The sequence below is a fragment of the Lygodium microphyllum genome, chromosome 21 (assembly GCF_053477565.2).
Source record: "Lygodium microphyllum isolate KBCC chromosome 21, Lygodium_microphyllum_v1.1.10, whole genome shotgun sequence".
NCBI classification, from domain to species: domain Eukaryota; kingdom Viridiplantae; phylum Streptophyta; class Polypodiopsida; order Schizaeales; family Lygodiaceae; genus Lygodium; species Lygodium microphyllum.
The window spans coordinates 22,805,555-22,877,643 of record NC_141155.1 but is presented as its reverse complement, the minus strand read 5'-3'; the positions used below and the strand labels follow the sequence as shown (position 1 = coordinate 22,877,643).

Here is a 72,089-nt window from a genome sequence, read left to right as displayed (position 1 = left end):
GAGGAGGACCTTGAGTCAGTGGGTTTCTCGCGTGGCTGGCAATGTCTGAGTGGGTGTTGATCTCCAGCCATAGTTTCATGGGATGTTTTTGAACTGTGGACCTGGGGATGGGTAGAATGCATTGTACATGTTAGGCCATTCTAGTGAGGCTCTTGTAAAGACTTCATGTTTGCATCAACAACAGTTGACTGTGCATCCGCTTTCTCTTGAGGCGGATCAATTTTGGCTTTGTAAACTGTCAACTTCCATTGACACGTTCATGTGGCTTGTAAACTGTTGACACTCATTAAGAAGATTACATATTTCTATTTGCAGCTTTGATGTCTACCCTGAGTTAATTTTGCAATTCATGGTAAATTTTGACTACGCCATTTGGGGCTGTGACACGTCTATGCAAAAGTGGTCTCCATTTGAAAAAGGTGCTAGCATACGTATGTTAATAGGTTAAAACAACACGTTATAAACATGATCCAATCTTTTAACTAAGAGTCTACCAAAATGGCAACAAGTATGAAACGTGTTTGGCAAATAGGAAATATACAACTGTTCAGGGCACCAAAATAGACATCATGCTTGATAAATGGATATCCTAGCTCTCGCATGGCCAGAGGCAAACCTTTCAGAAAAAGTTTTGTTTGTAAAATCACGATCTTCAATAACAGGAATCATCTCATGCCAAACAATTACTTTTGCAGGCAATTTTATGGTACTTAGGAATTGAAAGTTTAAAAGCCTATGCTGAGTAGATGTCTCATGAGTCGAGATTTAGCAAAATATTCAAGCACCTCAACCTACCTAATATTGCAAGCAGTACACACTTACATGGTGCACATTAAGGGTGTGTATGTATGCACGTAACATACATGTGTGGAGTGCACATGGTATACACATGCATGTCCCGCAATCAATTCAACAGCCTTTGACAGTGTCAATCAACAGAATCCTTGTCAAACAGGCTCACAGATTACCACAGGATCTTCCCAATTTGTTCCCTGCCTACAAAGAGACTATAAAGCTAATGGACACAACAGTTTTAATTAGAGGCAATCTAACACCACAAGGATATGGCAGGAAGGACATTGACAGAGTAGCAGCACCCATGATGCATAAAGTCTGGCATGCATCACTGAAACTGGAAGACAACAAACCGCCAAGCCAGTGTCTCTGTGAATTTATGGCTAGCTCAGAATTTAGTCTAAAATAGTACTTGTTTCTAGATCAACTACAGGTGTTATAGGCAATATCAAGCTGGAGCAGCCAAATAGATGCTAGAAACAGTAGCTCAATGATGGAAGCATAGGGACCATTTCCTATAGGTGTATCTTGTTTCAAACCTTACAATTTTTCTCATGTATGCAGTGTTTTGTCTTGCCTGCTATTTGTTTTGCCCCTACCCAACAAAATAGGGAAAGAGCAATAAGCACATATATATTAAACAAATACACGCATGCTGACTTGTCTCAGAAAATCCACCAACACCAGTCCAAATTTGATGCAAGAATCTATAAAATCACTTGTAAGAATCAATTGCTCATATATATGTTGTCATTCGACATGTTCACAAAGACAGTCAAAGTTCAAATCACCTATAAGAACCAATTAGCCATATATAGATGTTGTCATTCCACATGTACACAAATAGTCAAAGTTCAAGCTTGAATCACATACATATTATATCCGAAATCCAAAGTTTTATGGCTAACATGTCATGAAAAATAACTCCACTGTCAAACCAAAAATTTAGACTGAAATGTAAAATAGTAAAACTCTAGAATCCCAATAGACAATCATCTTGTGTTCTTGAATTCTGACATTGTGTTCTTAAAAGCATATTTTGACAATCGGGAAAGAATTTCTGCCTTTAAGCTTTTCATTAAATGTAGAAACACTCCAGTGCATAGAGATTGACCCACATAATATATTAAAAGATCGAAATAGACCTAAAGCCCTTCCTCAGTATCATGTTGACAAAATAGCAAGGCTTTGAAAAAATTGAGGGATGATACAACACTATGCTACATAGAGCTGTCAAGCAATCTGAATGCAGAAAAACAGGCTGCTGACTCACACACACAAGAGCAGCCAGCTTTAAGAAGGGCAATCAACACTTTTGAGATTTACAAAACCAAGGCAGCAGAAACAGAATGAATCTTAAAAGTAAATTTGGAGTTGCTGTATACCAAGTCCAGCAATATATGCATAGCAACCACCTCAGCATTGCCGAATGGTTTATCTCAGCTTCCACTAAAACCATGCATAGGAGTGGACTCGAAGGAGTCTTAAGGACCCTCCCAGAAGTTCATGAGGCAGTTGAGGTCCTTCAAATTGATCAAAATTGCTTACAATAAAATTGAGAGCTCTCTAAAGGTGCAGTACTCTTGAAGTTCAAAAACAGTCAGCAGAAAATGACCTGACCATAAACATAACACTCATACTTTGATAATATTAGACTAAGATTAAATGGAGTTTTGCAAGGGGTTAACCACCAGGTTATATTAAGCAATCACCAAAGATGTGATAGATTGACATGCATTTGTGAATTCCAACATATTTGATGATCATGTGTACACTCTGTTGTGTGTCAACCCACAAACTTCACCACTTGTCTCTAGCTTGGACTGCTAAACTTTTTTGCAGTACATGCACATATCCCAAAAGAACCTAATGTTTTAATCTTAAAATATATTTTTACTCCTGTAGGCCTTGCCTAGGTTTGAAAAGGATGCATACAAATCCAAGAGAAGCCACAAACATAGCAGCGCCACTAAAAGCATCCACAAACAGCCTCTCTGCCATAAGCATTGAGAATATATAAACTTCTGGCAAGAGTCCCAGTAAACACTATACCGCTATCATGCATAAGACATAGACCAAGCAATAGGTACCATCAAAAGTAACTGGCATCCAACTTTGGCGATGCTAAACAGAAGCTAGATTTTTCTTTACCAGTGTGACATAAAGCACATGCAAATACATCACCAAAGACTGACGCAAGTCTGACCTTTCCAATGCCTTTGACAACTGAGAGACATCATTGGCACATGTGACCGAACCCCCTTTAGGTGTACATTTTAAGAATATAAATAGGACATACCATGATGCAATGTGCTTCACTGCTTAGAAGCAACACTATCAAAATACTTGGTAGACACAGTATTAGTGGTAGACATAACACATCATAACCAAAGGGATCATAATGATTTGCCATTTTTGATCAATCATTGCATTGAGTTCAGCACCAAGAGCAGGTCCACCATATTTTTGACATGTCCTTGCAGTAGTCGGCTAGTTTTGGTAATTTCCAGGTATTTATGTCTAGCCCAATTTATTGGCAGATACATTGTCTTGCAAATTTCAGCACTCTCCGACATCCAGTGGCACTCCTCCCTCGTCCGGTGCTTCTCTCTGTCATCAGCTTCATCCAGTGCCCTCGCTCTGTTGATAAACACAGATGTAGAGCTAGTTAACTATGGTGGATGCAAATCAAACACACGATACATTATCAAAAATGAGAGATTGTAACTCAAGTGAATTAGGTTCCAAGATAGATTAGCTTGGACTCATAAACACAATCTTGAGTGAATTAGGTTTCAAGATGGCAGCCATGGAACCTTGGCCTCGAGCTCAGAAATCCCGAAGATTTTGGTCTCTCCTTGGTCCTCGGGAGTCCCTCTTGAACATTGCTCGAGATTTCAGTCATTAATAAGAACTGGAAGAAGATCACAAGCAAGGTTTGAAGGCATGCACTTGTGGGCAGCCATGGCTATGGAGTAGGACCTCCAGAGAGCAAGAACCCTCATGGGGAGGTCCTAAACCATCCTACCCCAAGCTTGATTTCACCCTTTCTTGAGGAAGCATACCCATTTTGGAGCCATGGAGCATTCGGGATCAAATGGAGCTCTCATGGAGGACTGAGGTGGCATCAGTGGCTGCCTTCTTCTCCAAAGACTCAAGGTAACTGACTCTTAGCTCTCATTCTCTCCGTTTAAGCCTCTTGTTGAATCCCATCCAATTTTTTGAGAGAATGTATGAGTCCAAGTAGATAATAGGAGACCCAGACCTTGAATGCATGCTGATTCTCATGTCCCAGTCATTTCTCTTTGATCTTATAATGCTGAAATGGATTTTACTCATGTTGAAGCTTCATTGTGATTATATTTTGCTTACCCATAACCCGTTTGGCTTTTTGTGAATTGGCTAAGCCAAGAAGTGAAAAAAAAATCCATCAAAGAAGTGACCCCCCCTTGCCATCAAAGACCCTGAAGGGGTACACAACCCGGCCCGGGGGGAACTTTGCCCACCTCCCAGTGATCCGGAGCCCAAAGAATTATTGCAGGTGCAGGTACATTTGATGGAATAACCCGAACGCTGATCACTTGAGCCTACAAACCCCTACATGCATTGGTAATGTCATAAACCGCTTGCTAATGTATGGTGGATGCAATGCAAGAAGGGTAGGGAATGCAATATGGAACTGGTCTAAGCAATAAGCTATGGATGCAAAGAATGTATGGCTTTATGGGGCATTGAGAGCCACCATTGAGGCCCTACATGTCTGGGATAAGACCCTCACCATTGGGATAAATAATGCTTCTTGAGGGAGCCTTTGCAGGATATTATAGACAGCCAGTCCTACACAGTCAGCCCACAAGAATTGATTACAGCAAAGCCTCTTTGTGTGATTGAGCGCAAGCTCTATAGCTTGACTCAAAGAGGGCATTTTCCCCTTCGATTTGAGCTAAAAATCTCCCCATTCCGCCCTACGGTTTGAGAGATACACTCAGTTTTGTACCCAGAGGTACTGTGGGACAGGCAGCGGTCCTACACAGTCAGCCCACAAAAAGTGATTACAGCAAAGCCTTGATCATTTACTGTCGGAGATATTTTTACATAGACTCATAGAAGGGATCGAGAGCTTTCATTTGAATTAGAAAGTTTGGCAATCGGAGTTCCCTAGCTCAAGTTATCATCATTTCTGTAACAGGGGGTCTGGTAGACTGCACTTGGGATGGCAGGCCACAAGGGTAAAGCAAAGGCCCAGGAGGAATTTCAGCGTGAAATAAGGGACTCCCATGCCTCAATGAATGATCCTAGCTCAGCCCAGGAGGATTGTGAAGACTTATTTGAAGAAGGTGCCCCCGAGATAGATCGCTTATCTCTGCTCAACCAAACCCTATGCCAACATGAGACCCGTCATGCTGATCGACATAGAGAGATGGAGCAATGCCACAGGGAGATGGAAACCCTCCAGGATCAGCGTCATTCAGAGATGATGGCCAAGATGGACTGACTATAGAGCGCATGGGCGCCCTCATTCCCGCCATTGCCCCCCCCCCCCCCCCCCTCGGATCGACCCAAGGAGTATGTCTCTCCCCGTGACGCTAATCGCCGTCCCCCCTTGGAGACCGGGCGTAGCCCACAAGGTCTTGGTGGTACCCATGGCATTTCCCATAGCACTTGATCAAATGGCAAGGCCTACTAATAGAGTCTACACTTACACTAGGTCACTTTATCTCTGTATTGTGTGTGTTTTTTCAGTAAGAGTGTGGAACATGAAGGAATGACTTTGAGAGCCTGAAGGCTCATGACAATGGAGGTTCCCTGCCTCTCTCTCTCTCAACTTTGAACATGGTATCAGAGCCTTACTTGGTGGACCTCTTGGAGCAGGAGGGGGTGAAGATGATCTGCAGTTGAAGACTTGTGTTATTTTTCCAAATAGGCTGAATGCCATTGTAAACTGAAGGTATGCATTGAGTGATTGTCTACTCTATGGGTCAAGCTGCAGGTTGTGGCTTGTTTAGAGCCTTGTGAAGGAGGTATTAAGCACTAGTGTGTGCTCCATCAACATCAACCTCAGCAAATTGAGCTACTGGAGTAGAGGACAGATTTGCGTGAACTGCGCCTATTTGCTGCTATGAGTTGTTGGGCTGCACTTCATCAAATGCAACACATCTGAAAAAAAGAACAGATCAGTTGCTGGAGCAGAGGACAGATCAGAGTGGGCATATCTGAAAAAAAGGCCAGCACTGCTGTATACACAGCATACATGGTATATGCAACACATTGAAGAGCTTTGGAAGCTCTCTGACAAGCCCAGAAGTACTCTTGGAGCATAGGTATATGCTGGAGGTCATATGTACCTGTTGTGATCCACTGCAAGCTGATTTTGGTAACTGAAATGCTCAGATGTGGAGCATTTTAGACAGGCTAAAAACTGTCATTTGACATGGACAACAAGCATTTGTTCTTTACTGAAGCATAGTGTGACATTTGGTGACATCTATGAGATGTATGTACTGACATATGTATGTCAGAATGTTCATGGGTCGAGAAAAGCATTAAGTGCCACTGAATGCTGAAATTTTTGAAGCTAAAGCAAATGCAATCTCGTCTTTTGGCATATGACTTTGCTCATTAGAGATAGACAGTCTATGGTCACTACATAGTCATGCATTGACCTTGTCATACTAGAGCACATGTATGGTTTGGTTTGAAGACACTTTGAAGTGGTTTGAAGCTGGTTATGCTGGTGTTTGGTTGATTGCAACCTGCAAACAAAATTGTTGACACTTGTACTTGCTGATTATGCACTGTTTTGTGCTTCTATGCTCATGTCTCGAGTGACATGTGTACTTGCAATCATCTGAGAAGAATTGGGACATATATGACATGTGTGCATGTTGCTTTTGGCATCAAAAGTGTCACTGTTAATCACAATTTACAGGTTTAGACTGCATGTTTTTGGACCCTGGTAGTGGATCTGCAGGAATTCAATCTGAAGCAAGTACACATCATATGTATTGGCAGTTATTTCTACGAGCTGGACAACTTGATTGTGGACTATTTTGGGCTGATACTGGGCTGAAATTTACTGGGTTTTTACTGCATTTAATTGTAGAAAATTGTCATCAACTGTAGTGGAGTGAACTTAGTTAGAGTCGGACTTATTGACTTGCAGGGAGTCAGGCATTTGACATACAGGCTGTTGCATCATGGCTAATGCACATAGGATTGATAATATCATGCAAATAGTTGGAGAAAAGCTAGACAACAAAAACTTTGCATTATGGAAATTCAGAAGGAAAAATTTTCTGGTTGGCAGAGGATACTGGGACTTATGCACAGGAGATGAAGCAGCTCCTGAATTGCCTGAAGCAAATGCAACAAATGAACAGAAGAAAGCTCATAGGTTATGGACTGAAAGAGCATGTAAGGTACTGCATTGGTTTTCACTATGTATATCCGATGCTATGGCTATTCAAATCATTGGCTGTGAGTCTCCGAAGGATGCTTGGGATATACTGATGAGAAATTATGGAACCATGACACATGCACGGAAGATCCAGTTGAAACAACAGTTCAATAATATGTCTAGGAATGGCAGGAGCATCCAGGTGTATACCACGGAGGTTAAGACCATAGCTGATCAACTTGCTACTATTGGCTCAAGTGTATCAGAAGATGATGTGATTGCTGTTGCAGTAAACGAGAGGATGTGCCAACTTTGCAGATGGGAGCCGGAGAGCAATTACAGACCTTTTCAGTATGGGATCAGAGCCAATCCCAGCCACGTCCACCCCTCCAGAGAGCAATTACAGACCACAACGAAGAGAGCCACTCTAAATAGAAACCACAACAACAAAGAATGGGTTGCACTACATTCATTTAAGCATGGGTGCCAGGAAGAGACGGAGATCGGAAACCTTTTACCAAGTAAGCTGAAAGCTGGACACTGTACAATTTCCCTCAAATATGCAAATTCTCAGTATCAAATTCCATTGCCGAGCATTGAGAAACTTGCATTGCATAAACTCTTGTAACAACAATCCAAAAGACTGGAATTGAGGTGGCACCCAAAGATTCATCTGCAAAGTTTCTATGTCAAAGAGTCCCTTCCCACCTCTAACTGTCTCCCTCCCGCACACTCAGTACATTTTATCTCGTTTCTCACTCTTGTTTTCCCTCAAAAATATGCATACAGTAGCCTTGGGGTCTGCATAGTTGCCTTTCTGCTTTTCATTAGATATCAGAATAATCAACTATTGTAGACTGTGTCACGCTGACATGATTATCACGCAATGCCAAACAGAATATGCATACAATATGCAGTTGATTATCTCGTTTGTCAGTCTTGTTTTCCCTAAAAAATATGCATACAATAGCCTTGGGGTCTGCATAGTTGCCTTTCTGCTTTTCATTAGATATCAGAATAATCAACTGCTATATACCAGAGGTAGCCATGCAGCTGAGAGAAGACTTGGCCACAGATAGCCCCAGTATCAACTTTGCAAGAGTGAGCACCCACATATAGACAAATTCACATTTTGAACTGCGATCAGACCCACAAGCAAACAATTGGTGAAGAGCAATCAACTATTCAGCAGCTTGGGGGTGTGACAATGAGAAGACCCACGTATCATCATCATTATCATCTCTCAGCAAAGTTCCCCACCAAATGCAAACGATTGCAGAGTTTTCAGAATCAGAAAACAACCACAGGCCAGAAAGGCATACTAGACCTGGCACTTGCAGCCAGCCTACCTAATGCCGTAAAAACATCAACAAAGGATATGACAAAAAGCTGTGGACTCAATGGACATCCCTGCCGCCTTAGAGATCTGTGTCCACAGAATCCATATAGTCTGCCACAAAGAAACAAACTGACATGTTCGTCCTCAGACAAAAGTTGGGACATAGCAAGCAGTGCGTGGCCCAAGGAGCCGTGCTCTCTACTTAGAGGCCATAGCGGGGGGCCAACCTGCATCTTGAGGCCTTAATTGCCTCCACTGAGCTGGCACCTGACATTTGAACAAGAAAGCTCCTTTCCCCCCCTTCGGTTGGATACGCAATGTCTGCGATTGTTCCATCCCACAACATTGCATCGCCATGGAATGCAGTGATTGTAAGACCAGTCAATGTGCTACGAGCAATCTCTGCATTGCAATCTCTAGCACCCAAAGGTAGCATTGCATCACATGTTTTGCAAGCAAATGTGGACCGGCAGTCAATGATTAATGTTTTGCTACAACAATGTGGACACTGAATACGATCTTGCTAAGGAAACCTGATTCGTTTACGGCCTCGTTGATGTTTTTTTGGCAGTCGGCCTGTCTGATTTCTTGGGCGCTTAGGTGAGATTCCAATTTTCAGATCAACATCACTCTTCTTTGCACCATGCCCGAGTCTTGTCTCCGTCACATTTGCTTGGATCTGCCGAATACTTCCCCCGGATGGCATCTCAATGGTTCCAGGGGCAAGCAATCCAGCTATATGGCTCTGCAATGCTTTCATGTTTTCAATACAGCCCCTGACATCAGCAGCAGACAAAGAGGTTGCTATGTCCTCAAGTCTTTCCAAACTCCGATGTAGCTCGCTGATTTCAGCCTGCAGACATGCATCTTTCTGCGATTCCATGATATCCACGTCAGCATCAACATCTTCATGCACCCCAACTGCTGGCAATGCTCCTCGCATGGACATAACATGGTCAATCACAGGAAGAGCATCGCGAAGATGTGAGAATTTGGTATGTAAAATTTGTCTTAACCCAAGTAAGTGCTTGCATTCTGTGGTGTGGTCAGGGCAGTCACAGTAACTTGCTTGCACGGAAACATTGTACCAAATGTCCGAGTTTGACTCGCTTAAAACCTTGAACAGCATGGACTCCTCACTAACCACTAGGACAGTAGATGGGTCAAGTTCGAAGCGCTTGCATATACGGTATCCCCCTTGCAAGTGCTTTGCATGGTCTTTGGATGCCCCTCTGTGTGCATATCTGCCTGACTCTGCAATCCCCTGCTTCATCTTGAACCATTCAAGAGCGGTTCCACCCATCCTTGTGCCCGTCTGACTATCACCAACCAATGCATGCACAAGCTCAGTTATGGATCGATTGATCCTTCCATCTAGCAAGGTGTACTTAATGTACTGCCACAATCGCTCTACCAAGTTTGTCGTGTCAACTTTTCCATGGTAAAACAATCGCCCAAATTTGGGCCACATATATCGCCACTGGGAGCTTCTACCACACCAACCATGAGAAATGTAGCTTGTGACATCTGGAAACTGTGAGTACTCGCGCATGGTTGCATCAAACAATGTGTCAAAGTCTTTCTCACTTGTGCAATGCATTAATTGACTCATTCTCTGGTACAGGCAGTTTCTATCAGCGCTTCCAACCTTTGGCAACAAGTTTTCTACCCAAGCTTTCTTGACATGAAACCAACATAGTAAAATTCTGCATGCTACCAGCTGTCTTTCAGCATCATGGGACTGCCAGCAATGTGGATCTTCAGCAATGACATTAAGAAGGGCAGAGTACTCTGTACGAGACTTGTCGATAACAATAGCCGCTGATCTCACGTGATCCATTCTTGCGAATACAGCTTTGATGGTTACTGTTAGTGCAGCAATCTCTTGTGCAGTCCCTGGATCAGCCGAACACATCATGAGCCATAGAGGAATCCCATGCCCAATATGGTTTGGTGCGACGGCTGCGTACAACGGAAGACCGAACATATTCGTTTTGAAAGTGCTATCTAGAGCCCATGCATTGTTAGGAGACAGACGCTTGCACATTTCCAACATCCACTCGTCTTGCAGTATCAAAATAAATGGTTGCTTTGCCACATTTTCAGCAGTTGGATCATATGGCTGCACATACAATGTTGAGATATCGAGCTCCACTCATGATACGCCAGGGTGACCGTTGTGTATTTATGTCACCGACTCTTGCAGACGCGATTGGTACACCGCCCATGAATAATAGCTACATGATAGCTATCCTTATCTACTCTAGTTCGTGGCTCAGTTAGTATGCCACCTTAGTTAGTTGAGTTTGGTTTGAGACCCATATATAGGGTTCTTCTATTTCTTTGTATGAGAGTTCTTTTGGCTTACACAACTAAGAAGAGGAAAACTGTTTTTAGCCTCCACCCTTGTGTGTATTCCCCCATTGTGCAAGCAAGAAAGCTACAAGTGAGACTCCTTCCTTCTTTCCCACAATCTTGACATGGTATCAGAGCCTTGTTCGTGGTAAGGAGCTCAAGAAAGCAAGCCAAGCTTGCGATGGTCTGGTAAGAGAAGCAGTGTTGCTTTCATTTTCTGTTTTGGGAGCAGATCTCTGCAGGTAGCACAGCCAAAAATTGCAGGAGTGCATTGTCTCAGGTTGAGACGCCCTTCGCGGTGAAGCAAGAGGGCAGGATATGCTGCAGGCAAGGGCTTTAGCCCTTGGCGACCCTGTTTTTTTGATTTGAGGCCATTTCGGGGCCTGTTTTGGAGTCGGAAGTTTTCTGCACGCACTCAGGAAAAGGCCCTGTTTTATGCTATGCGACCACTGTTCTACAAGTCGGTGAAAAGTTATTGTAGAAGTTGCATCGTATGCTTGTGTGCAGAGACATTGGGAGTTTCAGAATCATCCTTGGTTCCTGTTTATGCAAAATCGTCACTAGGAAGTGACTGTGTGGTCAAATACCACTTTCGCCAGTTTTGCAGATTTGCCCTTGTTAGGGTGAAGCTGAGTTTTTGCAGTGACAGAATTTTTCGCAGTGTTCTGTAATGGCGTCTGATTCTCTTTCACAGATTGTAACTGAAAAGCTTGACAAGAACAACTTCCAGGCATGGAAGTTTAGAATGACGAATTTCCTTATGGGAAAAGGATATTGGGAATTTGTTGCAGGAAATGAGGAAGAACCAGTTCTTCCTGATGTTCCCAATCAACAGCAAATGCAGGCATTCAAAGCATGGCATGAGAGAGCCAGGAAAGTTATGTACTGGCTGTCTATCAGCATTTCAGACTCTATGATTGTGCATATTCAGGATGCAAGTACGCCAAAGGAGGCATGGGATATTCTGTCAAAGATGTATAGCACAAATACGCAAGCCATGAAAATGCAGCTCAAGCAAGAGTTGCACAATGTGCAAAGAGAAAATATGAGCATCAATGACTACCACATGAAGGTGAAGAAGATTGCAGATGCACTTGCTTCCATTGGGTCACCAGTGGAAGATGATGATTTAGTTTCTGTGACCTTGAATGGTCTAGGAAAGGATTATGCACAGTTTCGGACATCGATTTCAGTTCGTGAAAGATTTCCTGATTTTGAGGAGTTGATTGCTCTTCTAATTTCTGAGGAACAGAGAAATGGTGGTGCATCTTCTTTAGGAGGAACTTCAAAAGAAACTGTCTTCTACTCAAATGCTGGAAGAGGTAGAGGCAGAGGTAGAGGAGGCCGATTTGGAGGCCGTGGTAGAAATCAGAATATGCAGCAAACTCAAGAAAACCAGTCCTATGGAGGAGGACGTGGTAACTCTAGAGGCAGGGGGAGCCAAAGAGGTCGTGGTGGATGGCAAAGAGGCCAAAATGCAAACAGTAATGTTGAATGCTACTATTGTGGTAAAATGGGTCATATGGCTAAAGACTGCTATAAAAAGCAAAATGACATCATGAATGGAAAACTGCAACAAGGAAATTATGCATCTTCTAGTAGACAGGGTGATGACAGAAATGAGCATTTGTTTATGGTACAGCACATGAACAATTCTGTGACAAGTGCACAAGAAAACAACGATGTGTGGTATGTTGACTCAGGTGCATCAAACCACATGACAGGTCATGCAGAATGGATGGAGGATGCAAGGAAAATGAAAAAACCAGGATTTGTGGAGAATGGTGATGATACTGCACATCCGATTGTGCAGATTGGAAAAATTCCTTTGTCTATGCAGGATGGGAAAAAGAAATACCTGTCCGATGTATTTCATGTCCCGAATATCACCAAGAATCTAGTTTCTGTTGGTCAAATGGTTGAACAGGGCTTGCAGGTCAGATTTAATCCTCATGCATGCTTTGTTGAGGATATGAAAAATAAAGGTCGCTTGATAGCAAAAGGAAAGAAGAAGGGCAGAATGTTTACGTTGGATGCAGATATGTCTGAATTGAGTGCAGCAATGTTTGCACATGGGACCGGTGTAGTTGCAGATATTGATATCTGGCATAAACGCATTGGTCATGTTAATGTACAGCGACTTAAATCAATGCAGGCCCAAAATATTGTTGCAGGATTGCCTAGATTCAAGGTTGCAGAAATGCATAAGGTATGTGAAGCCTGTCAGTTTGGAAAACAGGCAAGGAAACCATTTCCTAGACATGTTCAAGAGAGTAAGAAGCCATTGGAATTAATCCACTCTGATGTGTGGACTACTAAAGCTGCATCTCTTGGAGGCTGTCATTATTTTGTTACTTTTATTGATGACTATAGCAGAAAAGTTTGGGTGTATTTTATGAAAAAGAAAAGTAAAGTTTTTGGGCATTTCAAAACTCTTAAAGCTATGGTTGAAAAAGAAACTGGCCTGCAAATAAAATGCCTAAGGTCAGATGGAGGGGGAGAGTACCTCTCAAATGAGTTTGCAAGGTTCTTGCAGGAGCATGGCATAAAGCAGCAATATTCATGCAGTCATACCCCAAAGCAAAATGGAATTGCAGAAAGAAAAAACAGACATATTGGAGAGGTGTCTCGTGCCATGCTCAATGAAAAAGACCTGCCAGATTTTTATTGGGCTGAAGCAGTTGCTACAGCAGTCTACATAATGAACATGACTCCCACTGCAGCAATACATGGAATGACTCCAGAGGAGAGGTATACTGGTAGGAAACCAGATATTTCTCATTTGAAAATTTTTGGTTGCATTGCCTATGTACATGTGCCAGATGAGTTGAGATCCAAGTTGGATCCAAAAGCTGAGAAGTGCATCTTTATTGGTTACTCTTTGTAGCAAAAAGGGTATAGATGCTATAACCCTTCTACTCGTAAGTTTACAGTGAGCAGAGATGTTATTTTTGATGAGATGAGTAGCTGGTATAAACCAGTAAATGTGATTGATGATGTAGATGCACAAAATGGTAATGCTGCACAGAATTCACAGCAGCAGTCACAAAATATTAGTGGACCTGGAGCATCCTCTAGCAGTGGTTCACATTCTTCGCCATGGACAGGCAGATTGAGATCAGGAGAATCTTCTCAAAGTAATGCAGATAGTGGTATGCAAGTATCACGAGAAGGAAAAGAGAAGGTTGATTAGCCCATGTTTGATGTGAATGCAGGTCACTCTTATGTGGATGGTGAATCCAGTGGCTCAGAACAGAGCATTGATGATGAGTTGGGTATTCCTTCTATTGTTACACCTGGAGTAAGGAAGACCAGGGATGTTTTGAGAGCACCTGGAAGTGAACCCACTTTGCGCAGGTCTACCAGAGTTAGGTATCCTGTGGATAGGTTGAAATATGATGGATTTACAGCCATTCACTATGCATATATGGTCAAGGTGATACAGGAACCAGAACCCACTTCTTTTGAGCAAGCCATGGGAAAAAAATTTGGGAGAAAGCCATGGATGAAGAAATGGATGCCTTGGAAGCAAATGCTACATGGGAATTGGTACCTTTGCCTAAAGGTAAGAATGCAATTGGCTGTAAGTGGGTTTATAAGGTGAAGCACAATGCTGATGGTTCTGTGAACAGATACAAGGCAAGATTAGTAGTCAAGGGGTATGCACAAACATATGGCATTGACTATGAAGAAACATTCAGTCCGGTTGCAAGGATGGCAACCGTAAGAGCAGTCATTGCTATGGCTGCATCAAAGGGATGGTCTTTACATCAGATGGATGTAAAGAATGCCTTCTTGCATGGTGATTTGCAAGAAGAGGTCTATATGGAGCAGCCACCAGGTTATGTGCATGCTGTTCATCCTGAGTTTGTTTGCAGGTTGAAGAAAGCTTTGTATGGCTTGAAGCAAGCACCTAGAGCATGGTTTGACAAGATAGGACAGTATCTTGTCATTATTGGCTTTCAGATTTCCAAGGCAGATTTCTCACTTTATGTGAGAAAAACAGAGAAATGTATTATGCTACTTGTCATTTATGTTGATGATTTGATTATGACAGGTGATAGTGATGAAGATATCCTTCATGTGAAAATGCTATTGAAGCAGAAGTTTGAGATGAAGGATTTGGGAGAGCTGCGTTATTTCTTGGGCATTGAGGTGATTAAATCACCAAGTGGGATACAGCTCTTGCAGAGGAAGTATAGATTGAACATGCTGTCCAAATATGGGATGACAGGCTGTAAGCCTATTTCAGTTCCTTTGGAGCAGAATGTGAAGCTGAGCGCAGATGCAGGTGAGCTTCTGGAAGACCCTACTATGTACAGACGCATAGTAGGAAGCTTGATTTATATGACTATTACCAGGCCAGATTTGAGCTATGCTGTTGGATTGGTAAGTTAATTTATGCAGGCTCCAAGGAAATCGCATTTGGATGCGGCTAGACGTATACTCAGGTATGTGAAGTCCACATTGCAGTATGGACTATTTTATGAGGCTGGGATTCAGATACAGCTGCATGGATACACTGATGCTGATTGGGCTGGTAGTATTTCTGATAGACGATCTACCAGTGGATATGTGTTCTCTTTTGGGAGTGATGCAGTCACTTGGAGCAGCAAGAAACAGCCTACAGTTGCCTTGTCGAGCACAGAGGCTAAGTACAGGGGTGCAGCAATGGCTGCATGTGAGGTAGCTTGGTTGCATAAGCTACTTTATGATGTGCATCAGTCTACAGATGGGCCAGTTGTCATTTATTGTGACAACATGAGTAGTATACACTTGGCAAATAACCCAGTCTATCATGCTAGAACAAAGCACATTGAGGTGCATTATCACTATGTGCGGGAGAGGGTTTTACTAGGTCTTATTGATCTAGTTTATGTCAGCACAGAGGATCAGGTAGCTGATATATTTACGAAGGCATTGGGCGCAGAGAAGCTGCGCAAGTTCAGAGACCTGCTTGGTGTGCAGGAATTGGGATTGAGCTCGAGGGGGAGTGTTGAGATATCGAGCTCCACTCGTGATACGCCAGGGTGACCGTTGTGTATTTATGTCACCGACTTGTCAGTTGCAGACGCGGTTGGTACACCGCCCATGAATAATAGCTACATGATAGCTATCCTTATCTACTCTAGTTCGTGGCTCAGTTAGTATGCCACCTTAGTTAGTTGAGTTTGGTTTGAGACCCATATATAGGGTTCTTCTATTTCTTTGTATGAGAGTTCTTTTGGCTTACACAACTAAGAAGAGGAAAACTGTTTTCAGCCTCCACCCTTGTGTGTATTCCCCCATTGTGCAAGCAAGAAAGCTACAAGTGAGACTCCTTCCTTCTCTCCCACAATCTTGACATACAACACCTTGCCAGCCTCCTTCAACTTATATGCCTCGTGCATCATTGAAACCCAATCATTGTCAGACACTTGACTTCCCATCCACAACTTGTATGCTAGTTGAGCAACCTCTTTTGGTATCATAAAGAATCTATGTCTTGCCCTATCCAAAAGGGGAACTCTGGACATCTGCCATGTTTCTTTCTTTGAGCTCATTTTTGCTATGTGTTTAACTGAACCCACGTCAAACAAATCATCCACACAACAACGCATTACATTCTCGTGCACGGGTAGATTGTATCTGTCACTACGAGTACCCGGCTGATGCCCTTTGTGATCTGCGTATAGAAATATTGTAGCCCTGTCAAGCGCTGTTTTGTAAAACACATTCACGCGAAAAAGACAGCCACATCGCTTGGATTGTTTAGGTCTTCGCACAGTTGTGCCTCTTCTGTTGGGCTTACCACTACGATAGCAATCGTACCGTTCATACCTGACATCCGGGCAGCTTCTCTTCCATGGCCTGCCCTTTCTTAGCCGACTATTGTGCTTGATCTGAATTTCTGCCAACACTTCTTGCACCTCATCTATCCGACACACTGAAATGTCTCAGTCGCATTCTCTTGGGCCAGCAAAGTATGTTTAAACTCTTTAGCAGATACACGGTGCACTTTTTGACAAGCACAAGCAAGCACCAGAGCAGTCACATAGCCTGTTGGAATCCCATGATGCAAGATATCTGTACACCAATGCCTTTTCAGAAAGCTGAGAGTTTCAGCCAAGCTCCTGTGACATCCGTGATCTCTATCGAAGTGAGCATCCCAAACGATATCAGACCATTCTTCGACCCATGCAATGTAAAGCTTGTCTTTTGACTTCAAGCACAAACGGCCGTTCGTAGCAATGCATACATTCTCTTTTATTTTTTGCCATCTTCGTATATCAATGCTCTTGTACGTACATGCATGCCTCAAGCTCTCGATGGTTGCATGATTTGTGCCAGTAATATCCTGAGTCATTGTCTCATACAACGGCCTTGTAAAGGCTAAATATTTGGATGACAGGAAATCTTGCGCGTTAGGCACATTTGTGTGTGGCCATTTGCGGTTATCACTTGAAGCATCATGGTCGTTTGTGAAGGAGTTGTTCCCTCCATTGGATTCCTCGCTGCTTTCAAAAACAGAAACAAAATCAGCATCTGAGGAGTATACATCTAAAGACATGCAATCTTCTCCACTACTGTCAATGATGTCTGCTGGAATTTGATCCTCTCCAAAAGCATATGCCATGGAGTCTGCCATTTGCAAGGAATGTGTTTACTTAGCAGGGGGGTTGCCTTCTTTACAGAACGCTTGATTCTATGCATTGCCGATCAGACCTTATCCATTCTGTGCATCTAGATCAAGCACGAATTCCGTTGCACTAATCCATTGCCATGCAAACATTCAAAAGTACCTTATCCAATCAGTGCATCCAGATCAAGTACGAATTCAGTTGCATTTTGCATTCAAATGTACCTTATCCCTTCAGTGCATACAGAACAAGCACGATTTCAGTTGCATTCTCCATCCAGATCACACACGAATCCAAATCAAGGCATGAATTCTCCGTGCATGTCGCATATTGGGTGATTCGAAGGTGGTGCAGGCATTCAAATGTACCTTGTTCATTCATTCAGTGCATCCAAATCAAGGCACGAATTCTCCATGCATGTTGGGTGCTTCGAAGGTGGTGCGAGCTTTCAAATATACCTTATCCATTCATTCAGTGCATTGAGCTGGATCAAGTACGAATTCAGTTAACTGCATTCTCCATCTCTGCAGATCAAGCACGAATCCAGCTGGATCAAGCTTGGCACGAATTCTCCATGCATATCGCGCGCGTACTGGGTTGCTTCAAAGGTGGTGCAATCCCGGTTTTTTCATTCGAATTTAAACTCTGTTCCCTTTTTTAAAAAAATAAAAAAGCAGGGCCGGGCACCCCAGGATCCGGGCACTTCCAAGACCGGGCACGCCCGGGGCCGGGCACCCCAGGATCCGGACACTTTCGAGGCCGGGCACGCTCGGGGCCGGGCACATTTGGAGCCGGGCACATTTTGGGCCGGGCACATTTGGAGCCGGGCACTTGGGCGAGAAGACAGATATCCGATCGAATTTCGCAGTCAATGTGATCGACGGCCCAGATGATCGGATGTGATGGGGGCAAAAAGGGGGCCATAGATCACCACTCTCCCCTCCTTAAAGACCCCCCCTTACCATAGACACGAGGAGGGCCGAGGCCCCAGCCCACAACCATCAAATGACCAAGCACAAGAACACAGAATAAATGCGATTGCCCTTGAAGCCAAGAATTTGAACAAGGCGACTCACGAATTTGATTTGATCAAGAATGGTACTGTGGGAATTTGATTCTCGTCAAAAATGCAAGGAATGGTATCCGCTCTTCTAAAAAATAATGGAGAAAACCTCAAATTTATACAAGCTTTTGTATCCGACGTACAGGCGTCTTGTCCCTACTGAACAGCCTGAACAAACTGTGTATATGATGCTGTGCTGTTGCACATTTTCTGATCAGACCATCGTCATCTCTCCCCTCTTTTGAGAGACGGGACCCCCTTGGCAGTTCTGGGGAAGAAGAGCGAGAGTTGGGGGAAACAACCAAAAAACAGTGAGTTGAAGATGAGGCAATCCTTGTCTTCTCAGAGCTCATCGTGAGGGTCGTCGTCGTCATCGCTGTCGGAGGAAGGGCCACCGCTCTGCTGGTAGACCTTTGAGACGATGGGGTTGCAGACGGCCTCGACTTCCTTGAGCTTCTCCTCGAAGTCTTCTTTCTCGGCCCCCTGGTTGTCATCCAGCCAGTCCAGGGCGTCCTTGAGGGCCGCCTCGATGGCCTCTTTGTCGTCCTTCTCCATCTTGTCCGCCAGCTTGTCCTTGTCGTTAATGGTGATCTTGTCCTTGAGGGCCCACTAGAAACTCTAAACCACTTACTATATAGAAAGTTCACGCTATAACTAGGAAGAATAGCAACCAAATTAGGAAGAATATAGAATTTTCTAATTATAACTAGATAATTTTGTCATCACGAATCTCTTCTAACTAGTAAATCCCTTTTCCTAGATAGTATCTAGAAAATTGAAGCCTTATCTAGTAACATTATCTAGTAAGTTATTGTATATCTAGTAACAATATCAACATAAATAGGATTTCTTTTTTTTCACTAGTCATAACTAGTAAGTACTATCATCTAACTAGGAAATTATGGATAGTCTTTCAAGTTAACGTAGACTCGCGATTTTGCTAGGTAAAACTAGTAAGTAAATATTAGTTTATTTGAAATTTACATTTGTATATTACTCACTTATGAGCTAAGCTTTTGATTCCACACTTATAGCTATAGTCACTAGTTTGTGTAGCCTATGCTTAGTCTAGCCTATATCTAGCCTAGCTTATACATTAGGCTCAAGATAAGCACATGCTAGGTTAGGCATTGGCTCGATAATATAAAGTAGGAACATTATATGCTATGCATAAGAATACAACTTATATTTGGCATTTTCTAGGCACAAGGTAACCATAGAATAGGATAGGGTTGTGTTAGGCGTTGGCTCCTAGCATATGCTTACCCTATGTCTAAACTCTTCCTAGAATATGCTTAGACTATGTATACACATAGGATTGGCTTATAGTATGCCTAGTATTTTCCTAACTTGCCATATACGTGTACCCTATGCCTACCCCTTGTGTATTTAGTTAGACATACCTATGTCTAGCCACTCTATAGCCTCTATCAGTTTGTCTGTATGAGGAGCCTATGCATATACCTTGCCTATATAACTAATCCTATCTAAATCTAAGCCTAAGCTTAAGCTCTACCTTACTACGAGCCTAGCCCTAACACTAACCTTTAATGTAGTATAAGCCTAGTATATATTGAGTCTAATTCTAATTTAAGGTAAAGAATATAGAGAGTAAGATAGGCTTATACATCATGTGTTACTTCTATAAAAATAAGTTGTATTTAGTCATTTTGTGGATTCTCATTAATTTTGACCTATTCGTAGTACAATTCTAACTTTTTATATGTGTGATGATGATCATATTGTGCTAAACAGACGATAATAGGCAATTAATTTGTTTTACTTTTGGTGAGCAAATAACTAGACAAGTATAGAGATGTAACGATTGTAATATTGATCATTAGTGGAGTGCAATGTGAAATTATTACTATTATGGAGACTGTTATCACATAAAGCTATTTATACGCTTTAGCTTTAAAACGATTGTACTCATCTATTTAGAGTGCATTGTTGTCTCTATTTTCTTTTATTTTATTCATATTCATTAAATTTTTCATTAATTAATTGTAATTATAATATTAAAAATAAAAGATCAGAGCTAAGTTGAGGCTTATGTTAGAACTAATCATTTTGAGTGCGATTGAGTCATCCTCATTTACACTGTTTGCTAGTTATAATATGTTTTTGTAATTAATTTGGCTCAATTTTCCATTGCAATCATCGCTCTGATACCATGGAGTTGATTCTTACATATGGTTTATGATCATAGCAGCAAAGTAATGGTTGAAGTATTGGTGTAGTGAACCACTAAAATATTACACCACATACTTCATAGATTATCTTAAGGGACTGAGAATTAGCAAGATTAGTTGAAGAAGTTAATCTCTCACTTGTGCACAAGTAACTAGCTTATTGACGAGTGGAGTGTTGTTCCCATTGCATTGAGTAGCATTTTTCTCACTTGGCTATAGGTTGAGGTGTACATGGCATCTCCCCTATATCATAAGTACCTACATGAGTCTCATCTTGCAACATATCTACAAGCTATCAATATTGTATGGGTATATATTTGCATCAACCATGGCTATGCATCAGCATTCACCACATTGGTTAGTACCCTTGAACCGCACTGTCTTTCCCCTCTTCATCATGTGGACCACACATTGCCTTTTTCACCCAACCACTTAAGCACCTTAGTCCACTCAACTACTATGTAGATAGGCCACATGATTGTTTAGCCACATTGGAGAACTCGATCACTTGAAGCACATTGTCCTAACTACTTGGAGCACTTTGGCCACATGGTTAATTAGGCAAAAATTCAAGCACACTCTTCCACGTGCACATACTCAATCACATAGTCACGTAGTTGCACAATCATGCACTTTATTTCAACTCACTTTACCATCTCCACTCTCTTACCCTTGATCATGAGGCACCCTCCGACCACATTGAGAACTTCATTTTTTTATGACAATAACCTCACTCAACAATTTAGGCCACATTAGGCACTCATGAATCACTCTAGGTAGCATTAGCACATGATTATATAATACTTAGACATTATACCACCATCACACTCTACTACTTAGTGCTCATAGCATAGTGATGTGGATGGTTTTGGGAATGGGAATGGGAATGGGGATGTGGACTAGAATTACCCTCCTTTGTCACCATCAAAGAGGGCTCTTATAAGTGGATGGGATTGGAATGTGGGTTGGTTTGAGGATAAGCTAGGTCTAGGATGGCAAGCTAGAAAATGGCCATCCCATGTCATTATGGCTCATAGCATTTTACTAAAAGAACACCTTATCCACTCGATTACTTAGACATATTGAAGTAGATGATTACCTTATGCACTTAGGTAATATATAAGGCCAAATTTGCACGATTCTTGGACAAGAGTGCAAATACTTTTACACATTGTAGATGCATTTGTACACACACTTTCAAGTACCTTAGGATAAGAACTAGGGTACAAGGTCTTTGGTGCAATTTGTACATGTGTGAGAGTAAGATGCGATACATTAGTCCACATGTACATATCGTGTCTGGAGAAATTGAAGTGCGAGTGTGGACACACAAGTACATTTGTATAGAACATCTAGTATGCATTGTGTAGAACATACTTTTATTTTATTTGAATTCTTCTTCAAGCTTCTATGTGGTTCTTTGAATATGAATTAGCTCTCTTATAGATTAGGAACCCTTCACATTAGCAAATCTTATAGGAAAAAGGATAACATGCAATCTATTGATTTTAGTGGGGATTAGAAGAATAAGGGTATATAGCACATGAAAGACAGTGTGGAAGAAGAGGTTTTAGTAATGGCTAGTAGGGTTTTGCATGTTTTCTACCTAATTACCTATGAAGCCAAAGAAGCTTTGTAAGACCTCCATTGAGGCAGCATGATGCATATAGATATCATCAACATAAGGTTTCTTAAAAAGGACATCTATGTTGGTGTTGCCTAGCTCTATGTGTATTCAAAGTGTGTTGCACTCGCAAAAGGAAAAGAAGTGTTTGACAAGTTCCCAGTACCAAACAAAGTCTCTTGAAGTGCCTTGATCACTAGAGATAGGCAAAGCATGGACATGGTGCCGAAGCTTTGAGATGTTTTGGCAACATCTCAAAGGTGAGTGTCTACAAATTTGGTCACCCATACTTGCATTATGAAAGCTTGTATCAAAGAAGGGAAAAAAGATACATACCAAGGTACACAAGCTGGGGCTTATTTAGTCACGTTTGGTTGCATCTTCAAGGCATGTGGATGCATAGAAGTGGCATAGAAGGGCTAAGAAATACACATGATATAGTAGTTGTGGCATTGTATTGGTAGATATGTGCGTTGAACTTAGCTTGCTTGCAAAAGCACAAGAAGTGTTTAATAAGCTGCCAACTCGAAATTTAGTTAGCTTACTAATAAAGCCAATGAAAGCCAAAGTTGGAGGCTTTGATCATATATTACACGACTCTTTACATATTGGAGGGATTTCAGAGCACTAAATATTGGAGGGATTTCGGAGCACTAATTAATGGTGCCAGGTTACCATCATCGATCTAGACAAGGTGGCTCAAAAAGATCATTCGCTGTGGAGGTTGGGGCATAAACATGAGTCAACACTTGGTCACTCAGTTCTCACCAATTGTTGAACTCCATTGCTAGCCCCTTTTCCTCTATACATGCTTCTTCAGGAATACATCTATAATATTTTTACTTGACAAATGTCACAGAGCATATCAGGCTCTAATACCATGAAGAAACTATAAGCAAGAAGGGAATAGAGATAGCTCTAATACCTCACTTGACTATAGAATAGAGGGGTTAACATCCACCACTCTAAAGGTATTCTTGTTATTCAAAAATTCATGCCATCTTGGTCTTTCATCGCTTGCACTCAAGCTCTAACATACTCGTTCAAGCAATGGTTGCTTGCTAACTACAATAACTTTATCCACATCTACCACCACAATCTATTCAAAAGGAAAACCCTTTGTTGGCATGAATGATAATGACAATTCACAAATAAGGCAAACATAAACTCATGATTTACAACTTCAACAATTATGAAGTCTCTCTTCTCCATTGAGTTCTTTTCATCATAATTGACCCCAATGCAAGTAATGAAAATAGTTCTCATGTTAGAAGTAGCTCAAAGGGGTAAACATTTAACATATGAAATCCAAAAGGAGAGTAAGGGAGGGAGTACATATATGACAACCAAAAAAGCCAATTCAAGGTACATTAGTAGGCTGTGTATTCACCATCATGCTAGATGACACTACAAGAAATAAGGAGTCGCATTGCATCAGAAATGACTTGATCCTTATTTGAAAGTAAGATGTACTAGAACAACATATATGATAGCTATAAAAACAAAGTTGTTGTCTACACATAGATTCATTACACCTATCACCACATTTTCTTACATTATTCATAGATTCGTTAGACCTACCACCACGTTTGCTTAGTACACTATACATAGATTCATTAGACGTGTCACCACATTTTCTTACACTCAAATAGGGAATAGTTGATGAAATGAAGGGCAATTGTTTAATATAGTGGATAAACATTTAACACATACATGCAAACATTTAACACGTACATGCTTACGAGTAGGCCTCATGTTCTTCAAAGAAATTAAACTATGCCAAATGTGTGCCTCATGTTCTTCAAAGAAATTAAACCTTGGGATAGTTAAACTATGTCAAATGTGTGCCCATGTTGAAACCACCAAGTTAATTGGTTACGCTTATTGTGACTACCATCTTATGTGTGCGGCTCACCTCTCAAGGCTATATAATATAAGTACAACAAGGGTAAGTAAAGTCTACCGATTTGGTAGTGAGAGGAGGGAATATCTCTTAAGTTAGGATTCGAATGCAATTTGATGGTGAAAATATTGATTTAACATTGCAACTTTAAAATTAAACCTTAAGCCTTAGAAGCTATGCCTTAAACTTTAAAATTAAACCTTAAATCTTAAACCTCTTCTTGTGGCCAAAGCCGTGGTCGAAGAAGAAGGAGAGCTCCTCGAGGGTGATCTTGCCCTTAGTCTAGGGGATGAAGAAGTAAAAGAAGAGGATGGCGAATTCCCTACCTACCCCCTAATTCCCGCCAACGGATACTTCCAAGTTCCCTCTCTTTTATATAATCTCCCTTCTTTCCTTCAACGCCGCTTTACTATCCTTCTCCTTTCGTACTATTCTATTCTTGCACTCTGCTAATCCGTCCAGCTCGATACAGAGATCTAGACGGTGGTGTAGGAGACCTGGAGCATCGGCCTGCACCAGCTAAATGGAGGAGCTGGGAACGGCCTGCACCTGATTAGCAGTGCCGACAGAAGGTCCGCGCCCAACGTCCCCATTATACGTCATGTGCTGCGCCTGGCGTGCAACCCGGCCCGTCACATCAGACGAGCTACCGCCCAGTGCACCCCGTCACAGCTACATTCAGCTAATCATGCAGGCTACATTCAGCGCCTGCAGGCTTATACATTCAGCGCCCTTCGCTGCAGCTAGTTGCCCCATCACGTACTGCGCCCGGCCTGCAAGGGCCCCGACGCCATGTCTGATCAGTACTAGTATGTCTGATGCCCCGATGCCCCGACGTCTGAGTACAGCTAGTACTAGTACGCGGCCCCGACGCCCGACCTGCAGCGGCCCCGACGCCACGCCCGGCCTACAGCGGCCCCGACGCCACATCTGAGTACAAGCGGCCTGCCCCGACGCCACGTCTGAGTACTAGTACATCTGAGTACAAGCCTGCCCCGACGCCTGCACGTCTGAGTACAGTCAGTGTATTCTAGCCTTATTCTTGTTGTTTAATGGTTTTTTCATAATATGTTATTGGGAAGGCCCAAGTCAATATCTTATAGCTCTTTTTGGGGAGAAAGGCAATAAGGCACCATATTTGTTTCTTTAATTGGATATTGTAAGCAACATGATTTTTCTAATTGTGCATTTTAAGCAATGTGATAGATTCATTTTAAGCAATGTGCATTTTAAACAAGGGCACTCTCCTATCTATATGCAAAAACAAGCATCTATTTCTTACTCAATCCTATACCATTGATATTATCACAATGGATTAGGCATGAGTGAGCTTGAGGCCTTGTAATCCTTATTTTCCTTAAGTTTTGGTTATAGGATAATTTTCATGAAAAACGGAGGTTTAATTTCAAGCAAATTACAAAATTGAAAAATGCATATGAATGTTTGAAAATGAGGTTATCAAAATGGATCATGATGAGCTCATGTTAGTTATATTAGAAACTATTGGGACCATTTCTTGATTTGTGAAAAGGCATATACTTTGTGTGCATTTCTACATTCAACTCATGTACATAGTAGGACACATCCATATTCATAATAGCACACTCTTGCACCATACATTGTCACCTAGGTGTGTTCACTTGCTTGGGGATTTAGTCTAGTATTTTAATGACATACACCTCTACTAGGACCACCCTTTTAGCCTACAACCATGTTCCTTCTAAGATTCGAGAGTGTTCCACATAGGTGCTATGTGGGTTTGTAAATGTGGATTAGAGTGTTTTTTATGTGCTTCCCTACTAGTGCCTAAGTTGTTTTCTACTTTGCATATGAAACACCGTACAATACTTTTATTTACTGAAATATGCTTGTTCATTATACATTCTTGTGCACTATATTTGCAGGCTGAATGTGCATCTCATGCAATGTGTTCTTTCACTAAATATTCTTATACGATACTTGCAGGATGCATTTGCATAATCGAGGTTGTTGAATTTGTTGCGACTTGTGATCCAATTGTCAATTACATGATTTGAATATGTTTGTCCTTGATATTTTTTTTGTAACTCTTTTTTGTAGAAACACCTCTACTAGGACCATCCTTTTTGTAGAAACACCTCTACTAGTACCAATAAGTACAAGCATATGTCACATAGCTTGAGAACCAACACCTTCAATAATGTTGAGATCAATGCTATGTTACTCATAGATTCCATTCAATTTTATGAAAATTTCACAATAGATATTCGTCTTGATGCATGATTTCATTATAGTAAGCATCCTAAAATGATTTGTTTGAGGAGATGTCTAACCATGCTTGGGAGATGTCCTTTGCTTGTTTGAGGAGATGCCTAACCATGTTTTGCGAAAGGATAACTGTTGTGATGGGCCTTTTTGGCCCTAGGGACACGATCTGCCTATCCAAACAGGGGTTATGGTTCTCATGTTTACTTTTTACGCTAGGTTTTCTTGAGTATAAGTTTGTTATACCAAGCTCCTAGTATCACTTGTTTGAGGAGATGTCTAATCATCAATGTATGTCATTTCTTGGGAAATGAGCCCACCAATGTGTGTCCTTGATATTTTTTTTAAAACTCTTTTTTGTAGAAACACCTCTACTAGGACCACCTCTATTAGAGTGTTTTTTATGTGCTTCCCTACTAGTGCCTAAGTCGTTTTCTACTTCGTATCCAAGTGATGTGATGGGTCTTTTTGGCTATATTTGGGACACGATCTTCCTGTCCAAGTAGGGTTTTGTAATATCTCCTTTGCTTGTTTGAGGAGATGTCTAACCATGTTTTGCGAAAGGATAACTGTTGTGATGGGCCTTTTTGGCCCTAGGGACACGATCTTCCTATCCAAACAGGGGTTATGGTTTTCATGTTTACTTTTTACGCTAGGTTATGGTTTCACATGGGTGCTATGTGGGTTTGTAAATGTGGATTAGAGTGTTTTTTATGTGCTTCCCTACTAGTGCCTAAGTCGTTTTCTACTTCGTATCCAAGTGATGTGATGGGTCTTTTTTGCCCAAGGGACACGATCTTCCTATCCAAGTAGGGTTTTGTAATCTCTCCTTTGCTTGTTTGAGGAGATATCTAGCCATGCTTAAAAAAGGATAACTGCGAGAGTAAGATGCAATACATTAGTCCACTTGTACATATCGTGTTTGGAGAAATTTTTATAGAACATGTCCTTTGCTTGTTTGAGGAGATGTCTAATCCATAGATTCATTAGACTTGTCACTAAATTTTCTTACACTCAAATAGGGAATAGTTGATGAAATGAAGGGAAATTGTTTAATATAGTGGATAAATATTTAACACGTACATGCTTACGAGTAGACCTCATGTTCTTCAAAGAAATTAAACTATGCCAAATGTGTGCCTCATGTTCTCAAGCATAAGTTTATTATAGTAAGCTCCAAGTATCACTTGTTTGATGAGATGTTTAACCATGCTTGGAAAAGTAAGCTTGAAAACTATAATTGTTAAGAGATTATATAAAGTTTTAATTGAATGGTATTCTTGTGGCACAAATGGCAAGTTCCTCAAGTGATATGAGAAGATGCTCATGCTTATACAAGTGTTCAAAAACTAATCAAGGATGGCAGATGGTTAGTCGAAGTACTTTCTACCATCATAGCCGCCAAGATTTACTTGGTAATATGCATAGGAGAGTTGGTTTACAAAATCCAAACTTGACTATGGCCGAAGATGAGGAACAATTAATTGAAACTATAGATGGGCCCACAGAGAGGAGATAGGTTTGGTGCGATTGCATTTTATATTGTCATGGTGGAAGATATGTTGTTCCTTCCACCTTTGCTATTCATCAACAATTGAGGTTGAAATATCGAGACTTGGGACTCGAGATAGGATTAACACCACAATGCAATGATGATATAATAAGTGATGTTCATGATCATGGATATCATGCATATAGTGACCCAGATCAACATTGTGAGGATAATGCTAACAATGTTGAGCACTCGGAAGAACATGATGAACATATGGATATGCATGAAGACGTTGATCCAAGTACAGAGTCTTTACTATGCATCCAGATACTTGAGAAAGTAATTGAGTTACAAGCTCTTTGGGATAAACATAGAATATCTATCACAGCTCAGGATGAAATGCTTCAACTTTTGTTTGGTGATATGGGTGGCCAGAGAGTTGGAAAACAAGATAATGAGCCTTTGAAACCAAGCTTGAGTAAGCTCTTAGTTCAATTGCCTGAGACATGGGATGGGACCTTGGATGGAATAAGGATTCTTGCATGTTGGGAGCAATTGATTACAATGTACAATGGACTTGGAATGATTCAATCTCAATGCTATAAGATTTGTGGAGGTACACGTGATAATCCTCATGAGATAGAGCTTTTTGAGCCTAGTAGAGAAGATCTGTATGTGAGAAATGTTGAAAAGTGTTCTTGTTCAGGAAATAGAAGACAAAGCATCTTGAAACGTGATTGCTTGATTTGTTCTTCCAAGTGTCCAAGGTGTCAAAAGACACGAAAGGATATGCTTTCATTTGACTATTTACCTATTAAGAATCAGCTACAACTTTTAGTAAAAAGTCAAAGATTTTGCCATGGATTTTTACAAATGTGGCGCCACAAGGAGAGATGGCTTGGACAAGCAGTTTCTATGCATCCAAACTCATCCTTTGAATTTTGGGATGGATCAAAATGTCGTGAGGTCCAAGATTTTTGGAATCCAAATGCTGAGTACGAGCTACCTATCATCTGCCAAAACTCAAGGTGTAATACTGTGTTTTCCACCTTTCCAAGAAAATCAGAAACACTTCAGCATGGATGGAGCGAATCTACCAAGGAGTATATATTTATATGCAATAAGTGTCGTACTTTGAATAAACACCATCAGCAACTATGCAAGGTACATATTTCACTAGTTATCTTTTCAAAATAACAGTTATATTTCACTAGTTATATTTCATAGAATCATATGTATGCCAAATCTAGTTGTGAACACATAGAATCATACTAGTTATTGCTCTATGCGTATTTGTACTAAATTAATTTTTTATGTAGGGAGAGCCTCGAAACTTCGCTCTATTTCTACATTGGGATGGATTCCAAGCTTCTCGAACAACTCAAAAGGATTGTGGAGCAGTAGAAATTATGATTTTAAACAGTGGCAAAAGGTCTAGGATTGGGATTCTTCCTGTATTATTTTTGCCACTAAGTAGCAAGAAATTGATTCGCAATTCAAGCTTTGCATTCAGGATCCTTTTGAGACCATTAATAAAAGAGCTTGAGGAGTTATTCATTGAGGGAGTAAATGTGTTTTATAATTATCCAATTGAACGTATCTTTGATAATTCCGCTCAACAAACACAATTTTGCAAGATACGTGTAATGTTAATGATGGTCACAGGTGATCATCCAGGCCAATGCAAACTTGGAATGTTTAAAGATGGAGGACAATCCTTTTGTCGAAGGGATAAAGCTCAGGCTACCTTGGATAGTAATAACTCATCATTTCAAGGTCGCTATATTTATGATGGAAATAGATATCAAGCTCGGTATCCTCCAGAAAAACGTACCATAGAAGGAATGAAAGAAGCACTTTTACAATCCAAAAAAGCATTCACACAGATTGAACGAGAATGTATACTCAAGGAAGCAGGATTATCAGGAGAGTCTATAATGTGGAGATTGCATGATCTATATGGTTTCAATTTATCATTGGATTTAGTCTATGATTCAATGCATATTTCTGCATTGAATGTATTCAAAAAATATGTAAGTGCTCTTATGCAAGCTACATCCAATGAGACAAAGAGAGAAATAGATGCTTGTGTTGAAAAGGTATTTTCCCTCGCTCCACAATCCATTCGAAACGGTCGTTGGCCATCCACTCCAAGCAAATACCATGATATTTTTAAGGCAGAGGAGAATCAAAAGTTCATCAAGTGGTGTTTACCATATATTTTACTAAGAATTTCTGACTTACATAGAGAAATCTATGACTTGGGGATTCTTCTAGTAGATATATCCCATGGGTTTTGTAATTACAGTTGCGACAAAGGCTGGTCAAAGGAAAGCATAGAAATGATGCGTTCCTTGCTTCTTTCATGGAGAGTAAGAAAGGAAGAGTCTATGGGGGCAAATTCTTATCCTCTTGAGCATGTTGCAGGTATGAATCTTTATTAATTCAATATATCAATTTCTCATAGCCTCTAATAATGTCTACTAACTTATTTTATTTACAGGGTTTGGAGAAATACTTGATGATGTTTGCAGGCATGGAATGCATGATATCTATTGGTGTTATGAATTTGAACATAAGGTACTAACATATGTTGGTATCAAGACCAACAAAAAAGACATGGAGATATCGTACATTCATTATTATAGAAGAATACTATTTACAGAGGTTTTCTCAATATTACAGTAAGACAAGGATAGCCTTTTGCCACATGAGAGGACATTAAAAAGTGTTCATATGTGTTTGTCACTTCCTTCTTTTTTTGAGATAAGAAGTCGTGACAGCACATCATGCCACGCAACACATGAACAAGGAATCTTGGAGGTTTCATCAGTCAAGAGGGCGAAGGAGCTATGGAGGGAGCTTGAAATAATAAATCAAGATATTGCATGTTGGAGAATGATAAAACAAAAAGGTATAGCAATACGACAAAAGAGAGGAATAATTAGACCACTTATTCAGGAGGAACAAAAGTATGTAGAGCACTATTGGTCTCTTGAAGAGAATTCTCTACAATCCCAACATGTGACAATGTATAAAAAGTTAGTGTTCAATGGGGATGTTTATAAGCTTGGGGATGGTGTAGTAGTTAAAGTTGATGAGCCTAACACTACTGTTGAAAGCATGGGTCATTGGAAGGCTCGTATTACATCATTTTTTTCAGTTCAATGGAATAGAGAGATCATGCTTTTCTTTGGGGCAGAGTATTATAAACAATGTATCATAGTAAAAGATAATAAAGAGTGCTTACTTATCAAACCAACTACAGGAATGAGTGTGTTACAAAGAGAACGTCTTCCATTTGACTGGGATTGTGTAAGGCCTGTAAGCTCATTATTGCACAAGTGTATGCTTCTCCCTTTCACTAATAAGCTTATTGCTTATGAAATAAAAGATCTCTCACCTAAGACAAGACTGCTTCAAGTAGGTGAAGTTGGATGTATTCCTCCGTGGCTAGAGAAGAATGATATTGTGTTGGCATATATGGATACGAATAACAATTTAACCAAACGTGTGGTGGTACGTGAAGTGGATAGAGAAAAAAAAGAATGCAAATTAGCATGGTTGGAGAAAGATCACAATCAAAATAACTTATGGAAAGTTTCTATGGAGGATAACTGCACGAGGGACTGGAATTGTTGTATCACAATAATACATGGATGGTTGATAAGGAAAAGGAGGAGAGCAATATTACCCTCTGGAGAATTATGTGATTTTCCAGTGTCATGGATATCCTAAATTTATGCAAAAAAGACATGTCTATATAGACTATATACATGCTTATAAATGTAAGTATTTTTTATAACATTTATTTTATTAGATCAATCCAAGTTTCATATATCTCTAAAACTAATATTTACCATTTTATGAATGATTATTCGTCTTAAATATTATGTTTATTTGACTTGTATGTTTTTTTTTCAGGTTATATTTTACGATGGCGTCTAATGAAGTCATGGCTGTAGATACACCAACATATGAGCAGATATTTTTGCCTCTGCCATCAAACAATCACAATCCTAATAAGAAATATGGAAGAAAATATCTCATAGCATATTGTCGTAGTACACAAAACCAAATTTATTGTGCAAATCAAGTATGTGGAAGAAAAGTATAAAGATCTGCGACATAAGCTTGACTTGCAACAAGAGATAAAAAGATTACATTGAGTCTAAACATCATGAGATTAAGCCACTTGAGTTTCCAGGGGCAACTTATATTTGGAGAAAAAAAGACATCTACCTATATTTCCTTCGAAATATGCAAACAAATAGAAAATTCAAGAAACAAAAGATGAGACACTTGTCAGAGAGCTCCTCTATGGTAGACTCTTTTACATGTATTAGAACTTACTTTACTTTTTATACTCCTTATAATTCAATGTCTTTTACAGAAATCGACTACTTCTATAGTTGGAGAGGATGCTAAAGATGATCAAGAAGTTCAACAGGTTTATTTCAAAAATTTTATTTTCATTTTAGAGTGATGTTTTTTTTAAATTATGGTTTGGTTTACATAAATGTACTGACATAAATTGCACTTTTTTATTATATTTAAAAATAAACATTGCAGCAATCCCAAGCTTTTAACAATGAAGAAAATGAGGGTTTGGATCATAATGCATGTGGCACAATAGAGGTTTGTCAGTAAAACTATGATATGTACCTCATTGATCATTACTTTTGAAAATATTTATATTTTTTATTTGAATACTGAGTTTTCTTTCAAACAAGATGAAGATAGAGGATGTTTATCGTCCAGAACTACCTTCACATACATAAGATGATTCAAATCACACAAAAAATGACGAGAATTTTGATACGGTGAGCATGATATTTGTAATTATTTTTAATAAAAACTTTGGATAATTTTACTAACATGTTTCATTTTCTTTTAAGGATGACATGCTCAAGAATTATAAATCCTTTACCGACCTTCTTGTACATGCTACACATGTTAGTTATTTTCAATGCTTTGTAAAAATTAAATATTAATATATATCATATTATAATTTAATAATATTATTTTTCAAAAATTATAGATTGAGGAGAACACTATGTTGGCAAATAATGTTATAGTTCTAAATCGAAAAAGCAAGCGAATCCCAAAGGTACTAAGATATTTCTCTTTCTTTTTATCTCTATAGTTTGTATTAAATTAAATATTATCTTTGTTTAATCAATTGATTTTTATCTTATAGTAGAGTGAAAAGATGAAAGATAACATGAAGGAAATGAAAAAAAAAGCTTAAAGGAATATAGAGAATCATAATAAATCCAAGGTATTTTGAGTATATCTTAAGATAAACATGGATGTCTTTATTTTGGTAATTTAACCCTTTTATGATGCTTAATAGGGGATTGAAAACTCCAATGTGCGGCTAGCTAGGAGTCATGCTAAGACACTTGATAAATGCCAATCCTCTCAGGTTATATGTGTTATGTTTATTTAGTATATGTGTGTATTGTTAAATATGTAAATATAAATTGTTTTTACTAAAATCGTTTTTTTGGAATTGCAGAGTATGTTGAGTGAGGTGGATGAAGAAACGATCTTGTTAAAATACTTGGATATTGCTACGGTGGATGAGCTATATACATCATTAAAATCCACTTTTAACATCATTAAGAGAGATCCCACTTTCACTACAAATCGTACAGAGCATAATGTGGATGCCATGAGAAAGGCTATAGTACAATGGCTGGTGGTTCAAAAACGAGTTATAATCAAAGATACAATCATTGGAAGTTTAAGCCTAGATGATGTTAATGTAGTAGAATAAGGACAATTTGGATTTCACATTATAGTATGCTACTTTTGTATTGTGGACATTGGCAAAAAAATCTATTATTCACTTTTACTTTATTAAAATCACTTTTAAAATAAAATATTTTTCTATTATTATTTATATCGAAGATATAAAAATGTCATTCTATGAGATTTCGTTATATCATTATATGCCTCCTATATGCTAAGTTGTATGATAAAGTTACTACATAGATGTTATATGTTATAATTTCTTATATGGTAACTTTTTCGATGAAGTTACTATATAGATTATTTCTATTTATGAAGTTACTATATAGTAAATTTTTTAAAAAGTTACTATATAGATAGTTATGATAATCAACTTCCTATATAGTAAGCTAACCAAAAAAAGCTTTCTATATAGTAAATTAACTAGAAAAATCTTTCTATATTGGAAACTATCTTTCTAGATTGGCAATCTAGTAAAGTTTGATTTTTCCTATATTAGAATTCTCTTTTTTTTCCTATATAGTAAGTGGTTTAAAGTTTCTTGTGCACCATCAACGACAAGGACAAGCTGGCGGATAAGATCGAGAAGGACGACAAAGAGGCCATCGGGGCGGCGCTTCATGTTGTCCACGTACGTCTCGACGCTGTTCCTGGCGTCCACTCTCTCCCGCACTTTCTTGTCTTCCTCCGCGAACTCCTCCGCCTCCTTCACCATTCTGTCGATCTCGTCTTGGCTCAACCGCCCCTTGTCGTTGGTGATGGTGATCTTCTCAGACTTGCCGGTGCCCTTGTCCTCCGCCTTCACATTCAGGATGCCGTTGGCATCCACCTCGAATGTAACTTCGATTTGAGGTACGCCTCTGCAAGTAACAATTGGAGAACAAAGCCACCATCATCAGTCACAGCACACGATTAATTCCCTGCACTCTGTGCATTAATTAATACGACTGGCCATGAAAACAAAACTCTACAACGATGGGCGCACAGACATGATTCACGCATACCTTGGAGCATGGGGGATGCCAGACAAGTCAAACTTGCCGAGCGCCCTGCAATCCTTGGTCATGCTACGTTCCTCTTCGAAGACCTGAATTCACGAGCGCAACGAACAGCTTAAGTCTCCGCACATGCAACCGCGGGATGAAAGGGCACGTGCAGAAGCAAAGCTATGTATGATTATGTGACCAACCTGAATGGAGACGGTGGTCTGTTGATCCTGGTAGGTGGTGAAAACTTGGGACTTCTTGGTGGGAATCACAGTGTTCCTCGGGATCAGCTTGGTCATCACCCCACCCACAGTCTCAATACCAAGTGTCAATGGAGTAACATCCAAGAGCAGGATATCTGCAGGAGACACAGACAGCAAGAACACGCATTTTTCAGAGTTTGCCCGCCAGTTTGCGAACCCCCTACTGCAGGAATTGAAGCAATCACCCCGGCACTGCCCGGATTAAAAGCCAGCTCACCTTTTGTCTCGTCACCGCCCTCCCCGCTCAGAATGCCACCTTGAACCGCAGCTCCATACGCCACGGCCTCATCAGGGTTCACGCCCTTGTTGGGTTCTTTGCCATCGAAGAAATCCTTCAACAGCTGCTGGACCTTGGGAATCCTGGTGCTTCCGCCCACCAGGACAATCTCGTCGATCTGAGATTTCTGCAGACCCGCGTCATCCATGGCCTTCTTCACAGGGCCCATCGTCTTCCTGAACAGATCGTTGTTGAGCTCCTCGAACCTGGCCCGTGTCAGGGGCTCCGAGAAGTCGATGCCATCGAAGAGAGACTCGATCTCCACTCTGACTTGGTGCTGGTTACTCAAAGCCCTCTTGGCTCTCTCAGCTTCTCTGCGAAGCTTTCCCAAGGCGCGGTTGTCCTTGCTGATGTCCTTGTTGTACTTCTTCTTGATGAGCTTGATGAAATACTCCATGATGCGCTGGTCAAAGTCCTCACCTGCAACCACATTTTTAAAAAATCCATCAGCATTGATCATGCCAGCAGCCATCTAATTCCCCTTGCGTGCATAATAATCCGCTAGTAATAATCTACTAGTAACTAGTAATGCGACAAAAGAGAATAGACGCAGATGATTGATCACCTCCGAGATGGGTGTCCCCGTTAGTGGCCAACACCTCGAACACTCCATTGTCGATCGTGAGTACGGAAACATCGAACGTTCCACCTCCCAAGTCGAACACAAGGATATTCTTCTCGCCTCCCTTCTTATCCAGACCATAGGCAATCGCAGCGGCAGTAGGCTCATTGATGATCCTAGCCACGTTCAATCCGGCAATGACTCCTGCATCCTTGGTGGCTTGCCTCTGAGCATCGTTGAAATAAGCTGCCATAATAACAGACAGACAGAGAGGTGTGCTTAGTTCAAAGACACCCCAAACCCACCCCGGCTTGCAGCTAGTTAGCTCCTATCGTAAATCGCTACAATAGTCTCTCCTGGCACAGTCACCACTGCATCCTTGATCTTCTTCCCGAGGAAAGCTTCGGCAGTTTCTTTCATCTTGGTCAGGACCATTGCACTGATTTCTTCGGGGCTGAAGACCTTAACCTCTCCATCCTTGATCTTCACCTGGATGTAAGGCTTGCCGTCCTTGTTGACGATCTTGTAGGGCACGAGTTTCATGTCCCTCTGCACTTCCTTATCCTCGAATCTATGCCAGGCCAAAACGCATTAGCATTTTCTTACCAGTTTCTTTTTTTTTTTTTCTCCGCATTTGTGCAATGGAGCAGCCCGAATCAACAATGCGATGTTGATCCACAATCTCATAGCGTATGAATACTTACTTTCTTCCAATCAACCGTTTCACGTCGAAGATGGTTCTTTCCGGGTTAACGGAAGCCTGGTTTTTAGCAGCCTCACCGATGAGCCTCTCACTATCGGTGAAAGCCACCCAGGAGGGCGTTATTCGGTTCCCCTGGTCGTTGGCGATGATCTCTACATGTCCGTTCTTGTAGACTCCCACACAGGAGTAGGTGGTGCCGAGGTCGATCCCGATTACGGTGCCGAGCTTGGGGGCCTCCTCCGCAGCAACAAACGACGCAAGGAGAATGCCTGCACGGAGGACATTACAACTCCAGTAAGATCCAGAGGAGGACCGAGCCACCAAGTAACGGCAGGTTTGGAAGACCGAGAGAGCTATATTTCAGCGCGCAGCGAGACGGTAGGATGTGCTTGAGAGCATCCGTAGATCGCTGCTAAACGGGCAGTAAAAATGTACAGGAAAACGCACGCGCGGACGACAGCAATCTGCTAGTTAAAGGTGGGAAAAATGCATACCTGCGAGGACGATAGCAAACAAGCCGATGCCGGAGCACCGACGGCCAGCCATGGCAGGGAGAGGCGCGGAGGAGAAAAGACGCTGTGAAGGAGGGCTGGAGAGGGCCTTTCTTGCACAAACGCCGCCGGAGAACGACGGAGCGAAAGCTCTCGCCGACGCTGCTAATGACGACGACAACGACGAGGACGATGAAAAGAAGATGTAGCTCTGTAAGTGAATATACTACGCTGCTCCTCCTCTCACTGCCCAGCCTTAATAGGCCTTAAAATACATGACTAGACCGCCTGTCCCCTTACAAAAACTCCCACATCCCGGCCGACCTCTCAACGCCGACGTGGCACCCCTGACGAACCATGACACGTCGGTCCCGACGAACCCCCTTCCGCCAATCAGCTCTCTCCCCACACGTTTCCAAGCGACCTCCCTCTGCCACGTAGTCCCGAGAACCCCTTCCGCCAATCAACGCCCAGAGTCCTACGACATTTCGTTTCAATTCACGCCGTTTTTGTTTTTATGCTTATTTTTACTTTTATATTCTTAGCGTGCTTTCGCACGCACCTAAACAACGCTGGCCGTGGCCATGTGCATGTATTGCCCTCTCATTCTTGACCTTCCCACGCACAAACTCTCTCGTGCCTTTCAAATTGTCCCTCTTTGGAGTAAAGTTTACAATATAAACCCAAAGCACAGTTTAGTAGACTATGGCCCACTTAAATCCTTCCTTCCCAGAAGATGAGAATCTAAGCCTTCTGAGTTGAGGTAATGTGATGCAATCAGCATTTGAGCTTCATGTGCACGCACCTAAAGAGCAACCCAAATACTTGACAATTCCACATTTATTGATTTACTTAGAACCATACAAATTCAACCAATCAAGAGGATCACCATACTCGAGATAAAGTAGCTTGGCCTTGTTTCTATTAATGTTTGAGCTTGAGATATTTGCTAAAAGATGGGGGAAAGTACAGAGAAATAGAAGCACACTCAGTTTGAGTCTCCGCTATTCTAAGTCTTTTCAAATTCCATGTTCAATAAGATAGTATAGTCCTAGTTGCCAACAATAGCACAATTCATAGATAGAAGCTAATTAAATATAGTGTCTTGAATCTTCCTTTTGTTAGATATGCTCAATACCCCACCCTCGTAAGGTGCCACCCAATGATCCATGGTGCTCAAAGTTGTAAGACCCCCATTATGAGGAGAAGTCATGTGTGACCCCAAATGGCAAAAAGGTGACATTTATAAATCTAGGCTTTGCGTTAGATAAAGTAGTTTAGTTGGTAGAAACTTGAGGCACACTGCATCAAGTTGCCAAGTGTAGGAGTTATCAAAGATCCCTATTTTAGGGTTTGGGGGCCATGGAATCAGCCCTTGGCTATAGAGGGGTCTCAATAGGAGTAGTGGCCCCCATGTGATAGGTGTCTATGGGTAGCACCCCTAACCTAACAGGAAAGGAAAGTCAACTAGGGAATGTTCATAATATGGTTGGATAGGTCAACCAAACTACCTTCCTAGGCTATAAAAGGAGTCCCCTCCAAAGCCATCATCAATTCATCTTTCATCTAGTCAAAGTTCATCCAACTAGCCTTAATAAGCTCTTTGCATATCATCTATCTAGATCACTATATCTAAGATTAACAATGGAAGCACACGAGTGGATAGAGCCATCTTTGCATTAATTTGTTTGGCATTAAAAAAGTTTAGTCCTTCTCATATTTTTTGTGTACTCTCTATTCCTTGCTCAAATTTTATTTGATGTGCCATGCAAGTTCTTTTACACCTCCCACAAACAAACTCAAATTAATGAGGGTAAAAGCTCTTAGGGAAGATTTTTTTATCCTTATCATGACTAATGATTTAACTGTAAGCTTATATGAGAGTTTCAACATGGTAAGGGGTTGCCATTGGGTGACAATGATACAACTCAAGGATTTTGGTATGAGCTTGATGATGCCCAAATTGATAGATTCAAGGAAGGTCTCTTTATAGTAAAAATGGATAAGTCCTCTAGCCAAGTTACTTGCTATTATTTAGTAATAATAGGAGGAAAAAATGAAACTCTTGTTGTATGAATGGTCTATCTAACAAGAGCCTTACCCCAAGTAAGATGAAAACTATCATAACCTTCAAGTAAATTGCACTTCTCCTCATAATTGGCCCAGGTTAATTCTCTCCCGATGGGCTGTTACACTAGCTACACAAGTTGAGACTAGCACCAATCAGCTAGTCTCGCAAAATAAAGGCGCGTTATAAGGAGCACTCAACTTGCAATCACATGGCAACAATGTTGATTCCCAAACCAAATGAATTATTATTAGCTCTGACAAACAACAACATGGAGCACTCATACATGTCAAGTAACAAATGCCAACAAAACAACTAGAAAATTTGCAAACACAACCAAGTCCAATTCTATCGATCAAACAAATTGTAAGCATAGCAAAAGGGTTGCACTCGCAGTCATAGGACTATGTGTCATCATCTAGATGAGCCAATGGACCAAATTGATGCAAAAAAGGAACACACATGGAATATGGTGACTCGCAAGCAGAAGAGTTGCCATAGCCACTCCCAAACAAGAGGTTTGGCACTCAAAGAAATGAGTCTTCCTACACTCACAATCATGGGAGATATGCCACACTCACAAACATGGGTGTAGCTTCACTCATTAATACAAGGTGTATGAGACATTAGGAAGAACTTGGTGGTCTAAGGCAAGAAGCACAAAAACATAGCACCATGGTGATCCTATCAAAATGATGATTGATATTATGTGTGCATAGTGGATGATTGTGTGACCGACTCCAATTCAGATGATAACTTGGTAGGATTGTGAGCATGCAAAAATAAGGAGCAAAACCCCAAGAAAGCAAAGAACACAAGACTAGTTTCAAGTTATAGTAAACTCACCAACTTACCTTGTTGCATTGTTGTCAAAAGCTTGAAGGCTTGAACATGGTTTCATAACCCAAGTGATAGACTCTCTGCAAGTAAATGCTTTAACTCCTTCACATCCAGGTCAAGCACATCCATCTTTGAGAGAGAAGAAGATGATGATGATGATGATGATGATGATGATGATGATGATGACGATGAGGAGGAGGAGGAGGAGGAGGAGGAGGAGAAAGAATAAATTTTTGCCTCACTAGGTTCCTCACTCTTTCCCAAACTCTTCCTCACACAAAATCTCGAACTCAATCTCTTACCAAGATGGGACAAAGCCAAGAAAAGAAAGAGATAATATAGAGCTTTGCTTTGCTGAGTCCCTCATTAATGCATATGCTCCCACTCATTCTCTCTCTGTCACTCAGCAATGGTTGCACAAGATGGGAGAATAAAAGCAAGATGAGTAGTAGCTCAACGTTTACACACATACAAATATATTGCTCCATTCACTTTCAAGCCTTATATATATGAAAATTAGGGTTTGTGTTTAGGCTCCTAATAAATTAGACTTAGGGTTAGGCATCCTATGAATTATGATTTCCACTTTTCTTTGGGTTCCCTACCTACGTTGTGGGCTCATCATCCTCCTCTTAAAGCATGCTTTTACTTTAGGTAAATTGGATGTAGTTTAGGCTAAAAGTGAAGAAAGCACATCACCATACCCTCATATCCATTTCAAATTCACAATATACATCCATAGAAAATTTTGCAATTTGCATGAATGTGGGCCTTGACTCTCACAAAATAGTATAAAAATAACAATGATATCCATAAAATAAGTTACAATTGCCTAGAATAAAATGTTTAAGCCAAAAAAATTATCTTTTTTTGCAAGAATAACATCCAATATTTATTTTACTTTCTTTGATTTTGTCCTTCCATAATTGTGGTTAACAAAGTGAAAAGTTTTCCTAGGTGTAGTGCATATTTTTAATATGCAAGCGTAATCAACCATTGTCTTAAATTTGTTTCCCTCCATTAATTATGGTAGGTATACAGCAAATATTGTAATCATGATGAATTCGAGAAGTTCACATTCACAAATTGTTTTAACATTGTCATTAGGAACAACATCCATGTCTATTTGCAATATTGTTGCATATGAGATGTGAAGACAAGGGGACAATGGTTCTTATGCAATCAGAACAACAGTGTAGCATATATAAGTTTGACATGATGAAAATATAATAATAGGTAAATTTATGATTGATTTTAGGCTAGTTGACATTTTGTTAGATGTTGAATGTCCACAACATTTCCCACGATACATTAGGAGAAATATGGACTCTCTTTTTTGACCCTTAAGGGTTTTCTCTCACCTCTCTCTTTAAAAAGAGATTCCAAAATAATGTTATAATAAGAGATCTTCTACAATTAAACAAATCTCGTATTTGTATTTTTAATAGAATTCACCTATTATTTTATCCCCAAACTGTAGGATGAGGTCAGTTTTCCTCAAAATCCTCACAACTAAAAAAATATAATTCTATTTTCTCCAAAAACGAAGCCAAGCATTGATAGACTACTCTTTAATATCCTCATGACTTTTCAACGTTAAAATATATTAGAATCATTCTCATTCCTGCTTCTTAAAAGGACGAAAGTTAAAAAATGTTATAAGTTGACGTGCACACCATATTTTAAGATTTTTTTAAACCCAAACATATCTTTTTGACTCCAGAGTTTCCTTGTAAATTTTTATCTCTTTTGGACAAGTATATACCCATTTCTCGGCATTTTTTCCTTCCCACTAAAAGCTCTAGTTTTATCCCAAATTTTGTGTACTCTTGTCTTTTCCTCTAGAATATGGTTTCTTGCATATGAAATCTACTGAAGCAGCATTGAGGAGCGGTTTTGATACCATTTGCTGAAATCAAATAATCTCTATCTACAACACTCTCTACACTACTACAAGCAATTTCCCTCTTCAATACTATACTATAAGCAATCTTCCTCTTGAACAGTCTATACTACAAGCAATCAAGTGATAATGGAGGTATCTTTATTTTTTAATATCTATCATGTTATTATTCTTCACAATTATTATTTAATCCTTAAGCAACAATTCATGTAGAGAGAGAGAGAGAGTATTTTACTATGTGAGATGAACTAAGAAAATAAGTGATAGAGTGATAGAGAGTACATTTGCGTAGAAGATAAGATGATGTTATTGTTCTTCATTATCCAAGCTTTTGTATAAATGTGTTTAATAATCTTTGACCAATTCTTATTGAGAGAGAGGCAGAGAGAGACAGAGAGAGAGAGAGAGAATATTTTGGATAAAACAGAAGATAAGATTAGAACCTAATAAGAAGCTGATTATAAGATAAGATTAGAGGCTAACTAGGGGTTGATTAGGGTCTATCATGACTAAAATCAAGTGAAAGAGTCAAGATCCAATTGGGTCAAAAAGAATACATATACAATGAATCAAAGGGGTATAATTATGTGATTTGAATGTTAATCCAAGTTAAAATTGTCATACATTTTTCTTTGCGGAATGAAGGTATATGGCGTACTAAGAGAAAGAGAGATATTCACTTCCAATTGGAGGATGAATATGCACCACTATTCAAAAGAACTGTGGAAAGGGATGATGCAATAAGATACAGGATGCAACAAGAAAGTAATACATGGAAAAATAATGTGGATCTTTGGGTTGATGGGTGCATTTATCTACCTGATCGCCTAACTCAAAGGCCACCACAATTTAATGGGCTTACATCATTTGTAAAGTTTGTTTGTGAAGGCAATGAAGGATTGTATGGATACACATATAGACTTGTGACACAAGGATCAATAGGGGTTCATCAAGCCTTAACAAATATGCAAACAAGATTACAAGGATGTGTGTAGTCTTTGATGGAAAAAGATAGATTGTTGGCTGAGAAGGATAGGGAGAATTAGAGCCTACAACAAGTGTTTGCATTGAAGATGTTATGCATGCTACACATGTATAGAATATTGAGCTATAGTCTAAAATTATGGACTTGGAGAAGGAGAACTGAAACTTAAAGAGGAAGCTCATAAAAAATTTGGAGATTGGGCCCACTTTAAAAACCAAAGAAGCACATCAGTGCATCCGATTAGTTAAATCAATTCACCAATTAACCAAAGGAAGTGGACAATATCATAGATGGATATATGCTTCAATCTGCTACAATGAGAAATATATTTCCTCATGCATAGAATGATACTATTGCTAAAGTCCTTAGTAAGGATATGGTCAAAAATGCATTGGAAAATCATAAATTCAGGGATATTGTGGATGGTGTTACAAGTGAACATCTTAGGGATGTAAGCAACTTGTTTACTGCTACAGAATGCTCAGGGATTACGTGACAAGGTTGGATTGAGTTTTGAGTCATACAGTATGCTCTATTAACAATTGGATATAGGTTTTAAGCAAGTCTTCAAAACTAAGCGAGTAGTGCCTCTGCCAAAACCATTTCACGTGAAGAAGGCTTGACAACAACTAAATGAGAAAGTTTTAAAACTAATTGGTGATCCTACATATCTGAAACACACACACATATTAAAGTATGGTTCCAAAGAAGTTGCTTTTGTATTGAATGCATCCAACAATTTTGTATTGGATATATATAGGGTGTAGGTGGCTATGGTCAAGTTCTACAATATGTCTTTGGAAGAATGTAGATGCAAGCTTAAGTTTGTCTGCAAACTTGATGAGAGTGAGATTATTAAGGGGCAAAAACTTGAACGTGTGAGTATAACACTTATGAATCAAGCATTGGATCTTGACATCAATGAAAACCATCCGTTATACTTTAGTGTGCAATGAGAGGATGAAATATGGTAGCATTTGAAGTACCAAAGGAGAATCATAAAGTACTTAAAGTTTTTTTAAACCTTAAGAATATACCCAATGTTATTCAATAGAAAAATAATGGAGAAACTTTACGTGTTGAAGGATTTGGGGACTATCAAGCTGAAAGGCATCTTGCATGCAATTTAAACAACAATGAAGTTTATGTTTGGTTTATCAAATGCAACAAATGCAAGATTTCCATGCATATATTGTATGCAAACTAGGAAGAAAGGGAAAAATGGAAATAAAGAATGCCTTGTTAAGACATGACAACAAGGCGCTCCAAGACGTGATCAGAAAGTCATGAGAAATGGAGTGCTAGTCCCAATGGATCCAAACCGGTGGCCTATTTTGAAAAAACCATTGGCAAGGGTTCACTTTTGCACATTGCATTGTTTGGTTAGAATAACTGAGAAGCTAGTATATGAATATGTATGCTTCGCATACAAGATGCACCCTATGTCAAAAGCTGATGCTACATGATGCAGGAAGGTAGAACAAGTCCTCTCTAAAGTTGGATTACACGGGGGCCAAGTAGAAATAAAAAAGGAAGAGAAAAAAACATGCAAGAGTGAAAATATCCCTTGCAAACCATGCTTTGGCAGACCCAAGGCTAGGAAGTTTGTATCTCCACCTCGAGATGAGGAAGGCAATATACTTGTGAAATAACCAGAGAAGTATGAAGCATGGAAAAAGTGGCACCTTACTGTTCCAGATTGGAGCAATGGGGAAAGAACAAGGATTACAAAGGCAGAAGCATGGATACACCTAGATAGATTAGTAGCTCTCTTACAAAAGTTGAGGTTTAGGGATGGTGATGCCAATACATTTAAAGAGACAATTGCAAAATTTCACAACTCTATAGTGGAGGCATCGACTTCAAATAGCATAACACACTACATGCTCGATATTGTCACCATTACAAAAATATATCATCATTACAAATTAGTTTGTGTTTCTAATCTCTCTTTCTTATGTAGCATATACTTGAGGCACATGGTCCATACTTTGCAAATCAAGGGAGTTTTAGCAATATGGTCAACTCAAGGCATGGAATGATCTCACTGGCAATCTCGTTGTGCTTTTCAAAAGGCAACTGATCATGGAGATGGTATCAATGATTTCAATTCTATGAGGCAATTATTCCAATGGTGGTATAGGAGATTCGAGATATGATACGAGGAAAAAAGGAAGAAGTCCAAAACCTCTCAAGTAGAATCTATAAGTAGGAAATTATATGAAGTGAGGAAAACAAGATATGAAAGCAACATAGCTAGACAACACCATACAGAATGGTTGGCAGCCCAAGAGAGAGATGGCAAGAAATGGAGATCTAGATAAAGAGTATAATTTTGATGCATTTAGAGTCAAAGAGAGAGTATAGGTATTAAGGATATGACTCATCAATACTCCTATCTTAAACATGAGATGTCTTTAACACTCCTATCTTAAGCTTTAGACAGTTTGTCTGTTTGAATTTGGCTAAAAGAGCATTTTGTAAATTTTGTTTTGAATTTCAAAGGTTCGAACTATGTTTTTCAAAGTTTTGATATCAATTGATCTATTTTTTGGATATGTTAATCTTAAACCACACTTCTTGGGAGAAGGGACAATGTAACAATTGCTCTATCTTTTGGGTCTTTTAATCTTAAACCACACTTCTTGGGAGAAGGGGCAATGTAACAATGCCTATCTTAGAGAGTGAAGTTTAAGGTTATCTCTACTTGAGTCCTTTATTTGACTATAGATACAATATATTGTTAGAACTACCAAAAAATTGGATTTAAATGATGAAAAGTCGATTTTGAAATCCTAAGACAAAGAATTGAAAACTCCAAACCTTGGAAGATTCACTAGCTTAGCAAGAGAGGGGCATGAGGAGGGGTGGCAGGAGATAGAGAGAGGGAGGGATGGGGTGGAGGGAGAGTGTGAGTGACAGAAGTTCATTTATGCTACAATAAGTTTGAAAGTTCATTTATACTAAAGTTATTTAAAAGTTCATTTATACTATAGTAAGTTTAAAAGTTTTGTATTTAAGTCAAGTCTCTCCTTTCATTTTTTTCCATTACTCTTCACTCTACCCTCCACTTTTCTATCCTACATCATCACAACCATGGCATGTTCCAAGCTTCCTATCAAGAAGGCACATGCAAGAGTAAGAGCTCAACACTCTTTTGAATCTAGTGAGCATACTGTGAGTGATAATAGCCCCTTGGTGGCTGACAATGGTGGCTCTACTACAACTTCTAATAATGGTAGTGCTATTGTGACCAACAATGGTGTCCCTAGTGTGGTCAATAATGATGGCTTGCCTATCGAGAATAATGGTCCACCATTGTCCTAAAATGGTGGTCCACGTGCTCCAATTGCTCCAGCTCCCACTACTCCTCCAGCTAGTAATACACGTCCTCCAACACATAAGAAGTGAAGATGGAGACTAGGCACAACTGCTCTATGTGAGATAAGGAATATCCAGAAGATTGCCAACTTCATTATTCCTAAGGCACCATTCTCTAGGTTGGTGCGAGAAATACTACAAGATCTACAATTAGGGCATAATCACAAGTTCTTTTCAAGGAACCATGCAAGGAATGTGGGGCGATAGTGAAGCCAAGCCTTGCTTGCTCTCCTAGAGGTAGCTGAAAGCTACTTGATTAATCACATGAGTGATGGTCAACTTCTAGCCATTCATGCATGATGTATCACTATTAATCCCATAGATTTGATTCTTGTTTGTAGGATTCGCAATAACAAGGATGCTTTAATCTTAATGTCAACAACATGCTTTGAGAAGCTACCTTGTAAATGGATATATATTTAGCTCAGGTCTAGTTGTAGATTTTATGGAGCTTAGTTTTTGGTTATTCTTCTAGTAGACCTTCAAATATTTAATTGCAGTGGCCTTCAAAATGAGCTAAATGTAAGCAATGTGCTTCTCTCCATATCCTTGAGATAGTGGAATCCTTGTAAAAATTCTTATAATGAGCGAATAAAAACTTTTTGTTAAACTTTTGTGTACTTTTAATTTTGATCATTTTGGTTTACTGTGATCCAAGCATGTGAGTATATATGTTGTAATTAGTCAATCCTGTTGGTTAAAATCACAATTAAATTGCAGACGGGAGTTCTGTAGCCTTTGGAATATTATCTTTGCGTAACGATATATTGCAGCGCATCTCTTCTACTCATTTTTGAGCACTCGCCTTGTTGTTAGAAGGAGTAAAAATAAGTGTTGAAAGTATTTAGATTTTTAGTTGTTGTGTTTGAAGGTCTTTTAGATTTTTTTCTTTAAAAAATCCAATATTTTCTCTAGCTAGACTTGAACATACTCAACGATCCAAACATATTTGCGGATATAATGAGTGTAATGAAGCATTTGTCTATTTGAGTAATTTTGATGGTGGCTTTTAATTATTGAAATAAAGTATCTATGGTTAGGGTTTTAATTTGAAACTTTAGGGTTAAAATTTTTAAAACCCTTGATACATAAAATTTAGATCTCTAAATTCATTTTCACTTTCACTCTCTACTTCTCTATACCTGTGCTCTCCTTTGTTCTCTCTTTCTCTGTGCCATGGCTACTACTCCCGCCTTCGCTGCTACATGGATTAGCTCCACAAGCTACGTGTCTATAGGAGACCAAAATTACTCAAGGTTTTGCATGACCTTGAATCTAGAGAGCTCACTTTCCATGGTAGATCCTAGCTCTAACATATTGGCATCATTTTGTGATGAGGCGAACCCTCTCACTTGCTCCATCCTGAACTCTGCTCTCAGCTGGATTCCGATAGATTTTTTGTATAGTCTACATGCCAGATCAAGCCATGCAAAGGTAATAAGTTGAGCTCTGGTGCATGCGGGGCAACAACTCTGTGTGCTAGAGGTGTACCCACCTTATCCCATGACCACATCACAATGGATCTCATCAAGTGTGATGCAGTCTTTGCCATCTATGTTTTGTGCACTAATGTGCAAGAGGACAGTGAGAAAGATATCGATGCACCCTCTCAGCTGCTGCAGCTACAATATTTTGAGAGGGAGCCTGATGAAATTGCTCTTGATCTAAGTGAGAAAGTAGCACAAAGCTTAGCTATTGTACACCCACCTCCCTGCCCTACTGAGATGCTGAGAAATGAGCCACCCCTTACTTCTCTCCATGTTGTCACCATTGAGAGGGTTCAATAATTATTCATGCAAGATATGTTGGAGAGTTTGGAGATAAGAGAAGAAGAACTATAATGTATCATGGTGTGTGATGCACGAGATGATTTTATAGATTTTGATGTACAGGATGCATCACCATATGTGGATGAGGTAGCTCAATATGATGGCATGAGCGTCGATGATATCTTTGCCATTGTAAGCATCCAAAAGCAAATTAAGGATACGGTGCCAGAGTATGACATCTCCAACTAGGATTTTGAGCACTTAGATGAAATTCTTTTTGGTCCTCGACCCGACTACACGATACCTTTCCAGGAGAGACATGAGGGTGGCCCGATTGCAAGAGCAGACTTGGATGCTCCATTATAGCAATAAATAGATGGCGTTTTCGGTTTTCAGCGCAACTTCACCCATAGGGCCTTGAGGGCATAAGGACCCACATCATGAAATTTGACTGAGATCGAGACCCCTATAGGAGCCCTGTCTGCAAGCTCTTGTAGATTTTCTTATATAAAACATAACCCTTTTCTATTCAATTCGTAAATAACCCCTTTACATTACATCCTTTGTATGTAAAAAATGTATAAAAATGGTATTTTAAAAATACATTGTTTTAAACCCACATGATGCACACATATATTCATGAGTAACTTACCCGATGCCTTAATTTGTAGATTCAGGTCCCCTAAATGCGAGCCTCTTGAGACAAGGCTCCCAGCTATCCACAGGCTCGCATCTAGGGGCATGAATATGCATATTCATGTCCCCCAGATGCGAGTTTGTGGACAGCCTAGAGCCCTCAAGGCCCTATGGGTGAAGTTGCATGCAAAACTGAAGTATATATCTTTAATACTCCATGAATAGTGAGTCTAATACTGAACTTATGTGACGCAGGACATTGTCTATATAGATGAGTTTTCATCTAGGCAAGGTGGCCAATCTAGTGACCAAGGAAGGATGCATGACTCCACATTGAAAGAGTACATTGGCCAACTTGTCAGTGACATAGTAGTATTTCATAAGACATGTTCTCCTGCTTTCACTGAGCTGAGAGCACTGATGAAGGCTGGCCCCTTCAAGACCATCCCGACCAACTCCAGCTTGGACAAAGTAGTGTTAACACAATATTAGTGAGTTTGGGAATCTCCCAATTCCCATTTTTTGAATACTAAAAAGGCAGCACCCGGATAACATGCCCATAAGTTTCTCAAAACCATATGATGTGACCTATCATTGGAAAGCGCTTGAAAAATGGAATCTATTAAGCTATAGAGCACTCAATTTGGAGTTGTAGTGTTCAAGTTATGACAAATCCAAAAATTTGACCACGTGTCCCAAACTTATGAAAAATTCCCATATTTCCCAATATGGTGTTTGTTGCTTCGACATTCAAAGTTGTTGTACTTGTTCACAAGTACTAGGTCTGGCCCACTTTTCTCCATGGTGGCCTGTGATATGGTTGCTAGAGTTGAAGACCCTTGTGTCATTAGGCGGGAACTTCTGGGGAAAAATGTATTGTTGTCTATAATAAAGAGAAGCTTTGGCCATGGGGAGCCTAGCTCCAAGAAGCCTAGGACAGATTAGATGTACTTACTACCTAATGATGTCTCTTTTGCAATGTAACACAATTTGTAATCTTCTCTTGTATTAATAAAAATCGATGTTGTTGGATTTGCATGCAATAATGTAGTTTGTGATACGTGTCATTTATTATTATTTGTATTTGAATGTAATACTTATTTATCAGATTTAGACGCAACATGATTTGTCATTTAAGTTTAATGCACAGTACTTCCGTACTCTCTTTGGTTGGTAGACATAATGGCAAGTGCTTCAAATGCATTTAATGACAGTGGTATCTTTAACATAGAGAAATTGGATGGAAAGAGCTGGCAAAGGCACCAATTCCCATGTAGCATTTGCTTCCAAGGCATCCATTTCTTCATCCATGGCTTTCTCCCTTTTTTCTTTTCCCATGGCTTGCTCATAAGAAGTGGGTTCTGGTTCTTGTATCACTTTGACCATATATGCATAGTGAATGGCTGTAAATCCATCATATTTCAGTCTATAACCAGGATACCTAGCTTTGGTAGACCTGCGCAAAGTAGGTTCACTCCCAGGTGCTCTCAAAATATCCTTGGTCTTCCTTACTCCAGGTGTAACAATAGAAGGAATACCCAACTCATCATCAATGCTCTGTTCTGAGCCACTCGATTCACCATCCACATAAGAGTGACCTGCATTCACATCAAATATGGGCTGATCTACCGTCTCTTTTCCTTTTCGTGATACCTGCATACCACTATCTGCATTGCTTTGAGAAGATTCTCCTGATCTCAATCTGCCTGTCCATGGCGAAGAATGTGAACCACTACTAGAGGACGCTCCAGGTCCACTAATATCTTGTGACTACTGCTGTGAATTCTGTGCATCATTACCATTTTGTGCATCTACATTATCAATCACATTTACTGGTTTATACCAGCTACTCATCTCATCAAAACAAACATCTCTGCTCACTGTAAACTTACAAGTAGAAGGGTTATAACATCTATACCCTTTCTGCTGCAAAGAGTAACCAATAAAAATGCACTTCTCAGCTTTTGGATCCAACTTGGATCTCAACTCATCTGGCACATGAACATAGGCAATGCAACCAAAAATCTTCAAATGAGAAATATCTGGTTTCCTACCAGTATACCTCTCCTCTGGAGTCATCCCATGTATTGCTGCAGTGGGAGTCCTGTTCATTATGTAGACTGCTGTAGCAACTGCCTCAGCCCAATAAAAATTTGGCAAGTCTTTTTCATTGAGCATGGCATGAGATACCTCTCCAATATGCGTGTTTTTCCTTTCTGCAATTCCATTTTGTTGTGGGGTATGACTGCATGAATATTGCTGCTTTATGCCATGCTCCTGCAGGAACCTTGCAAACTCATTTGAGAGGTACTCTCCCCCTCCATCTGACCTTAGGCATTTTATTTGCAGGCCTGTTTCTTTTTCAACCATAGCTTTAAGAGTTTTGAAATGCCCAAAAACTTCACTTTTCTTTTTCATAAAATACACCCAAACTTTTCTGCTATAGTCATCAATAAAAGTGACAAAATAATGACAGCCTCCAAGAGATGCAACTTTAGTAGTCCAAACATTAGAGTGGATTAATTCCAATGGCTTCTTACTCTCTTGAACATGTCTAGGAAATGGTTTCCTTGCCTGTTTTCCAAATTGACAGGCTTCACATACCTTATGCATTTCTGCAACCTTGAATTTAGACAATCCTGCAACAATATTTTGGGCCTGCATTGATTTAAGTCGCTTTACATTAACATGACCAATGAGTTTATGCCAGATATCAATATCTGCAACTACACCGGTCCCATGTGCAAACATTGCTGCACTCAATTCAGGCATGTCTGCATCCAACGTAAACATTCTGCCCTTCTTTCCTTTTGCTATCAAGCGACCTTTATTTTTCATATCCTCAACAAAGCATCCATGAGGATTAAATCTGACCTGCAAGCCCTACTCAACCATTTGACCAACAGAAACCAGATTCTTGGTGATATTCGGGACATGAAATATATCTGACAGATATTTCTTTTTTCCATCCTGCATAGACAAAGGAATTTTTCCAATCTGCACAATAGGATGTGCAGTATCATCACTAGTCTCCACAAATCCTGGTTTTTCCATTTTTCTTGCATCCTGCATCCATTCTACATGACTTGTCATGTGGTTTGATGCACCTGAGTCAACATACCACACTTCGTTGCTTTCTTCTGTACTTGTCACAGAATTGTTCATGTACTGCACCATAAACAAATGCTCATTTTTGTCATCACCCTGTCTACTAGAAGATGCATAATTTCCTTGTTGCAATTTCCCATTCATGATGTCATTCTGCTTTTTATAGTATTCTTTAGCCATATGACCCATTTTACCACAGTAGTAGCATTCAACATTGCTGTTTGCATTTTGGCCTCTTTGCCATCCACCACGACCTCTTTGGCTCCCCCTGCCTCTAGAGTTACCACGTCCTCCTCCATAGGACTGGTTTTCTTGAGTCTGCTGCATATTCTGATTTCTACCACGGCCTCCAAATCGGCCTCCTCTACCTCTGCCTCTACCTCTTCCAGCATTTGAGTAGAAGACAGTTTCTTTTGAAGTTCCTCCTGAAGAAGATGCACCACCATTTCTCTGCTCCTCAGAAATTAGAAGAGCAATCAACTCCTCAAAATCAAGAAATCTTTCACGAACTGAAATGGATGTCCGAAACTGTGCATAATCCTTTCCTAGACCATTCAAGGTCACAGAAACTAAATCATCATCTTCCACTGGCGACCCAATGGAAGCAAGTGCATCTGCAATCTTCTTCACCTTCATGTGGTAGTCATTGATGCTCATATTTTCTCTTTGCACATTATGCAACTCTTGCTTGAGCTGCATTTTCCTGGCTTGCGTATTTGTGCTATACATTTTTGACAAAGTATCCCATGCCTCCTTTGGCGTACTTGCATCCTGAATATGCATAATCATAGAGTCTGAAATACTGATAGACAGCCAGTACATAACTTTCATGACTCTCTCATGCCATGCTTTGAATGCCTGCATTTGCTGTTGATTGGGAACATCAGGAAGAACTGGTTCTTCTTCATTTCCTGCAACAAATTCCCAATATCCTTTTCCCATAAGGAAATTCGTCATTCTAAACTTCCATGCTTGGAAGTTGTTCTTGTCAAGCTTTTCAGTTACAATCTGTGAAAGAGAATCAGACGCCATTACAGAATACTGCAAAAAATTCTGTCACTGCAAAAAACACAGCTTCACCCTCACAAGGGCAAATCTGCAAAACTGGCGAAAGTGGTATTTGACCACACAGTCACTTCCTAGTGACGATTTTGCGTAAACAGGAAACAAGGATGATTCTGTAACTCCCAATGTCTCTGCACACAAGCATACGATGCAATTTTTGTGGTGATTTTTCACCGACATGTAGAACAGTGGTCGCATAGCATAAAACAGGGCCTTTTCCTAAGGTGCAGAAAACTTCCGCCTCCAAAACAGGCCCCGAAATGGCCTCAAATCAAAAAAATAGGGTCATCCAGGGCTAAAGCCCTATCCCGCAGCATATACTGCCCTGTTGCTTCACCGCGAAGGGCGTCTCAACCTGAGACAATGCACTCTTGCAATTTCCGGTTGTGCTACCTGCAGAGATCTACTCCCAAAATAGAAAATGAAAGCAACACTGCTCCTCTTACCAGAACACTGCGAACTTGGCTTGCTTGCTTGAGCTCCTTACCACGAACAAGGCTGTGATACCATGTCAAGATTGCGAGAGAGAAGGAAGGAGTCTCACTTGTAGCTTTCTTGCTTGCACAATGGGGGAATACACACAAAGGTGGAGGCTGAAAACCAATTTTCCTCTTCTTAGTTGTGTAAGCCAAAAGAACTCAAGTACAAAGAAATAGAAGAACCCTATATATGGGTCTCAAACCAAACTCAACTAACTAAGGTGGCATACTAACTGAGCCATGAACTAGAGTAGATAAGGATAGCTGTCATCTAGCTATTATTCATGGGCGGTGTACCAACCGCATCTGCAATTGACAAGTCGGTGACATAAATGCACAACGGTCACCCTTGCATATCACGAGTGGAGCTCGATATCTCAACAATTTGACCAACCAAGTTAGAACGATGGGGTTGTCCAGGAGCTATTCAACTATAATATAAGGAAACCTAAGGTAGTGACAATTTGGGTCAACTGGGTATAAACCCTAACCCAAGGAAAAAGGGTAAACAAGCAACCCAGCTTGCTAAACCTTTGGGATCTTGCCAAGTCACGAATGATCCAGGATCGAATGCTGGAAGTATTCGGGGGGAAAGGAATCACACCTTAGCAGAGCTGGTCATATGAACGACCACTAGAGTGCTCGTGATTATACACTTAGGTGCATTGTTTGTACTTCTTTGCTCAAGGAACTAATTCAGGAAAAACAATTAATGCTTCAGGTCAAAAGTATTGAGATATCGAGCTCCACTCGTGATACGCCAGGGTGACCGTTGTGTATTTATGTCACCGACTTGTCAGTTGCAGACGCGGTTGGTACACCGCCCATGAATAATAGCTACATGATAGCTATCCTTATCTACTCTAGTTCGTGGCTCAGTTAGTATGCCACCTTAGTTAGTTGAGTTTGGTTTGAGACCCATATTTAGGGTTCTTCTATTTCTTTGTAAGAGAGTTCTTTTTGGCTTACACAACTAAGAAGAGGAAAACTGTTCTTAGCCTCCACCCTTGTGTGTCTTCCCCCATTGTGCAAGCAAGAAAGCTTCAAGCGAGACTCCTTCCTTCTCTCCCACAATCTTGACAAAAAGCCTGGAGGGAGAGGCAGTATCAATTACCTCCGACTGTCTGCTTGACCCTATCCAAGGGGGCTGTTAGCCGCATCGGGTACGTGGACCGAACCCACCACGAGAGGTCTCTCCGTGGGTGCTACTTGGAGTAGAAGGACGCTTGGGTACCAAGGGAGGCTCTGGCCGTAAATTACTTGCCTCCGAATCCTGCACAAGAGGCCAACATGACTCGAGATGGGATCTCGAGGCCGTATACTAGTCAACGGGCGGAACTTGGAATAGCGATCCTTGAGGATTGCTAGGATAGCCTTCGAGCAGGATATTTGATGTATTCCAAAGACTATGATAAATAAAGATCAAATGTTGAAAAAGGAAGTTGCTTGACATTGTTTTTCTGTGTCAGTGGTTAAGTTATGTGAAGGAACTAGTGTTTAATTGGTTAATTAAGGAAGCTGTTTTTGCTTGTCAAATTGAATGTGGTAGGTAATTAGATAACTAAGAAACCCGAGGAAAGTGCGATGGATGTGACTCTGGGTCCGTCCTACGGAAGGGTGGTCCTGGTTAGCCGAGAACTTTTCTCGAAGGAATTGATAGCGAAGTAGCAATGACCTAGAATCAATAGAGTTAGAGTCTCGATTTATGCTATTTTAGGGGAACAGAATGGGACTATGCCCTACGGGCAGAGAGGTCGAGCTTCGCATCCCTCTCATTTCCCATTCTCCTTGAACCAAGTGTAGTATAAATCCGCTTCGACCCTAATGTTTCTGCACAAAGTGGTTTGTCTGGGGCTCGACGCTAGCTATTTCCTAGGAACTTGACTATTAGGAAAACCCTGATTTAGGTTGGTCCTAAGTGGGAATGGCCAGATGCTTCCGCTTCGTGGCACACTTGGGAAGACCTTGATCGTAAACCCCGTGACATTCCTTGTGAGTGCCGGGCGGCACTTTCTAGACTCTCTTCCCAATGGGCCGCTAAGACGTGTCCTACAAGTGGACAGGGGGACATGTTACATCTTAGGTTACTTATTCAATTACTCATAAAAATAGCATGCATTAAACATGAGAAACAATGAATAAAATAAACATTAAATTTTACCTTTATTGAATCATAACTTGATATATTAAACATTTTAATTACTCGTGGAGTGCGATAAAGAGGGTAACCTATAGGGATAATGTTTTTAAATTAATTTATGATCCAATAGCTGCCATAGGTAGTCTTGATTGCACTCTTATTTTAAGGCTTGTACGTATGCAACACCATATCATTGCTATTCTTGATCTCATAACCTCTTGTTCTATAAATCGTAACCTTATGGATGTCATAATTCTACATTACACTTGTCATCAAGAATGACCATTTCAAATGGGACCGCAGAGTGCATATAGAAATCAATTTAATTTCCATGATTAGACTCATGCCATTATTAGACTCATGCCAAAACAAAGTGGACGAATGGTTTCATCCATTTGTTGGTTAAATAAAATTCAACAAAAGAAACCAAGCTATTATAACTTATAAACTATGACAAAATTTGACTATGAATAGATTGATATCCCAAGACTTGATCGTCGAAGGAATCTGGATTATGTACTATTGCAAAAACATTCTCCATGAAAAATAAGATCTAAGGAAAGAATTGAGATAGTAACAGTGAGGTAGTAAACAAGTCAAGGCTTATTGATCGTGTTGATTAATAATTTACCTATCAACCTTGTATTAGGGATCTCAAAAGGATTATATTGCTTGCTACGAGAATTGTGTGCAAGTGGAACTATGATTCCAAGAGCTATTCATTGTAGTCTACCAAGCAAGAAATAGATGTAATATCTTCTTGAGGGAGGATTTTTTCTACACTATGGAAAAGATCTTTATCCCTCGGATTATCGGTTCAACCGTGAATATTGGACCTTATACTAAGGCTAGTGATGGTCATTAACTTATTCATCCATTTATGTCTACTAAACAAGCGGCCTAGAATGCAACTTATGGGGGACGCATTGGGCAAAGAGGCTATGTTTAGTTAGAATCTACATGTTTCATAGGAGCAATCAAAACCCTTTAGTACATATTGAAGGAGAAATGATGACCCTAAACCAATGGTTTATCATTGTATCAGTAGGATCGTCCAACCAAATTATGTCCTTGTGGCCCACCAGTCTCGCATAACTAATTACAAGATTAATGAGATCCCCATACTTCATGATAGTTATCTAGCTCTATATATGTACAAGGAATCTCCTACTTACATACACACATTATCCCAAATCCATGACGACTGAGGATATCTAACTAGTTAAGAAAAATTGCCTATAGAAAAAGTTGAAATCTTGTACAAACTTCCTCTTTTCCCTTTTATAAGATATCTTTTGTAAAAATCTATATAGCTTATGGTGCAAGAATAATGTGAATATACAACTCTCTTTATTGGAAAAATTTCTACCATGTTGGCAATATAGTCCTATATTGAACTAAATAAAATAGTTGACATGTATAATCGGGCTTTGCATAAGAATAAACACTTTCAATCATGATATCAAATTATCTTACTCTTAATGTTAAGAATATAATCGGGCTTTGCATAAGAATAAACACTTTCAATCATGATATCAAATGATCTTACTCTTAATGTTAAGAACTTGCAATATAATTGAGTGATTTTCAAATGCAGGAATCAGAAATGCAACAATATTAAAGACTTGAAGCTAACACTAGCATCAACACCTTCCAGAAGATCTCAAGCTCGAGATGCATCACTTCAAGACATCAAATGCCAATCAATACAACAAGTTTATCTTGGAGCCTCACTAAAGAAACACAGAACTTAAAGAAGCATCAACAATGAGGTTACACTTTCTTCAATGACACCATACCTTTACTACAACATCTAATGGTCATCTACTTCCTTAAGAGCAATCACAAATTGTTTCATCAATGAGCATATGAGTCTTTGTCAACAAGTTTGAGTTCTTCTTCAACAACATCTTCATCAACAATGTGGCAATGCGCTTCAACGTCCATGCTGAATGTTCAAATCTTCATTGTATGCACCTCAATGCACCAATCATCTTGTGCGCCAAGTTTTATTATTTGTACTCAGTCTTCTGATCTCATACTTCCATTTCTCCTTGTAAGGCAACATGCCTTGTTGTATATCACTATTGTTACTTGACTTGCTAAAAGGAAAAAAAAGAGAAAAAAAGAAAAAAAAAGAAAAGAAAAAGAAATATGCACGCAGGTGCACTGCATCGCACCTACATCATGACATACCTAGGGAGTCTTGACTTGCCTTGGTTGACCTGTCTCCCTGAGTCACTTGCACATTTCATCCCTTCATTTGATTCACCTAGTTTTATCAATCCTTACTTATCAGAAAGGTGGAAAAGGTTCTTCAACATAAAGCCAACAATTTCATCAACTACCATGTGTGGTTGATTCCACACAGAGACCCATGTTCTTCAAGAGCTTATTGGATTGAACACCTGCTTCTCTCCATTCCACATTGGTGTCTCCCTAGCATCTTCATCAATAACTACCTTTTCCCTCAACACCCACCACAATTCTTCCCATCTTCATGAGATCAAGATCCCTTGCTTCATCAAGTACCAGTCATCACTTGTAGAATCCATGAAGCAGTCTTCTAACTATGTTTTAGACTATGTATGCACGCACACTCACTATAGTATTTGCACAATAACCTATTCACAATTTTGAGTTCTCAACTCCCAAATTGAGAACATCATATGTCCTTTGCATGAACAATAGACTACCATTTTTTCTAAGGAAGCGATTGGAGCCCCAAAAGGAACACCAAGGAAACAAGGTTTCTATTGCAAGAAAATCTATCTCGTATCATCAACAACCATCTCTTTCATCTTTTATATAATGAAAACAAGAAAAAGAACGCCAAGAATAATAAATCTTCATGCAGATTCATACAAAAAATTCTCCCATGGCTTTAACTTTAACAACATCCATCATTCTCTTCATATTCTTCATAGAATTCTTTGATAGACATTGAAAACACAAAATGATAATTCACTTTGGATGGAAAAATTATCACATATGATTCATCTTCAAAGATGTCATAGCTTTCTCTCACAATCTCTCATATGTAGATACATTGTCTGCATAGAATTGGCTATCTCTGACTCTCTCTCTCTCTCTCTCTCCATCAATAGTACATCATCTCCTCACTATAATATTCAATAATCACTCATAATAACCCTTATTTGGTCATGGATGCCCCTCCTAAGAGGGGTGTTTGATATGAAAGGTCACCAGAGCCACTACAATGACTCTTCATAACTCATCACTGTCACTTCACTTCAGTATGAAGACCATATCACCTTCGACGAAGGATCTGTCTTGTCGTTTCAAGTCAGTGTAGGCCTTCTGTCTATCCTTGGCAGCTTGAATGTTTTGTCTTATTGATTTGATTTGATCATCCATGTCTTCTAGCATCTGTCTTGAAGCTTCTACCCTCAAAGTTGGATGCGAGAAGTTCAAAGGGGTACGACAATCATGCCCATACAATGTTTGGAAAGGGGTCACATGAATACTCTGTTGGTAAGAAGCATTGTAAGCAAACTCAACCAGTGGTAAGTATTGAATCCACTTTTTGGGTTCGCGACAGCAGTATGCCCTAAGCATATCTTCAATGACTTGATTGACTCGTTCTGTTTGACCATCAGTTTGGGGAACAGAGTTGAGTTCCAATAGCCTCAAAGACAACCCTCCAGAAGTGTGATGTGAAAAGAGAGTCACAATCACTAATGATTCTTCTGGGTAATCCATGAAGTTTGAATATTTCCTTGATGAATAATCTTGCGATGTCTGAAGCTTTATAGTTCATCTTGACAGGGATGAGATGTGCGACCTTGGTGAGCATATCTGCTACAACCAAAATAGAGTTTTATCCTCCCTGAACTTGGGGTAAGCCAACAATAAAGTCCATACTAATGAACTCCCATTTCATTTGTGGAATGTCAAGTGGTTGCAATTTCCCAGGGCATTTTAACATGTTTTGCCTTAATGCGTTGACAAGACAAACATTCCGTGACATATTTGAGTACGCCTCCCTTGAGCCTTTCCCAATAATAGCTCTTTCTAATTGTATTAAGGGTCTTGGCATAACCAAGATGCCCTGAGAAAGGGGAGTCATGGGCTTCCCAAAGTATCTTCTGCTTGAGAGTTTGGCTTGCAAGGATACATAATATTGTCCTAAAGTAAACAAGTCCATTACTGATGGAGAATTTTTGATACTTCGTCTTTAGCTTCGGGTCTTGATCCTTGATGGGGATCTCCCTTAGCATTTTCTGATAGACTGGATCATGATATGCCCCTTCTTTTGCTAGCTCAAGAATCGGGTTGTTTGGCATTGATACCTTTGTGGCTAGAGACCTTGCTATTGATGGATCTTGCAAAATGAGAGAATTTAGAAATGCCCTACGACTGAGTGCATCAGTAACTACATTCTCTTTTCCAGGCCTATATTTGATTTCAAAATCATATTCTTCCAGTACTTCAATCCATCGACGTTGCCTCATATTGAGCTCATTCTGGGTGAAAATCCATTTAAGACTCTTGTGGTCTGTTACTAAGGAAAATTTTTTACCTAGCAAGTAATGTCTCCAAAGTTTGAGAGCATGTATGATAGCCAACAGCTCCAAGTTGTGGATAGAATAATTCCTTTCATGGCTCTTCAATTTTCTTGAAGAATATGCTACGGGATGACCTTCTTGCATAAGTACACATCCTAAAGCAAGTGTGCTAGCATCAGTTACCACTTCAAACTCCTTACTAAGATCAGGAAGTTTCAGGATGGGTGCTGATACTAAGCTTTGCTTTAGTTTGTCAAAGCTAGTCTGTTTAGCAGGTGACCATACAATTGCTACTTACTTCTTTAGTAGATCAGTCACAGGTGTTGCAATCAAAGCATAATCTTTGATGAAAATTTTGTACCACCCTGTCAACCCAAGAAAACTACGTATTTCTTTGACAAAAGTTGGTGTTGGCCATTCTAGAACGTCTCTGACCTTAGCTGGATCTACTAAAATTCCTTCTGCTGATACAATGAATCCTAGATATTCAATCTGTTGCGTGAAAAATGCGCACTTCTTCTTCTTGGCATAAAGCTTGTGTACTCTCATTGTTTCAAGAACAATGCAAAGCTGGGGTTCATGATCCTTTCCTTGTTTTGAGTAGACTAGGGTATCATAAAAAAAGATGAGAACAAAGTCATCAACATAGGGCCTAAAGATATCCTGCATTAACTTGTTGAAAGTAGTAGGAGCATTCGTCAGCTCGAATGACATCATTAGAAATTCGAAGTGTCCATACCTTGTACTGAATGCAGTCTTCGGGATATCTTCTTCTTTGATCCTTATCTGATAATATCCAGATTTGAGATCTATCTTTGAGAAGATCTTTGCCCCTTGAAGATGGTCAAATAATTCATCTATTCTTGGAATGGGATATTTATTTTTGATGGTTGCTTGATTCAACCCTCTGTAGTCAATGCATAGGTGAAGCGTTCCATCTTTCTTCTTTTGGAACAACACTGGAGCTCCCCATGGAGAACTGCTAGGACGGATGTAGCCTTGATCTAACAGTTACTTGAGTTGCTCTTTCAGTTCGATAGCTTCTGGGATGGACATCTTATATGGCCTCTTTGTGATTGGTGCAACTCCTGGCACAAGTTTGAATTCGTGGTCGACTTCCCTTTGGGGAGGAAGTTCCGTCAGATCTTCAGGGAATACGCCTGCGTATTCCTTTAACCATGAGGGTTCTTCTCCGGATTCCTGATTCTGATCTAGCTTATTCAGTTTAATTAGATAGACAGGTAGACCCTTTTGAACACCTTTTATTATCTATGTTGCTTTTACCAACTGTATTTTTGGATTACCAGCCTCACCTTGAGTCGTGACTAGTTCCCCTTCAGAATTGCGGAAGGAGACTTGGCCCTTCCCACAGTGGATGTGGGCATCATTGGGTATTAGCCAATCCATTCCGAGTAAACATTCTTGAACACCTAGGTTCATTACCGTGAATCTCACAGAAGCTGGCTTCCCACCCAGTAGGAATTTCACCTTAGCAGTTTGCCTAGTACAAGTGACCTCACGACCATTTGCTAATTCCACAAGTAAGGTAGGTGCATCTATTGTGGCTATCCCTAATCTTTTTGCATAGATTGGTGAAATGAAGGAATTTGTGTACTACCATAGTCAATCAAGGTTTTGAAGTTTTTACCTTGATATTCTGATGGAGTTTGAATCACCGAGAATTGGCGATTCGGACCCTTCTTGTGATGAGTGGCGTGAACCATTGCCCTCTCATTGTCAGCATCCATGGATGGATTTTCTTCATTGTCCAGCTCCTGGTGGAAACATTGGAGGTTCTCCCTCTGGCCATAATGGTGGTTCCTTGGCCATGAGCGGCTCTATTTTGACCTTGGAATACCCCCTAGAGATGCCCTTTGCCAAGCTTGGGACACTCCCTCTTAAACTGTTTGGGCTCATTGCAATGGAAGCAACGTGGGTTGCGATCATTGCTTTGTGTTGAAACAAAGTTGTTGATAGCATTGACTCTAACTTTCTTTCTTTGGCCCTGATTCTGACTCCGTGCTCTCTTACTCTGAGCCTTAGACATGCCCTTATTTTGATCCTTGTAAGGCCAAATCCTGTTGTTCCTTGGTTTGGTCAGCACCTCCTGTATTATTGGAGCAGCTCGAATGAGCACTCTTATAGGTCCGTTGGGCGCATTGAATTCAATCCAGTGTTTATGGGTGGATTCAACCCAATACAGAATTTCGACACCTGATATGTTATATCCATTGGAGGTGCATACTTTAGGAGTGAGACGAACTTTGAATAATATGCTTCAAGGGATAATCCTAGTTGCTTCAAGTCATAGAATTCATTCATCTTTTGTGTGCGGTAGGCACGTGGCAGATACCTCCCTCGCACAGCTTCCTTAAGCTTATCCCAAGTGACTGTCCCCTCCGAGATCGCTTGGTCTCTGCACCACTGTTTCCACCAAAGTCTCACTTCACCTGCTAGCTTAAGTTTGGCGAGCATGGCTTGGTTAGCAGGTGCAGTTCCTGCTGCCTCAAAATAGTCCTCCATGGACTCAATCTAGATCTTGGCATCGGCTTGAACAATCCTTCTCTTGCCATCAAACTCGGGTGCTTAATTTGTTTGAGAAGGAATTTCTTCTCTTGAGCCGCAACTGGGCTTAGTGCAGGAGTCGGATTTGGAACCTATGCTTGGGGTTGCGTCTGAACAATAAGATTCTTTACGTTAACATCTTATCATATATTCTCATATTACGTTAATATGACTAGCACATCTTTTTAACTAAGTGATTTAATCACTTAACACCTTAGTTAACATTTATGATCAAGATAGATAATTGTAAAAAGTCTTATTTATTTATGAAGGCATAACCCCTTGAGTACATTTATTTTGGATAAGTAGGATAGGTTGATTGATACATCAGTTAGGGAAAAATAGGATTGTGTTACAATCTGCTACAAGGATGGAATAATAATATGGAGTGGGGTCATGGATTTTTAGGAAATGGTAAGTCATAGGAAGCTTGGGGTATCCCTTCCTTTGATACCCATTTTTCTCATAGCACCCTAACACTTTGATTCTGTCATCAGCAGAGATCACTTGGGCCACTTTTTCATAGACATACTTATTCTGCTTGACTTGCCGACCGCCAACATGCAAAGTTGCGTTTACGCAAGCTTCGGCAAAGATGAACAACTTCACGATCTTTAAATCCTCCATCCACTTGATTCTCTTCAAGTTGGTCTGAAGGTACGCGAGTCGGTGGGCTGCTATGTTGTATATTCCTAAGTCTCTCGTCCATCTCCACTCCTCATACATGGGTGAAGGATTATAGATGTCGTCCAGAATATTCATCATGCCAAGCCTCTGACACTAATTCGAAGCATGCATTGCAGTCATGAACATGACCTGGAACACCAAGAACTTGCTCCATGCTTCGTGACTCTACAACCCAGCATCCATAAGTGAGTAAAGAAATGTTTTCAATAGAAAACACTGCTCTATTCTACTCACCCTCCCTTTTTTATCCCCTTATTCCCTTTATTGTCCTCCATTAAGTTCCCTTATAATCTTTAGATCTCGTTGGTTTACTCTGATACCAACTGTAACGTGTCCGCTTGTCCACTTATCGGACACGTCTTAGCAGCCCATCAGGAAGAGAGTCTAGAAAGCATCGCCTGGCACTCGCAAGAAATGTCACAGGGTTTCGGATCTAGGTCTTCTTGAGTCTGCCCCGAAGCAGAAGTATCCGGCCGTTTTCACTTAGGACATACCTGAAGTTAGATTTTTTTTATTCTCTATCAGCCAAGTCTCTAGGGAGTAGCTAGCGTTGAGCTCCAGATGAACCACTTTGTGTAGGAACAATAGAGTCAAAGTAGATTCATGCTGCACTTGGTTCATGGAGAATGGGAAACGAGAGGGATACAAAGCTCAATCTCTTTGCCCATAAGGCATAGTCCCATTCCGCTCCCAACACCATATTGGAGAATATGGGAATTTCCCATAAGTTTGGGACACATGGTCAAATATTTGGATTTGTAATAACTTGAACACTATAACTCCAAATTGAGTGCTCTATAGCTCAATAGATTCCATTTTTCAAGTGCTTTCCAATGATAGGTTACATCATATGGTTTTGAGAAACTTATGGGCATGTTATCCAGGTGCCACCTTTTTAGTATTCAAAAAATGGGAAATGGGAGATTCCCAAATTCACTAATATTGTGTTTCCCCTAAAATGGCATAAATCGGGATTTTAACTCTGTTGACTCTAGGTCTTCACAGTTTCGTTATCACGTCTTTTGAGAAAAGTTCCCAGCTAACTGAGACCACCCTTCCGTAGGACGGACCCAAGTCACGTCCACCGCACTTTCCTCGGGTTGCTTAGTTATCTATTTACCTACCACATTATGTTTGACGTGCAAAGGTAGCTTCCTTAATTAACCAATTTAAACACACGTTCCTTCACGCAACTTAGGCACTGACATAAAAAAACAATGTCAAGCAAGTTCCTTTTTCAAATATTTGATCTTTATTTATCATAGTCTTGGAATACATCAAGTATCTTGCCCGAAGTCTATCCCAGCAATCATCAGGATTGCTGTTCCAAGTTTCACCCGTGGACTAGTACATAGGCCTCGAGATCCCATCTCGAGTCTTTGGCCTCTTGTGCGGGATCCAAAGGCAAGGAATTTACGGCCAGAGCCTCCCCTAGCACCCAAGTGACCTCCCGCTCCAAGCAGCACCCATGGAGAGACCTCTTGCGCAGCGGGTTCGGTCCATGTACCCGGCGCGGCTAACAACCCCCTTGGATAGGGCAAGGCAGGCAGTCAGAGGTAATTGAACCTGCCTCTCCGTCAAGGCTATTAACCTAAAGCATGAAGTGTTTGGCCTTGAATTAGTTCCTTGAGCAAAGAAGTTCAAACAACGTACCTAAGTGTACAATCACAATCAATTCTGTGGTCGTTCGTACGACCAACTACTAAGGTGTGATTCCTTCTTCCTGAATACTCCCATCATTCGATCCTAGATCGTTCGCGACTTGGCAAGATTCTAAGGGCTTGGCAAGCTAGGTTTCTTGTTTACCCTTTTTCTTTGGGTTAGGGTTTATACCCTACCGATCCCAATTATCATTACCTTAGGTTTCCTTGTACTATAGTCAAATGGATCTTGGACAACCCCGTCGTCCTTGGTTGGTCAATTTGCTTCTTGGCAGTTCACAATTGCCCTAAGTTTGACAAATCAGTCCCCAAGAGAGAGAGTTGTAGGAGGGCGACTACTCAACTCCTAACGAATCTAACTTGTCATTAGAACTCGCCTTCCTTGGCCTAGGATGTAGTAGTGTCATCTTATGATTTAATTGCAATAGCATATGACCTTGCAGACTTGATGCACGAGATAGATAGCAGTACCTATCTTGAGGAATTACATCTCATATCATATGGAAATATTTGATTAAGGTATAGGATTTTGGGAGTTCCATTGACCCCAATCCAAAACCCTAGTCCCACTAGGTTGAAGATTGATTTGGCTCTAGGATTTCTTGTGAGATTTTATCATTTGGTCCTTTGATCTTTAAGATGAGAACCCTAAGATCACGTCCTTTTTCCTTATGGACCACTTGTCCCTAGTAATATTGTCCAATCAGAAAATCGGATGATTTTCTGAAATTATCCTCTCCAAATGACCAAGGCGTAGGCCTTGATCGATAATCCAACCTAGAGTTTAACCTATCGATTTATCTTGGACTAGGGAAACGTCCTAGTTCCATAGTCTAAGGTTGTAATGACAGTTTGCAAGCAACTCGCTTGGTCACTGAACATCCCTTGTTTGTCAATATTGCTAGTGTTCGTGTCCTAAGACCTAGTACCCTCTCTTACTTGCAACATAGAATGATCTAAGTACGAGAACGTTGGATTAACTCTGCAAGTGCAATACTAAACAAAATTTTCACTTAATTTAACCTATCTTTTCATATTGAATGTAACTATCATTTCATGCATATTGCATCCTATATGCTTTTCATGAAATAAAATATAACCCTTTTTCTTTTCATACAGTTACTTATGCATGCAAGTTGCTTATGCATGCAAGTTATGCTATGTACATTTACAATAATATTGAAATAAAAACGTAATCTTTTCTTTTCCCATGCAAGTCACGTGAAATAGAATGCAGTTGCTTATGGGAATTATAAATAAAATATAACTATTTTATTCCTCTCCATAGCAACTATCTATTCTTTATTTAAACATCCTTCTATGAATTAACCTATTTACGATCATCACAAGGGATTTTTATTGCACGAATGCATTGAATACAACATAATTCATTCTTGCCAACGTAAATTACCCAATGCAAACCTTCCAAAGCACAAGAACATCGCAATATATATTTAACCTATATGTGAGATGCAACTAGGACATTATTGCATAAGTGCATCTTTTAACACATGACCATATATTAAAAAATGCAACAACATTTCATCATGATGGTGCAAGAATTATAAGTACCTTGACATGCAATTTAAAACTTTTTCAAACATTCCTATGATTCTTAAAAAAAAAACAAAGCGCTCAATTATAGTAAATTTCCATATGCGATTAAGTTTTCCTTATGCGAATTTATACTTAATGCACCCATATCATGCAAAAATGAAGAAGGTGAATTTGATGGAATCTAAACATCTGCTGGAGGGGTATTATCGATTCCTGCACTTCGGATGGGGACTCCTACATGTGCTCCCGTGCGTGCTCCTCTTGTGTGGTGCTTTGGGGCCATCGCAATTGGGATTTGGGAATAAGTCGGGTAGGTGGAGGGTGTACTAAAATTTCCTGCAAGTTGGTAGTCCTTTCTTCCCGCAAGGGAACTCCCTTCATGAACAAATTGTGTCCTTCACACAATCTACGGGTGAAGCACCCCTAAGAAGCTTTTAGTGGAAGCTTCTTAAGAAGCTTCTTTAATTTCTTGTTTTCTAACAGTGGGCTCTAATAGCGTCGTGTTGAGAATGGTAATGAAGACGAAAATGATGATGATGAGGGTGATGACGGTCCTAGCAGCCTGGCGGTGTTTGAGGCGGAGCAAGGGGAGGCGGCACTGCGTGTCACGCGAAGCAGGGGGAGGCAGCGCTGCGTGTCAGGCGACCTGCCTGAGGGGGAGGCGGGGGCTCCCCTTATGTAGTGGGGAGGGGGTGGTTCATGGGGGGGGAGCCGACTGTTTGACAGGCCGCCAACCCTACACCTGGGGCCCACTCTTACTCCCTCTCTCTCTCTCTCTCTCTCTCTCTCTCTCCCCGACATGCTGTTGGCAGGGAGAGAGAGAGAGGTAAAAAAATTTGAACTAATTTCTAAAATTTTAAAAGGGGGGTTCTTATGCACGGGAAATGTTACACAAAGAGTCAAGGTAATAGCAATTGAGGACAATTGCTATCCCACCCTAGGGGTATAATGCCAAGAGCCATATTCCACGATAGAATCCGTGAGGTTTTTATTCCACAATGGATTCCGTGAGGTTTTTTCGGTGGATTACGTAAAACTATATTCATTTGTCGAGGCTCGTATGCAAGGTGGATTCCTTGTGCGAGAAGTTGATGAGGAGGCCTGTCCTTTTCGAGTGTCAAATTAATTTAATGTGCACGTGGGTGATTCCACAGCGGGTGATTTCGCAAAATACATATTAAATTCATGGACGTTTATGAGTTTATAATGCACTCGTATTAAATTAAGGTTAGAACAGAGTTCCAACCTATTTAATTATTTTGTAGTTGAAGACTACTATGTATTCACTTTTGTGGATTTTATTTTATTATTTTCTAACAATTTTGAATGCTTCAGTTGATGTGTAGAGCAGGCAACGGTGGCATTGGGAAGCACCAGGCGATGGTATGTTTTCAGATTACCTAGAAGAATTATTATTTTTGATGGGCGCGTGCCTTATCATTAAAGGCGTGGTACCAATATTTATTTAGACCCACTTATTTATTGAAACGCTTGACAAACATTTATTATTTTCTATGCGCATAGGTACTCAGTTCAACTATTTCATTATTTGACATTGTATTTGGGCACAACCCGATTTTTGGATGCCCAAATGCTTTACTCTTTATTTGGGCAAAAGCAAACACAAAAGCCAAAAGCATGCTAATTGTAAATTAAGATATTTTTAAGCTTAGGGATTAATAAATTCATAAATACATGCCTTGTGAAGCACTCATACAAGGCATGGGGGAGATTGCACCCAATTGGTCTTCCAATTGAATTGCTTTGTATCAAAGTTACCATTAGTCAAAAATTGTTGTGGTCACTTTTCTCATCCACAAATGTTATCTTCTGTATCATGCGCTAAAGAAATTGCATCCTCCAAAGTCTTTGGCTTGTTGAACATATTCACTTCCGCATAGAAGTGACCAAGCAAACCAGACATAGACTTGCACTTGTGGATCGCCTCAAGAACAACTTCAAATATTCAAAGTTGTAGTAAGGCACTCCAGAGATGCTCAATGTATTGTGTAATGGATTCACGATCTCTTTGTTGCAGAAGATCCCACTGTTTGATTACTTTTTCATGGAATTGAGGTGGAAGAAAATTCCGTAAAAATTTCTTTTGAAAGGCCTCCCAAGTAGAGGAACAATCAACACTCTTGTGGACAACAGTCCACCATAACGATGCTCTGTCTGCTAGATGGTTAGTGACTCATTTAAGTTTATATTTTTCAGCATATTGCTCTTCATGAAAATAGTCATCAAGCTAACTGATGAAAGCAAGAACAATTTTTCCACAACGTTGCCCATTAAAAGTAAGAAATTTGAAATTTCTTTTACTTATCTTGACTTCTTTCCTGAGAGACTGTGCATCGAGTGTCATGTCAATCATACATCAAATAACATCTTCAGGTTGTGCTCTGTCTTGATTGACAGTGGATCATTGAAGTATAGCCAATTGTGCTTGAAAATTTTGACGTGCTCTTCACTCTTCTTGAAGTTACATCATAATTAGATCTGATTTTTGCTTCATAGTTGGCTCTAGAAAATCACATTCGCACATAAAATCTTCCATATTTTGATTGGATGTCCTGCAAAATCTCAAACAACCTCATACACTTGAAACCTTGTTAGAAGGATAAGCGTAGGTCAAATTGGATTTACAAGGCTTGCTTTAAAAAAAAAAGGCTTTTGCTTTTATGATCTTGCTTCTTTCATGGGTACAGCAATTGACGACAGTCTTCTTCCAAGCGAAAAAATCTTCCGTATAGACTGCGTGTGACAGTCTGCTTGTTGGAAATCAACTCTGCTAAAGTGTAGGTGTGAACAGAGGCTTGTTGAGGCTTGAAGATCGGTTTGAGAATATCACAATAGGAACAATTGCTATGTAGAAGATTATTAATGAAACTTTAAGCTTTAATAAGGCTTAGTAGCTTACTTTAAGCTTTTTAATAAAAGCTTAAGCAAATCGTCAAAGTCAGTGTGCAGCACGGCGGTATCTTTTTGACGGCATCGATGGCGATCAATACATCCTTCCACTGCCAATCGTTGAATTGTGGAAGATTAAGTCTCTCTTAAGCTTTTTAAGCTTATAAACTCCAAACTTAGTTAAGTTCTTCTCTATTTCTCTACTACACAAAGACTACTTACAAAGGATCTTCAGAGGTGGTCCTCCACCTCCTGGGAGAGGTCCTTTGCGATCTGACAGCACAGCAAGGGATTCTTCACCGCCAAGAACACGCTTGTATTGACAGTTTGTCACGAGATTGCCTGTAGAGCCCATTCTTTCTAGGGGCTTTGCCTTCACGTGAGATGGTAAGCGATTTGAAGCCCTTGATCTCAGTTTCACTGTGATACCACTGGTATGCAAATTGGATGCTGTATGTGCACGTAGTGAACACCAGAAGGTCCCCAAGAACAAAGAACTATACAAAAGCTTCATAAAGACAAAAAGAGATTTCCCCCCATGCCTTGTGTGAGTGCTTCACAAGGCTGTATTTATAAACTTATTAATCCCCAAGCTAAAAAATAGCCCAGTTTACAATTAGCATGCTTTTGGCTTTTGTGTTTGCTTTTGCCCAAATAAAGAGTAAAGCGTTTGGGCATCCAAAAATCAGGCTGTGCCCAAATACAATGTCAAATAATGAAATATTTGAATTGAGAGCCTATGCATATACAAAATAATAAATGTTTGTCAAGTGCTTTAATAAATAAGTGCATCTAAATACATATTGGCGCCATGCCTTTAATGATAATATATGTCCCCATAAAAAATAATAATTCTTCTAGGTAATCTGAATACACGCCATGGCCCGATGCTTCCCAATGCCACCATTGCCTGCTCTACATATCAACTGAAGCATTCACAATTGTTAGAAAATAATAAAATAAAATCCACAAAAGTGAATACATAGTAGTCTTCAGCTATAAAATAATTAAATAGGTGGGAACTCTGTCCTAATATTAATTTAATATGAGTGCACTCTAAACTCATAAATGCCCATTAATTTAATATGTATTTTGCAGAATCACCTACGAATCACCCACGTGCACATTAGATTAATCTGATGCACAAAAAGGACAGACATCCCCGTAAACTTCTCGCACAAGGAATCCACCTTGTGTACGAGCCTCGACAAATGAATATAGTTTTACAGAATTCATTGAAAAACCTCATGGAATCCACTGTGGAATAAAAAAAATCATGGAATCCACTGTGGAATATGCCTCCTGGCATCCAATAAAGGGCATAATGTGGCTTGTCTTTGAAGAACTGCCAAGTCCATAGGGGACAAAGAAGGAACTGGTTACACAGTAGGATTCTGCGAAGAAGAACATGACTGAACCAACTGATCATTAAGTTGTTGAATTTGAATGTTTCTTTGTTCTAGGGTAGTGTTAGCTAATTTAAGCTCCTACGTCTGGGCATCTATCAAAACTTGAGGCTCTTGAGATTCCTTTAACAATCTATCCCTCTCCTTTGTCACATTAACCACTTGGGATTGAGTGTCAGCCAACTGAGTTTGCAAACCAGAAATTACTCAATGACAACATCAGTGCATTCAGTAGGAGGAGGAGATTTTGGTGGATCAACTAGTAAGGTAGAAACTTCCTCCAGAGGGGCATCATATACCAAGAAGACAAAAAGGCAGGAGCCAAATATAACATTAGTTACATTACCCCTTGTGGCTCTGACAAAGTGTTGATCCATCTTTGACAAAAGATAAGAACTCCAATCAATAGTTATGCCTTTCAGCACCATTCTAGAAGCTGTAAACAACTCCTTGGAAAGGTAGTTAGAGGGTGTCTTGGTAGGCATAAACCTGTCCTGAAGAAATTGACAAAGCTACTTCTACACAGGATTAGAGATCATGGAGACACTGATGCCTTAGGTAGTAATAATCTTCTTAGGGTCCAACACATCCTGTGTTTGCTTTTGCAACAACTTAAGGATATCCTTGTTCGAGAACAATTGTCAACGAGTAGTAGGGAAAGAGTCTCCTCGATAGGGTAAAGACAGAGCCTTACCTAAGCTTTTAGGTGTCAGTTGGATAACTGTTCCTCTTACAGGACCAGACCTCTTACTATAAGAGGCTAGAAACTGATCACCACAGATTATCAGTATCCTCTAGGATAAGTGGCAATGAAAGTGCTACAAACTTGGCTAAGCCCGCCTTGCTGATAAGATTTGAATCCAATAATAAAGAGTAGTCATGAGATGCCAATGGAATATATTGAGCTGGGAGAGGATTACAGGGCACCATTCAGATGGATTACACACACACACCACACACACAATCAGTCACAACAAATGCATGCAAAATAATAGGATATGAATAAGATATCAATATGAATAAACTGACATGGACTCGATTGACTAACTAACCACCCCAAGCAGTCCACATCCTAGAAAAAATCCGACATGACCTCTACACACGTGCGATCGAAAGCTTCATGCGATGCAATATAATCTGACATCATGAATCCCCGTATCAGGCAGAAAAGAAAAATTGTTGGGGGTAAAGGCGCCTCTGCCTAGCCGCCCATGTATTACTACACTAACAATCACCGCCACTGCACACTGCAGGTGGTGGGTGCCCATCACCATCACTTTATTCTTTATTCTTTTAGTGATAGTTTGAATAAAGGAAGGCCCGGTCACACATTGTGA

General features: G+C 40.1%; 1 protein-coding gene and 1 long non-coding RNA gene across 2 annotated transcripts; one reads left to right on the top strand and one right to left on the bottom strand.

The window, feature by feature from the left end:
• Positions 1-18,636: 18,636 nt before the first annotated feature.
• Positions 18,637-37,327, bottom strand: LOC148017807 (luminal-binding protein 5-like). The gene is made up of 9 exons (XM_087661621.1): positions 37,067-37,327; positions 36,574-36,841; positions 36,229-36,440; positions 35,873-36,118; positions 35,248-35,727; positions 34,971-35,125; positions 34,786-34,868; positions 34,377-34,641; positions 18,637-19,160 (listed from the first exon to the last, which is right to left on the bottom strand). The coding sequence occupies exons 1-9, from the start codon at positions 37,116-37,118 to the stop codon at positions 18,912-18,914; spliced, it is 2,010 nt and encodes a 669-aa protein (XP_087517747.1). The 5' UTR covers positions 37,119-37,327; the 3' UTR covers positions 18,637-18,911.
• On the top strand, positions 33,288-33,709 carry LOC148017808 (uncharacterized). Its single transcript, XR_015687671.1, has 3 exons — positions 33,288-33,305; positions 33,381-33,452; positions 33,546-33,709. It is a non-coding gene; the product is annotated as an uncharacterized LOC148017808 (long non-coding RNA).
• Positions 37,328-72,089: the final 34,762 nt, after the last annotated feature.

Coding starts and splice junctions, on each gene's coding strand:
- LOC148017807 (XM_087661621.1), bottom strand. CDS start 37,118: ATGGCTGGCCGTCGGTGCTCCGGCATCGGCTTGTTTGCTATCGTCCTC. Junction 35,728..35,872: donor CGGGGACACCCATCTCGGAG/GTGATCAATCAT, acceptor ATGTGGTTGCAG/GTGAGGACTTTGACCAGCGC. Junction 34,642..34,785: donor GGCATCCCCCATGCTCCAAG/GTATGCGTGAAT, acceptor TGTTACTTGCAG/AGGCGTACCTCAAATCGAAG.